Raw genomic sequence first — 54,969 nt, 5'->3', positions numbered from 1 at the left:
GCAGGCTGACGCAGGGAATGCTGGAAGTCCCCAAAGAATAATATGAGTAGAGGTGCCAGAATGCATAGTTAATGCATTTTAAAATACTCCTGCTCTATCTGCTGTAATAAAGCATATGAACTAGGGCAATAATCTATTGCTTAATCAGTGCAAAAGGAAGGGGTGATGTAAGGTTTTGCACACTTTTACTTGCGCAAAGATCCAACCAGATGAAACAACTATTTAATTTGTTGGAAATGGAAAAGTCAGTCTCTTGATTTTGGAGTTCTTGAGGAGGCATGTTCTACAGGAGAGTGTGAAAGGTTAGGCTATGATAAAGTCCAATTTCTAACATTCGAATAATTTGCTAAGAAGCAGATTTTCTAAAGTTTATTAACAATAATTTTCATGGCTAGGATCTGATCCTACTCACAGTGAACAAGAATAACAAATTAATAATGCTTTTCAATTCTAAAAGAGATAGATAAGAATCATGAATGTAATTTTACATATGAGAAATGTAAAGCATAGAGCATCTAAGGACATAATTATCAAAACTTTAGGACATACTTCTTAGCATCTGAGCAAGCTTTCACAATGGAAATCAAATAGAATTGGGGTACATAGGGATTTCCTGTACAACACCATCAAGATCACAGCAACTTGGTTGCTTCTAGAAGCCAGACTGGGCAAATGAAGGACACAGCCTAGAAATCAGTGCTCAAACAGCATATCCTAAAGCATTGAAAACTTCTTAGGACTAATTCAAGAACACAAAATACGGTTGGTTATTCCTGGACTCACAAGCTGAACAGGAACCACATGAGAACCAGGAACTGGATGTGCGCTGGACCAGACAAGGACTTAATCAGATAAGCTGATTTAAACAGAGTGGAGTGCATAGATGAAATGTAGCCCCTAAATATGCTGAAAAGCCAAAGGCAAAAGGGTGGTAAGCAAATAAGATAATTATCTGGATGAAGAACTCTTAACCTGAAATCTTGCAAGATCTTCCTTTCAAGAGTGAGCTCTAGCACAGGTCCAAAATTGTGGGGATCTGAAGATCCAGCTTGGGAAACATCTGTGCCATCTCTGTGATGAATGGAAGCGTGAGCTACACAGGCTAGCCCAGAAGAATCAGATCCTCTCAGTTCTTGTACAGTTCATAGCTGCACTTACTAAATACCTTCCCAAATACTACTAGCCTCAGACATGCACCTGTGCATTTAGATGACCTCCTAAATGGTGGAATCTGCACCATTTACGAATGACCCCTCACATTGATTTTCCTGTAGAAGGTCAATTTAAAATAATGACCAAAGGTTGGGCTGAATCTTAGAAACACGTACTTTTAAAAAGGCAGAACTTTTGATTCTAGATTAATCCAACTCACTGGGATTTCAATAGATTGTTTTTTTCTCTCTAGAATCAGATGTAAATCAACTGTTTACAAAATATATCCTTTTTAATAAACCACAAAGCCTCTTATGAAAAACAAAAGATGAATCTGAGATTTTTTTTCAGAAATCAAAGTACTCCGGATGCTAAAAATTAACCTCTTGCTCACCATTTAATGCAGAAACTGATAAAATACTCCTGTGACTTAAAAGTGTAAACATGTCCTAACTTGACAGCATTAATAATGTTAAATGTTTTCACTTAAAATTGTCACCTTAATTCCCCTTCACCAAACTTTTAAATAATGATTAATCTAGTTAAAATACTGTACAGAATTGATGGTGCATAGTACAATTGATCAAGTTGTCTTCTTTCTGTTTTCTATTGCCCATTTTCCTTTCCACACAATACATATGTCATAAAATAATACTAACATATGTACACCAAAGAATAAAAACAAAACAAATACCAACCACTATTACCTTAGGCTGGATTCGTCTATTTTTTCTCATTCACAAATAAGAGTTATTGAAGAAGCTGAAATCACAGCAGTTTTCACTTCTTCTTTCTCTCCCCATAATGACACGGCTACATGTTTCAAATCTGTCTTTGTGAAACTGTTCACTTTTGTAATTTAAACCTGACATTACTGTTTGTCTAATTCAACCCTGTCACACAGGTCCCCCTCTACAAATAATAGCATGGGCTATTTGATGATTTTTATGGGTGAACTCTCTGGAAACAAATCATGTTATTTTACCACAGTTCCTCAGCACTGATACAAACTAAATAAAATCAAACTGAACTGTGAATATTAGCATATTTGCTGACGTGCTAGGAAAGCTTTGAGGACTCAGTGCAAGCACAACGTGTTCCTCAATTAAGCTCAGCATAATTGCATATTATTCCCTTGAAGCACAACAAGGTGTATCATTTGCTTTCCTTTTTTTCTCCTTTTCTTTTTCTTCCAAAGCAGCATCCACAGCGTCAGCTCTCCTGCTATAAACATAAACTCCCTAATGAAGGCAATTCAAAAGTAATTCACAGAGTTTTACAGAGAATTCAAAGAATGCCAAGCATTTTGCTTATAGCTTCCCCTTTAGTCCTCAAAACTACTTGGAATTACTGTTTCTCAGTGGTCCTGTTTCTACTAATGGTTCAATATTCCCTTCTCCCTGACAGCCTTTTAGATATGCCACCATTAAAACAAATGCTTGCAGAAGGAGCACCTTGGTTTGGAATACTAAGGGAACAGACTTCAGTGGTCTTTTATTCAGCATGCTGTAATCTGTTTTTATATTCCTGACAGGCTCCATGGGGGAATAACTAACACTCAGTTAGTCTCAGTTCATTATTTTCCTACTTTTCTTCTGGAATGATACAGCAATTCACATTTCATAAAGACCAGAAAATGCACACAAAATCTTTGACAAAGTCAAACAAAGATTTTAAAAAAGCAGAAGAGCAACACAAGCATTATGACAAAAACCCCAAACTGGGTTTGGAATAAAAAAGAAAACTTCAAATCTGCTTTTTGGAAAATACTCATATTAATAGTAGTTAGATTTTTTATATTTTTAATTTTAAAAAATCATTTTTACAAACATTAATGTTATTTGATCACTATTTCAAAATATGTTTTCATGAAAAATAAGATTCAGAACTGCAGAGATATTAAGGTTATATTCTTTCCTTTTTCAAAGTTGTTGTCCTTTGGAAATTTAAATGAAATTTGGTAGGGGAGGAAAGCGAAGGAAGAGAACAAACACAAATGGAGAAGAATATCTAAATGCTGAGAAGTCAAAACCCAAAACTATTTTGCCATTTAAAAAAATTCCCAAGGCCATAACTTTTTCCTGTAAAATATATTATTTAGTTTTAGCAAATAGAATATCAAAACTTGAGAAAGATTTCAGAGAATCAGCAAAGAGTTTGTTCCACATGATAGGAGATACAGCAATAAAAATAATAAATGGAATTGTGCTATAACTTCTAAGTGAATATCAAATTCTGCCTTTGACTTTATATTCTGCTCCAATTTAAATAAAGGAAATAATCTGCTTCCAGGAATCAAATTAAGAGCTTGAAAGACAAAAAGGAAAGGGACAGAAAATGCAAAAATTGTATGATATTCAAAGCTTAATTTCTCCTTTACTTCTGTGAAATTTGGTGATCCTAAACCACAGTCATTATAAACAGAGTAAATCAACAACAGAAAAGTGAGCTTTTATGTAAGCGTTCAGAGAAATTTTTGAGAAACTTGTCAAGACCACCTTAGTATCCACAAGCACAGTATTCCTCTGAACCTAACAATCAAAAGATGCTAAGACCTATAAATAACTTTGACCATTTCAATTTAAGTTATATATAAGTATACATACATGCCAAATTAATTTGGGGGTGATGGGAGGTGGGATTTGGTCCTACTTTCAGTCATCTGAAGAAGTTAACCCTTGAAAGGTTAGAAAGTTAGGGTCAGCAGACCCTTGAAAGCTGAACTGTACTTTCTGGAAGTAAAAACTCCCAGTGCTCTCTGCCACGGCAGCATCTCCATTGGTGGTTAAATGTTTGCTCATCTTACAATGGGTAGCTACTGCATCTGCTGAATAGACCTCAGGCCAATCAACAATGCGAGAAACAATGCCACTGACATGACTCTCTTTTAGGATATTTTTTTGTTATATGTTAGATTCCATATTTTAATGACAGTCTTCCAAATCATTTACTGTCATATTTCCTTAGTTAGAAGTTCCAAGAGCCCTGCTGCTAATGATAGGCCACATCTCTTCTGCTGTCATGAGAGTGAATCACTTCATTCCTCCACAGAGGGCTCAAAGTACAATGAAATTACTTGTTTGTTAGGAATATACATACAATCGGGCAAGACCACTCTTTTACTTCTCCTCTGCTCTATGCTTGCACGTTGCTATTGTATCATTCACTACATCTCCCATTCTTCTGGCTGCCTGTATACAGCAAAAGTTGGATTAATTTCTCAGAGTAAACACAAAAGTCAATTTTTCAGATTCTGAAAGGATGGAGGACTCTATCATAAACAGTCGTAACATCATCATCCCAGTTTTCTATGTTAGGATGATTGGCTGGTTAGATGAGGGAAGAGCAGTGGAGGTTGTCTACAGACACTGTCTCCTATAAGATCCTCATAGGCAAGCTCAGGAAGTGTGGCCTAGATGAGTAGACAGTGAGGGGGATTGAGAACTGGCTGAATGGCCGAGCTCAGAGGGTTATGATCAGCGGCGCAGAGTCAAGTCGGAGGCCTGTAGCTAGCGGTGTCCCCCAGGGATCAATAGTGGGTCCAATCCTGTTCAGGATTTATTCCTCAGTGACCTGGAGGAAGGGACAGAGTGCACCCTCAGCAAGTTGGCTGCCGATACTAAACTGGGGGGAGTGGCTGACACACCAGAAGACCGTGCTGCCATTCAGAGGGACCTCAACAGAGCTGGGCGGAGAGGAACCTCCTGAAGTTCAACAAAGGCAAGTGCAGGGTCCTGCCCCTAGGGAGAAATAATCCCATGCACCAGCACAAGCTGGGAGCTGACCTGCTGGAAAGCAGCTCTGCCAAGAAGGACCTGGGAGTCCTGGCGGACAACAAGTTGACCATGGGCCAGCAGTGTGCCCTTGTGGTCAGGAAGGCCAATGGTCTCCTGGGGTGCATGAGGAAGAGTGTTGCCAAGCAGGTCGAGGGAGGTGATCCTGCCCCTCTCCTCAGCCCTGGGGAGGCCTCACCTGGAGTGTTGTTCTGGGCTCCCCAATACAAGAAAGACATGGAGCTCCTGGAGTGAGTCTAGCAAAGGGCTACTAAGATGACAAAGGGTCTGAAGCATCTGTCATATGAGGAAAGGTTGAGGGAGCTGGGCCTGTTCAGCCTGGAGAAGAGAAGACTGAGGGGGGGAGCTGATGAATGTGTGTATCTGAAGGAAGGGTGTCAAGAAGATGGGGCCAGACTCTTCTCCGTGGTGTGCAGTGACAGGACAAGAGGCAATGGGCACAAACTGAACCACAGGAAGTTCCATCTGAACCTGAGGAAAAACTTCTTTCCTGTGAGGGTGAGTGAGCACTGGAGCAGGTTGCCCAGAGAGGTGGTGGAGTCTCCTTCGCTGGAGATATTCAAAACCCGTCTGGACATGATCCTGGGAAATATGCTCTAGAGGTCCCTGCTGGAGCAGGGGGGTTGGACTGGATGATCTCCAGAGGTCCCTTCCGACCTCAACCATTCTGTGATTCTGTGATCATCTCGTGAGATGCCACAGCAAAATTCTGCTGCCACCGCAACAGAGATTTTTCTGGTGTTTTGGTCTCCCTCCAGATGCAGATTCACAAAACCTTTCACTAGCACTGACTCCTCAGATACAATCTCAATGAGTTAGTGGAGAGCACTAATGATCCTCTGTAGATCCTTTGCATATCTCAGATCATGCCCAGAATACTACAGTTTAAAGATAGTAACAGAGTTTAGATTTGAACTTTACCTGGATTACTTTCACCTCAGAGAGGCAAACATACATGTAAAGCACTAAACAGATGTCTGAATGCTGTCAAAATTACTTCAAATAAGACATTCAGGGACTTATATTAATAATAAGGCATAGTATCTTATCTAATTAATATATCATACAATACTTATAAAATATGAATATTCATACTGAAGATGGTCACAACGGTTTAAATTACTAATATTACCTTTAGAATTATTATATATGTTACATAATAATTGAAAGAGATTCTGGCCTTTTACTAAGTAAGAGGTGTGTCTTGCCCCATCTAACCAGGCAAGACATGAAGAAGAGTACTGAATAATACTGATAGCCCATAACAGAAGATATAAAAACTGAAGAGGATTTGGTATCAAGACACCCAGTATGGACGTTCAACAAAGATTAAACAAACAACTAAGGAAGTGACTGGTGGAAGCCTTAGTTCAGATGAAGTGTCCTGGAAAATGAATTGTCAAACTTTTTGATGTGCTGGTGACAGCAGATGTCTCATGGCAAAGCAGACACGTGTGATCAGCATCTCGCAAACTGCTATTTCCGTCTAATTCTGACATTTTTGAAAATGCAGTGAATTCTCCCATAACTAAATGCCGATAGACAAAGTGGGAATCTAGGCAGCTTTGTCGTGGATCCCAAGGAATCTAAAAAGCTGTCCAAAAATCACAGTTATGCCAGGCAGAATATAAAGGGATTTTAAGGTGCACTGCTATTATTGATTTGTGGTGGAACAAGTACTTATTCCATTAACATTCTAATAGGAATATTCTAATACTTTATTAGCTTGTGAAAATGAACATGCAATCTATTCATCCTTATCCTTTGCATCACAGAAGGATAGCAGCTTAGGCAATGAAAGAGAATTAAAGCCAACTCATGATTTGTTTCTGCTTTTTTTTTTTTAATTATGAGTTCTTAAAGCCAGATTCAAACCTAATGAAATCAATGGAAGAACCCTCCTGACATCAGTTGGCCTGAATCAGGCCTTCAGTATAGCAATATCTGGGTCTCAAATGTGGCAAAAGAGAATTTCTAAATCTTAGTTTTGACTGAAAGGGTTTTTTTAGTACATTTTCCAGTGTTCTATAGTTTAATAAAGCTTGGGTTTGGAAAGAAAATGTCCAGTTTTCCTTGGTAGTGTTCCTTTAAACTGAGTATAATGCAGATTTTGCTATGTCACCAATATAATTTAAATTCAAAGCGCTAGAACTAAAATGAAGTCAGTTAGTTTAGACTTACATCCATTTAACTGATACCAAAGCGGGCCTACAAATCTCTCTTTTTTCAAAACTTCTGTTTGAGTCCTGATTTATCTAGATCAATAAATCTTTTTGAATGTATATATCATGAGATTGATTTCACAGTCATATGGCTGTATTGGTCCCTCTGCTAGGTCCAGAAGTGACTGGTATGAGAGATACTGTAATAATAACATCTATTCCACTCACTAAATAATTGCTCTTTTCATACGTATAACAATAATTTTCCTATATATAGACAAGCAACTGAAACATTGTTCTTCACAGTTGGTCATGTAACTCAGGAGCTACCTTGAATACTTATTCTAATTCATCACTTACCAAAGATAACTGAGGGAATTGTGCCTCACTGGATGGTTTTTGTACTGCTTTTCTTTTGCATACTGAATGGCACACATCTTAAAAATTTCTATCTTTTTGAAGGAATATTGAGAGAGAGATCCAGTAACAATATATAAATGGAATACAGTAAGTAAAACACCATAAAAGCAATGTACTTATATTATATAGGCAGGAATTGCATCAAATTCCTCATTCTGGTAGGCAGGCATCTAGGTGCAATTGTACTGCATGGGATTTTCTTACTGTAAGCACTATTCTTCCTCCACTCCATCTCTGACTTCTGTAGTATGGACTTTGGTGAGGCATAATATGATGAATATAATAATTACATTACTAAAGAAAATTTACAAAAAATTGTGTGGTGAATTAATGCAGATAAATCAATCCACATGTATGTAATAAATGACATTTGTTTTCTGCCCAGATTTGGGGTTCCTTGAGGAGTTTTTAATTAATCAATCTTTTCTGGTTAATGCTTTGATATATTATTTGACTGGAGTTATCAGCCAGGTATCAGGAACAACTTTTGTGCTGATAATGAAACTAAACACTACTAGGAAGGGACTGGCCCAAAAATATAGTCTCATGTGAAGCTGACATCAGCTTTCATAGCAAACAGGAAGGTAGAAAAGGAGGAAGGAGGAGTGATCACAGCAAAACAATTAAGCACTATATGCTAAGAGACAATCATAGGCTTTTATAGCCAAATGGCAGAGGTTTTTAGTAGGTAACCTGGGAAAAATGTTGGAAGCAGGGAAGATTTAAGAATAAAGATCACAGCTGAACTGTTCAGTGTTGAAAATATGAATGTAAAATGCAGGTAGAAAATATGAATGTAAAATGCAGGTAGAAACGTGATCTCTTCCTGACCTTATTATGACTCCGAAACTGAGGAAAACCAAGTCAGTCAAAAAAATAGAAAGATATAGTTTTTCTAGGCAGTTGCATCATGGCTGCAATGAACTGTTTAATACAAAAAGTCTATGGCAAACATAATCTGAATGAGCAGAGAAGTGGAGGAACAGACTTCAGCTCTTCAAATGAGCTATCTAATTATTATTAAAATTACAGAACACACACACACATACATAAATATATGTATGTAGATATATATATATACTTTTATATAAATATACATATAAGGGAAAAAACCAGCAACAAGTCTATTTCTTTCTAACTATTTGAGTTAGTCTGATGACTCTCTCCAAACCTTACTTCACTTACATCCCTAGTCCATCACAATTGCAATTACATGGCTCCTACTAAAAAAAAAGATAGCCTTACCCATACATTTTTATTATGAATAAAAATAGATGTCATGATTAGGTGGATTCATATATTCCGAAGCGTACACAGTTCAGGAGAGAATATAAACACTATTATCACTTATCATTGTTTATCATAAAGTTCCTGAGGTTAATGAAGAAATAGCACACAAAGCTGACAAATGAGGAGAATCAGACTTTGTATATACAACCCTATAAATTAGAAATGGAAAAAAATATTCCCACACAGACCATATTTTTTCTTTAAATGATGATTTTAAAAGTAGATATCAGTCCCACATTCATTCAGTATATTCAATGACATATCTATATCTTACTGATTTAAATGCTCACAGGAATTTCTGCAGCACTCCATAATTACAGCTCCTTTTTAGGTAGCCTAAATTCAGTCTGCTCTTAGTTGATATATCCCATCTGCCTTTGCTTTGTGGCCACACCTGAACCTTCCTACAAAAGGCCATTTTTCTGCCCAACACTGGTTGCACAAGCCATCATAAGGGCAGATGGACTGTGTGAGGGCAGCCAGGCAAGGCACAGAGTGCTAAGGCTCATCTGCCTGGCAGGCAAATGAACTCAGGAATGTCCACTGAAGGCTCTTTTTTTTTCAAACACACCAGCTGGCCTGCCTCTTCAAAGTGTGCAGGCTGGCAGTGGCTTCATGATTATTTCTGCCCAGCCATGTGAACACAGACAAGGAGAACACCTTTTACAAGGTATTTCAGTTCTACCTAAAACCATTAGAGCTAGATATTACTAATATTGTTACGATCAATCTGCTAGGTTTTCATATATGCAGACACATAGCCTTAGCCTACATTATGTCCTGCAGAAAATTAATGCCTTTTGTGTAAGATATGATTAAATCTAATCAATGCTGAGAGGGTCAAGCACAAGTAGAATTTCATAAACCTGTCATTCTGATTTCCTCTTACATTTAAATTCCTGAAAATGTTATGTCAGATGTTATGCCCATAATCAAGCAAACTATACACTGGAGGCAGTGAATATAATTATTTTTGGTAGACTTTCTATGGATGAAGTTCTAATATTTTACAATATTTCAAAAACAACTTGAAAGTTTTCAGAATATAAGCATTTCTTTTGGAGCTTTTCAGCTTATGAAACTACTTGTAAAATTCATCCTGAAATTTTAAATGGTAGTCTGGGAAAACACAAATGATTACCAAAACTGCAGTTTTAAAATCTGGAATCTTATGATCAAACACAACTAGGTATGATCACTACAAAGGGGAAAAAGGGCAAGAAAAATGCTTGCAAGTCATCAGACAACTATCCTTAAAGGCATTTTAACTATGCTGCTTGGAGACTGGTATAGGAACTAAGAAACTCTGCACCTTAAACTAATCTAATTCTATCTTCTTGCTACGTTTGATACTAAAGTAATCTTCAGTGTTGAAAGCCCTTGTGTCACTCTTGCCATAACTCTATGGCAAAAAAAAGAAAGTGAAACAAAGACATATTTAATATTCAACCAAATTTAATCTATTTGACACCTATTGCCAGGCCACCTTCTTCTATGAGTTTCAAACTTGTTTGCAGGTTTGAAAAGAAAACAGCCACAATCAGCATTTTCAGCTACTCGCATCTACGCACCATACTAGAGTATGGGACAGTGGATGGATTTAGCATCAACCAGCTGCTCCAGGAGTCCACAACAGAACTGCTGGCTCTCAAAAAATGCAACGTGACCACCTGAGGTGTTTAGACTACCAGCTTCGGCAGTGGTACCTGTCACGCGTCCTCTGTATGCTCTGGTGGCAGGAAGTGATGAAGAGGACACCCGAAAAGGCAACTCTATCATTATCTTAGCTCCTTCTTAAACAGAGATAATACTCCCAAACCAGCAGAAATTACCCACCTTGTTAAAAAATTGTGACCAAGTGCAAAACATCATAGTTAAAATTAAAAGTCTTTATATGCTAAGTAGAGAGGGCATAATAGTGCCTTGCTGTAAGTTCTGTCTAGGATGTCCCCCGAAGATTGACCCAGAATTGCTCCATTTAGTGACTTCTGCTGCGATTTTCCAAGATCAGTAGGAAATAAACTATTTTTAAAAATAAAAATTGACAATATTAGTTATGACTGAGCATTAGCCTCAAAGGACCTGACCTAAAGCCTCCTGAAATCAAGACTGACTACAATTCAGTTGACTTTGAAGCACGATTAAAGAGATTTCAGAGAGGTATGAGGACCTTGTGGTTGAAATCAAGTTGTTACTGTTAAGAGCAACTTTCCTTAGCTGAGCTGGTTGAAATTCATTGTATACATTCTGAGAGGATAAAATATAGGTAATATTTGGTATATATCTCTCACCTTCCACCTCTTTTCCTAATGGGATGTGTTATCACATTCAGAAACCGCATGTATTCAACACTGCTGTTGTCTGTTTTCCTCTCCGATGAGTTTAATTGTAATACCTTTTTAAAATGTTACTTTTTCAAACATTAAATTATTATCTATAATTAGTAACAGCAGTCTGGATATGTCTAGACTGAAAACAATTGAGAGCAGCAAGATGTTTCTTCACGTGTATTAAGACAAAGACTTCAGCAGGAGATAGAGAGGCTGGAAGAGGACTTGATGGAAGAGCACTTTCATGATCTTTTTAAATGAGCACTGTTGCTAAAAGAGGATGGAGGGCAGTGTGCTTCTGCCTTTGCTATTTATTCTTAATCCTCAGCTGTCCCCTCTTTTGTGCCAGCACAAATGTTCATGAAGTCATACAACAAATTGGATCAAAAACTAGTTCAGGTTAAAATTAACCCAGGGCTGGGGGTGGGGGGAAAGCTCAGCTTAGTTTTAACATGCATCAGTTCCTTTCCAATTTACCTTACAGTGGCAGAAATGTTCAGTGTGGGTAAGATAAGTGGCTGGGGTTAGAGAGGACCTGAGTGCCTTTTTCAGTAGCTGCCTTGTCGCGTTTATGGAGCAAGCATCTCTATTGTGCTTAGCCACTGTCTTTACTACCTGACATTTAAATTGGGAGCACAGAAACAGCTCAACTAGGTTTGGCCTCTCTTGCTGGGAGCTTTAAAAGTAGAATAATTAACTGTCCCCACCTCTAAGAGCTTACAGTCTCAAAGGCAGCCACATCAGGTGAGCAAAAAAGAGGAAAGACAGATACTGTTTTGTAGCTTGTGAATAATTCTTTGCCATGAATTTGTGTCAGCCTAAAAACTTTATTTTAACCTCTTTTAAAACTGAGTTTTTTAAAATATTGAAATATGATGACTCCATAATTATATTGGGAGGAAGGTAAACCCTTATCTCCACCCTCTGTAGAGCTATGAAATCCAACATATGTTAACTGAGTCAATGTTGACAGTCCTCATTCTTATTTAATTTTGAAATTACAGTTTGAAATACAGCATGTTACTGATAGGCGCCACACAGGCAAGCGTGGGACTCAGGATGGTGCAGCCCGTAGAAGAGGGGTTTACTCTGGGGTGCTCCCCAAGAGTTTAGGAACCCCGGGTGCACCACGGCCAGAGCCACCACACTGTGGGGTTGCGGTAGCCCCATGAGTGCAGAGCACGAGTGCAGAGCAAACCTAGTCAGCAAAGGAGAAGTGACACCACAGACTCACACTGTAAGCATCTAGGTACCTTGGAATTTCGTAGTGATAGCTGTTGAACGTGCGTACTGATAGCTGCTGAATGTGTGCACTGATAACTGTTAAACATGCAACTGTTAAACACGCGCATGGATAGCTGCTGAATGTACTGATAAGCATTCTGTTGACCATCCTGTTGGCATCCATACTGTTATCACCTGAGGCCATCTGTTCCATTGTCCAGCTATGGTCTGGCACTGATTAATGAACTAAGCCCGGGAAGGATAAAAGAGAGTAAGCCACATACCTCTGTGTGGACTCGGACTCATCGTCAGCTGGCCTGCGGACCCGACAACCCACCCATCAGCGGGGACGCCCCTGATGCCAACTGCCAGAGAGAACCTGAATCCTCTTGGCGCAGCTCGAGCGTGGTGAGAATAATCCGGGGAAAACTATACCGGAGGGGTGGCCCATAAGGACGAGGAAAGGGCGAGAGTGGTCATTATATCGTGCATCCAAGAGCAGTCATTGTACTGTGCTTCCGTGGCTTAACCATAGAGCTCTGGTATGTGTAGTCTGTTCTGTTTTTAATTCTTCAATATACTTCTTAGCTTTGTTATACTTGCAGATTGTCTGCTGTTAATGGTTTATTGTCCAGTGTCCATCATATGTGTAGAACCGCTTAGATCTAATAAATTCTTACATCTGACAAAAGATGATCTCTCGAGTTCAGCGCAACTAACCCCGGAATCCGAAAGAATCCCGGACGCCCCTCTAGTGGTGCGTTACAGTTACATATAACAGAAACTTGCTTAGCCTCTAGTTTCTTATGTCCTATTCCTTTTACATTCCATAAAGCATAGATATTCTGTAGGAAGATCCCACACAAGCATTAATATTTCCAGCAGCCAGTTCATTAGATCACTGATTTTCCCTGGTAGCATTTGAATAACAGATAAAAATCAGTGTCAGAACCCTGACCACAATTAACAAAATAATTGTGAACACTCAGGTAGAGATTATTTTCACTGAAATTAACTAACAGGATTGAATAATTCAGTAGGACTTGAATGGTCCAACAAAAGTTAAAATTACAAGTTGCATCTGAAATTAAGCACACTATCATAAAATCATTTATGAATTCAACATTAACAACTTACGATTGAGAATGAATTGACAGTATCAAAAATACTGTCATTACTCAAGAGAGTTCAAACAAGAGAAAAGCAGCTATTCTGCACTCTCAGGATTTTAGACATCTGTGAAACTATCGATGTATGGGAGTTGTCTCTAAAGCCAAATTTGACTGGAACATACATTTAATACAAATAAGATATCATTTTGAATCTTAGTCTCACCTCCATTGCACTGCCACCTCCACAGATCTTTCAGCTGCTCATTCCCCCATTTTCATTGCCAATTAACGAAAAAAAAAAAAAAGAGTACTTTCCCCAAGTTGCATATGGGTCATCTACCTCTATGCTTTTGGTATTCCAGCAAAACATACAATAATCCAAGACATGCCACCATGCAGCACAACATGACTTGCTTACCAGCGTAGGCTAAAATATATAAATGATTGTGTAGAACAATTTTATTTTTCTTTTTAATCTATTTTTATGCAACTTTGAGTCAGAAAAATCAATCTGGGAGGAGAAAAGAGGACTATTTGAGAATTAGAATTAAAAAAAAATTTCCATTATTATTATCACATTTTGTTTTCACACAGAGAACTGACACTATTAGCAGTTCCCCCAGTCGATAGACTTCTGGGTCTCTTTCAGTCATCAGGGAGACAGATCAATATGCCTTTGAAATCTTTGGGTAAACTTAAAATTCAAAGAAGTAATACACAGACAACAACAGTAGGAGGTGGTCAAGATTACATTGGCTGTGTCACAGAAGTTTTTCATCCTTTAATATTCTGGGTATATAACATCAGCTACTCCTTATGTCTGAGCAGGTTGTGAAATGCAATGCACTAAAGAACAAGTCTTCTGAAAGTCCTACTAAAGGAGAATCTGGCGAGAAGCACCTTCTTACCATGGCAATCAAACATGTGAAGAGGACTGAGCAATCCAAGCTAGGATACGGTCTACTCTGCCACCTTGGGCATCCTGGTCGATTCCATCTCCTTAGAGAGAGCTATATCTTAGGGCACAGGAAGTTAGATTTTCCTGCACTACTTCAAGTACAAAGTTTATAATTAGCACAGGCCTCTGTGAGAAGAGCCCAGAGAATGAAGGAGGATTTGGATGATTACTATGTAGTCTAGCCCTGTACAATAGCTGCCAACTGTTTCCTAATTTTAATATAGTGAAATACTATGGCATTCTGAATTATTGACAAGTTAAATCTATGCCTCCAACTTCTGTGACCTGCACAGTTCTCTTACCTTTGGTTGTGCTGGGTGCATTCTTTTTCCTGACTTCACTATGTTGGGCAAGCTGACAGATCTGTTCATTCTTACATTTTCAGGCTTGTAGGTAATTTTATTCCTATGAAATAGAGACCGAGAAACTCTATCAACTGGGCCACCCTCACAAGTTACATCAATATTATTTTCCCCAGTCAGCAATGAAACTTATTACACTTGAGGAAAATGATATCAAACATCCTGGAAAAGAATTATATATTGAAGCTAATCAACCAAGTAAAATAATGCACGAAATACCTACTCTTACATAATTCATCTATGAAAGAGTATTAGTAGACTAAAAATTGTATTCTTGATAAGATGATTAATGCTTATTAAATTTCTATTTGTTCTTCTGTTCTGGATATTTGGGAGCAAAAACATAGATAGTTGGAAAATGTAACCATGGAATACCTTCTGGATGTTTTTTTCTTTTTCCTCAGCTAAGCATATTAAGCATTTAAAGCTACAATATACATTAGGGCACATATACTGCAATGTAATCTTTTATTTATTAGATGGTAATTGCCTGTTTCATAGAACACATAGAACACACTGTTCAAAGGGTCATTGACATTAAATACAGGAAAGATTTATAAGATCACTCTCAAATCAGTGCATTTTCTACAGGAATTAGAGTGGAATACCACTTTTCTACCACTTTTCTTAGTCTTGATGATTTGGATAACTAGACATTGGGCTGCTGAAAATTATAAGGCACTAGTCACTGCTAATGCAAGTATAGTATATACATCGGAATGTCTTCATCCTTATTTTGCCTTCTGCCAAAGTACTAAATATAGCAGACAATTCTATAGCAGACCTGAAGACAGTTAACTACCCAAGGGACTACCACCTAATATACTCACCATCCATTTTTGTCTTTTTTTCTGAGCTTCTTTGTAGCATCTTATTTCCATTTACAATCTCTAGTGTTCACATATACCATCCAACTCTGACAGGAGCACACTGCAAATAAAAGATAACCACGCATCCCTCCCTTGCTGGAGTAATAACAGTATACTGCCCTCTAGTGTTGATCTTTGTATATCGGTGCGAACATCTGTATTCTAAGAAACGTGTACCTAACTTTTTAAGATTCTGCTGAGACAGGTTTTTTCAGAAACATATTGTAACCTTTATCTGATTATAATGCTTAAGAATCCTTCAACTTAATTAATGCTGAAAAATTAACAGAATTAAAGTAAAATTTATATAGATTTAAGATGGCTACTGGAAGTAAAGAACCATTCGACAGCCAAATAAGATCTCTCATCTGTTCGAGGAGAGAAACAGGTAGATGATCTGTCCTCTTTGGATGTACTTCATAAAGTGCCCTATCTCTAAGCAGATAAATATCATCTGTCTTTCATGTTTGATCAGTTCTACTGTTTCATCCTTCAGATGACTTCTTTGTTCTTCAGAAGGAGAAGTTTTGATGATACCATTAAGTTTGACTGCCTTGACCCCAAGGTCTAAGATTATGAAAAACGATTTGGTTAAAGTAGAGGAACTGAAATGCCTAAGTATTAAATAGATAGAGATAACCTTAAATATACTACAGAATATGTAGATCCTGTCTTTTATACACAATGCCAACTGGTCAAATTAAGTCCTTTCCTGCTCTTACTCAGTTAACTCTGGGAAAAACTTATCTTTACCTTTTTAGAAATGAGAGTCATATTAAACAGCAATTAAAAAAAAATTACAAAAAGAAAATGACGTTTTATATTTTCAATATCCCATTAACTAAAAGCATGGGAACAATGCTCAATGTCTTTGTTTTAAACTTACACAAGCATACTGAATATTGGGTGTGTGAGGACTGGAAAGATTCAGCACAGCAGAGACAGACTTAATTCAGATAAGATCTGTTTTTTCACATCTTTTGAACTTCTCAAGAAAATGATGTCACACAAGTGGAAAAAGATCTACACTTGTCTGAAACCTTGGGACAAACTCTTTAAAACGCAAAGTGCAGTTTTCTGCACAGAAGATCAAAGGAAGTGGTAACGTTGGTTTTGCATCTTTGTGGTTTGCACTGATATGTTAATAGTCTGTTGGCAAAGAAAGTTGAGACAATAAAACTGATCAAACATGATAGACATGATATTTATCTGCTTATAGACAGGGCAGCATGTAAAGTACATCTAAAACACCTGTCCAAAATTTCAGTGGACTTTAGGAAAGAGTAGGCTACGGAATTGCTGTGCAGTTTAATGATGCAGCTGACAAGCTTGGCAGTTTTGTTCCTTTTACAAAAATAATCAGAAAAGGCTTGTTTCTCTTATTATATTACGCAGCTCTGAGAAAGTAGTAAACTATACCTTCAATATTTAGCTACTGGAAAGATACAGCATTTCACATTAACAGAGTATCTGAAAAAAATAGCCAATACAGACCAGGGAAATGAGGGCTGGGTTTCAGATCCTTTGAATCGTATGCAGAATTACAAACAAGCTGAGAGCTTCTGAATCAAAACTAAAATTAGTTTTCTCAGAAATAACAAAAGTAGAAATACTGGTCTTTGCCTTATCATGATAACATGACTTTGTATGTATCCAGAGCAAATAGACAACCAGTCTGCTACCTAAAAATCAGTGAAGTCAACAAAGGAATGCTTTGCAATGACATGGGTCACAGATGATGCTAGCACCACAGGTATTTGAGCACAGTGGACAGTTATATTTAGTGGTGGCTAATTATTTTTCATATTTCATTGAGATATGATACATACCATCCTCTACACATGCCCATTTCTGCAAGATGTTTCTAAGGAAATGAAAATAATTGCTCACCACAGAAATTCCGGTCAGTTAAGTTGCATTAATTTTTTAGCTGCAAAATTTTTATGTTCTCATATGCTGCCTCCCAGGCATGTTACCAGAAAGAGGACAGAGAAACACAAAGGAAAAAATCAGACTGACAAAACTATACTAAGACAATATTTATTCTCAGGCTGATTAAGCTACTGAACAAATAGTAAAGTATACTCGCATTCCCTTACAGCCCTGAGTCTGTTAATAACATTTTGAGAAAGAGGAGAAATTACATTGCACAGAGAAATGAAAGCAATATGACAACACATCAACACTAGACTTTCACTAAAACTCCAGCTCAAGGAAGTCTGAAGAGATCACCTTGTAGCTGAAGATGTTGCAAAGTGTAACAAGTCTACAGGATAAATGAAAAACTCATTATCTCATTACCACTACTGAAAAAAGCCTTCTAACAGTGTACTCTGCCAGACTGAAGATCTGGACTAAATTATCCTGGGAAGCTGGAGAACCTCCGCCCCTCTAAGAGAGATTTAGACAAGCAAGTAACTGATGCTGTCAAGCTGAGGATGAACTACATGACTGCTCAGAATCTTTTCCACATTTATTTTCTCATATCAGTTTCTGTAACAAATTCTTAGATATCTTTTGTCAAAATTGGACATATAAAAAATTAAATGTAGGGCTGAATCTGAGCATAAAAGTAAAGCTTAAACAAATTATTTTTAAAAACTTACAAGTAGAAAAAAATTTTTTTATAAAAAATATCTGTAATAATAAACATTATTATAATTATTATTATTATTATATTATATTATTATATTATATAAATATTTTTTTATAAACATAAAATATCTGTAATAATAAACATTAGCTTTTATCATAAAAGATCACTCACACTTTACATAATCTACTCCACTAATTTACAATTCATAAATCACTACAATCAATCAATCATTTATCCCCAGCTCCCTCAATTGTAATTGTATAGATGATTTTTTATTTTTAACGTTTTTATCTCTGTGCATAGACAAAATCAGAATGAAGACAAAAATCATACAGTATTCATAAAACATTGACAAAACTCAATTTTAAGGAAGACTGTTCTTCCAAGTGAAAACCTCTTTATCCATCTCTCTCCTTTTATCCACTGTAATATTCCAACACCACAGAAATAATCATCTGCGAACATGCTATCTCAGCTGTTCTGAGCACCACAGATGAACTCAAATTTAGTGCAGAATCTAGGCTTCATATATACAGTAAGGATTTCTTTAGCACTTTCTGTTCTCATCAATGACCAAAACTCCCACAGAAAATAAATGTAAGTTTTCTGTGGATTATGAATGTAGTCTAGAGCTTTCGAGCGTGGATAAGTCAGGAAAAATGAATGAGAGCTGGACCCAAAAGCTTGTTTTCATTCTAATGCTGGAGTTTCCAGATACCCATGTCTGCTGCAAGCCCATTCAACATCTTCTAAAACCTTTGGTTCTTCCAAATCAGGAAGCCTCAGTCCTGCTATTGCTTTTTATTATTCTTTAAATAGTACTCTGTATTTATTATTAAGAATATGAAATTCAACATTTAGTCCTTATTAAAAGGTATTACTAAAACAGCTAAGAGCTGCTGAGTCAAAGCATCGTTAATCCCCAATCTATCATTCATAAATCTTAATGCGAAAAGACATCTTCCATGAACTGTCCAGCGAATCACCATTTTCTAAGATGGAGTCTATGGGACTTGTGTAGCACCAAGAACGAGGAGAGGCAGTGGGTGTACCCAAACACATAGATTCATTCCTCCAATCAGCACTAACCTTAGGTTTTGTTTTGTGGGTTTCCATGGGTTTTGCTTGTCTGGTGATGTCCTCTTTTTTTGTGGCATTATGACTACTCTCAAAGGGAGTATCAAGTGAGAGATGCACTGATGACATAGAAGAACATCTGCTGCTACAGGAATATTCAAAGAAATTTCACATTGCTATGTCCCTAAGATTTTGCCATTTTCAGTCTGTTTTTTCTTAAGCTTGCCTAGGATGAAGCCTATATTTTAGTCTTGGAGCACAGTGTCTTCAGGCCAGTGGAATTTTGCAGATTATTTCTGTGATGCAGCCATATTCTCTATGACAAATCTGCATTCTTACAGTCATAGCAACCAAACTGAACTGAAATGCACAAGGAGCTTTAAACTAAGTTACAGTGGATTCCATCTCTAAAAATAAGGTAGCCAGAGTTGCAATCAGCTGCTGAAAAACCTCTCTGCTGTTCTGAAGCAAGAGGTGATCTTTAGATCATACAGGGTATCTACTCAAGACAGTCATGACTTTAAAGGAGTTGTAGCTTTATGCTTAAAGAGAAAATAATTTATGTTTGTGGACTAACCATGTCTAAAACCAGGATTTCAATCTCATGATGCAGTAACTACTATTTCAGCACTTTATAAAATTCAGTAATTACGTATGGTGTTTTGGTCTTCACCAAAGACCAAGGAATACAATGCAAAAACCTCACGGACTGAGCCTGACTTAAGGGTATTGACTTCCAGTAGAAGTATTGACATGCAAAAATATTTGCAGGACTTTAGCCAAAGCTTAGAAATGATTTTCAAAATTAATAGCAACAACTACCATGATTAATTAGACTTTTATTTTACTTTTTTTTCAAAAATACACTCTAAATAGCATTCATATACATATATATATATATATATATATATCTAAAATACAATAAAATCAATAAAATCGAAGTATAAGCTATGCGAACATTAACTAATTTTGAAAAAAAATGGAGAGAAAATTTCCAGAAGGGTGGAAAATGATGACTTAACTTTTTCAAGAAGTATTTTTTAAACTGTGACCTTCACTTATGTTAAGAATCCATCTCAGATATTAAATTCCATAATCGACACAGTGCTGTCTACACTATACTAAGGCCAAGAGTCTAGGTAGCAGAGAGCTAAAATTATCACAACTCCTATCTCTGAGTATAATCCATCAAAAAGCTGGTGACCCAGAGGTCACCTTGATTAAATAATTATTCAAGAGCACTTAAGGATGCCTAACATTTTTCAGAATAAAAACTAAAATACAGTTTCATCAGACATGTACATAAATGACCATCCCACAAACTGATAATGCCATGAAGCTTTCACTGCCCACTGGTTTCCACCCTCCATTTATAAGCAAAACATTTCCCAAAGTCTTTCCAAATATAGTTCTTCAAGAAGCATCTTGTCACTGACCACTCAACTGCTGGCAGCACTTGGATGCAGGGGTTTGACTCTTGCTAGTCTAGAGAGGCCAAGTCTAAGACACTGAGTAGGTGACTTAACCGGAACATATTTCACTGAGTTATTACTGCTTCCTGATGTAGCTGAAAATAATTTTTAAAAAGAATAAGGTGTAAGAAATACAGATAAAAAAAAAAACCACGCAAATGTTGTCTTTTTATAGCTTTCATAGGAGAACAAAAAAGTTTTCTAAAGACATTGCAAAAGGGTCTGAACAACATACCACAGAAGCACATTAAAATCAGCATACTCGCAGGTAATCTATTTTGCAGCCAATACAGCAGATATAGCACACAGTATTAAGCAACCAGCAACACACCGGAGTGATACCTATACATAGTGCTGGACAACAACAGAACAACCAAAATGCAGTCTGCTGTGCATTTTCAGGCACTCCATACAGAATCAGACAAGGGAACACAATGTCAAGTGAGAAAAAAGGCTTAAGAGTAAGGAGGCAAACAGAAAAGAAATGTTTGCAGAAAAGGAGGGTAAATAGGAAGGAAAACTTAAAAAGAAAAAGGAGTCAGCATCAGCATGTTTAAGCACCAAAATATATATATATATTTTATATATTTTTCTAATATTATTTGTTTAGAATAGATAACCATGCACCATGCACTACAGAGAGAAAAAGCTATCTAGAGAAATGGCCACGAGACATCAAAATCTCTTGATTAAGGTTTGATCCACGCTCTGAAAAATATTTTATTATCCTTCCCACATATAGAAGTTAAGGATGCTGGAAAAGAAAAAGAAGTTCAGAGATAACTTCTAAGGTGAGAAGAATATCTTGCGTTATAAGAGGGTAGTAATTGTTCTAAAATACTGTTTATTTGTTTCTTTGTTTTTAGGAGAGCTTTCTAAAAACTGGAGTCAACCAAGGTATCTGTGTGCAGTTAGTCTTGCATATACCTGGTGGTATCCACTTAGGTTTCTTGTCTGTTACAGGACTTGATGTGCACAAAGGTCTTCCCACTGGTTCTGAAGGACTGGACGTGTTCTTTTGTGTTGGCTCAGATTTTCGTTCTGTTATCCATGAAGCAGAAACTGCAGGTAATACTTAGTTGGAAAATAAGAGGGAACATAGAAAATACACTCTTTAACAGAAAAATCATCATATTGCACAACAGTACAGCACAACCTCTCTGAACTAAGTGAAATGAAAGCGTATGTTACTAGTGTCACATCTTCAAACCAACAATTTATATTTAAACAGTCAATTCTGTTACACCCTGATATTTCAGTCCTGGTTTGAAAATAAGCACTGCAACAAATTTTTATCAACGACATGCCAGGTATTAAACTGCTAAGAAGGAAGAATCTTCTCTCAGCTTCACAAAGCAAATCATTTCTTATCATAACTAAAACTAAATTTAAACTAAGTTACAGACCGCAAACCCAGGCCTAAAATTAAAACACATTATCCAGTCAGACACAAGATTAACAACAGCATGCATATTTAAAATTTTTCACAAATGATTAGTAGCACTAGCATTGTTTGGTTCTCCTAGTTTTCAAAATTCATTAATGGAACTGCAAGAATAGGCCCTGAGATTATAACAACTGTTTTTTTAAAATCCTCAAATCACTCATTGTTATTTAACCTTTTCATAGTGCAAACTTACCTGTAGTACTAACTCTGGATTTGGGACTTCTCTTTTCTCTTTCAGCTTGCATCTTTTGTTTAGTTTCCTTTTTATTTCCCTTGGTTTTCTTCTTTTTCATAGTAAAGTCTTCATCATCATCTTCACTGTAAACTGAATCTTCTGATCCCTCACCTATAGCAAAGAAAAGGGGTCTCAAGCTTCACATCTCCTTACAGGTAATATAACTTAATATTACTCTAGTGTTTTCTAATAACATTCTGAACACAAAGAACCAGGATATCTTAAAGATACAGTCTAATAAATTTACACACATTTATTCACTGCACTGGGAAAGAAATGACTGCCATAAAAAAATCTCTATTTATGGATTTCTCTCTCAGTGTTTCAGTAACTCAACACCCAGATATAAACTGCATACAATAATGCATTTAACAGTTTACTTAGCAATCAAAAATATTCTACCAGTGTGATATGAAAAAGTTAAAATCATTTGGCAGGACTTCTGATTTTTACATATTCTTAGTCATGAATATTTACAGTGGAAAAACTGTAAAGATTTTAAAGTTTTTAATTAAAAAAAAAGACATTAGCAAATCCTAAAAATTATTTTCTATCAATGGGAATATCTGGATTATCCCCAGATATTTTCTTTCACTGACAATTTAAATTTAGAAATATTTTCCAATAAGTCTTGCAGTAAGATACAAAAGAATGACTAGAGACACATGACAGAGAAATCTTTATCATACTCTCTAGGCATTCAATAATAGGCTGCTGCCAGAAGCAGAATATGAGGCTAGACTGACCTCCAATTTGATGCAGTAGGGTTTTCCAAGTGTTGAGAACTAGAGGAAGGAGAGAAGGGAGGCTACTTAGCTCTCCAGTAAGTTTAGAAAACTTACTGAAAGTCCTAACACCGGACACTTCTCTAGAGTCATTGTTTTGATGCAAACCCAGACTATACCTGGAAAAATGAGCAGAGGCTTTTTCAGGAGGCAAAAAACATTTCTCCTGGACAAAGGTAGAAAAAAATTCTTTCTGATATAGCGCAGCAAACAACAGAGAAGTAGTATTATTTTTGCCAAGTTCAGAAATTGTATAAATAATTGACTATTATTGACTAAAAAATGACTATTTAAGCATTTCAGTCTAGATTTATCGCAGGATGCAACTGAGACACCACTAGTAATAACACTTCAGTAAGGGGGAAGGGAAGATATAGTAGAATCAATATAAAACTCACTGAAAACATAACTTGAATGTAATTAATCACATTCAAAGCACATCAAAGGAGAGGGTTTTTATAGAAGAAAACTTACTGAGCACAGACTCTGTCTCAGAGTCAGTAACATGCTCTCTGTCATCACTTTCAATGGTCACTAACTTCTGTTGTGACAGAGCTTTAGCTGCCGCAGTCCTTTGCCCATGGCGACTTGTAGGTATATTGTCATCTATAACCTGATTAAGACCTGGAAGACAAGAGCTGGTTAAGTACCTGCATACTTAAAAAGAAGCAGGTATTTAAGTCTTGGGGTCCAGTATTTATTTTAGTTATTCATTTTAGTTAGTTAGTTACTTATCTTAGTTCATTATAAAGGATATTATTATCTGCATTTTTTTCATGTGACTCTCATTTTACTCTTTTAACTGCCCTAAACTGTACTTTCTACTAGCAAAAGTTAGCAATATTTATCTGTAATGAAACTAACAAAAGGACAGAAGACCAAAAATAAAATCATAAATACGAAAAAAATTCTGAGTGCAGAGCAAATATTTTGGCAACATTTACTTGATCCATGAACGCTTAGACATTATGGACCCATTAAGGAGTTGAGGATGTTTATCCTTAGCTTGTTGATGAAGTAAATAAAAACATCATCTTAAAACAACATAAGTCTATTACTTTTTCTAATTAACAATTGCAAAGCAATGGTTTTCCAATTTTAAGGCTAGAAATAAAGTTTTAATCAAAACAATGAATGCATTCTTCAAAGCTAAGCACAACTTAAAATAAAGATTTCTTCCATATAAATGAAAATAGAAATTGTTGGAAACAAAGAAGAGAAAAGTATATTTAAATGCAAATTAAAACACTTTTTTCGAAAAGAGAGGGTATGAAAACAACTTACCTAAAAGTTCACTGTCTACACTGCAGTTGGAAAAAAGGGGTCTCCCACGCACATTTTCTGATTTGCCATTCTTATCTGTTTTAAGACCCAAACAAAAGTAAAAAAGAACAAAAAAGTTAGTATTTTAAAGCTATCTCCATTATAAAAAGTCAAGATATTAAGAAATGAAAATAGTTAGTATTTTTAGCTATTTTAAACCAAACTATATATTTGGCAAATCTTATGCAAGAGTTATTTTTCTCACAGGAAAACCACAAACAGAAGATACATCTAGAAATTCTTATTTCCTAATCATGACACATTAAAAAAATACATGACTTTCGATCTTTTTTATTGTAAAATAAATTAGGTCAGGTCCAAATTCACTACATATAAACAAAGGCTGTATAACTCCTTATTAACAGTAAGAAAGTTTAACTACTGAGCACTAATACAGTTAAAATGAAAAGTCTTTGGGAAAACATTTTACTTATATTTTCCCCCTTCTTCATAATTTGGAAGTAAAAGTTCAATTATAACAAAAAATTAACCACAACTTTTCATTGCTGCAGAGGTTAAATCAAGAAAAATCCTTTAGTACGCAAAGCACACAATATGACAATCCAAGTCTAATGTAAATGATGTTGAACTCTCTAAAGTTTAAATGTATCATACAAAATTGAATCCTCTAAACCTCCACTCCTGCTTAAATTTAATGGAAGACTTACAGTTACTTAAATGGGTACCAAAAATCAGGTTCTATGAAAGAAATCTATCATTTACCAGAAACCTTTAACCACCTAAGTGTTTAATATTTGAAATAAAAGTCTGGTGGGAATTCCTGAATAACATAATAAACATCATTCAGTACACTACATGTTTTGGAAAGACTGAAGTGCATCTCTTAGAGGATAAAAAAAATATTTAAAAATTCTTTAATAAACGGATTTAATTTTAAATAAATAAATACATTTATTTAAATTAAATTCATATAAAGTTCTTATTCACATTTCCAAAGCATAGGAAGTGACTGCTAGAAAGGCAACTATGAATTATAATAAATTGCATTATATGAGCATGGAGAAGCTTAGGAAAGGAAATGCTGACATGCTTTGAACTGTAAAATAACCTTGTTCTTCTGAATTTTGCACCTCAAGGACATTTGCAGATGTTTCTTTGACAGACATTGCTAAAGCAACTTCCAAATCTCTTTGATAAAGTTTGTCATCCAAGGATATCCTGAAAAAGTAAACATGCTACATAATAAAACCATGAAACAAGTGCTACAGAGCTATTTCTGACTCACTAAACCTTAAATTCAAATGCTTGTACAAAAAATTAATATGTAATATGTACTTTACAACATATCACACTATAAATTACTTACTGGAAAGTCTTAGACATTCAAAGTACACACTAATATTTAAAGCATACCATGTTGAGAAGTACTATGATTATGAAGCACTGTATACATATTAACTAATAACAGGTACTACAAAAGGAAAATATTTTTACATTTGCTTGAAATACTGTAGTGAAATGGAATATTTATACAAAATATTACCAACCAAATAATAAGACTATTACATTTTTTCATTTACATTGACTTCATATTTTCTATCAAACTTTAAATATGTTCTTTTTTAATCAGACATATTTGTCTTTATCTTTCTCAGTTTGGAATCCTAAGGAGACTTGAAATAATTCAGAATTACTGATATTGTTTTGTACTGTAGAAACATCAAGACATGATCAGAAATCAGCTTTCGTAATTTAGATTACAAACCTGCTTCTGTACATATGGAGGCAGTTTTCTGGAGCTTTTTTGGAGCTGTAAAAGCTCTTCTACATAAAAGATACTCACTACTGCATTCAGGCAAGTTTTCTTGACTCTGGGTGTAATTACAGTATCTTTGATTCACAAGTGCAACAATAAATCTGAAATTGTTATCACACTAACATGTTAGTTCTTTATTCTTGGCTGTTTAAAACTCTAGGAAAAAAAGGAAAAAACAAATATTGCTGTTGAAATCCAGCTTTCTACTTCACACACAGTTAACCACATCTCCGCATCTCCCACCTTTTACTGGGTATCTCCTTTTGTGATGCAGTCAATTGTGTGTGTGGCTTTTTCTGTTTCTCTTTTTTCTCCTTCTTTGGTTCCTTGAACTGTGTTCTAGATTTTTTTCTTAAAGGTGCAGCTATACATGCAAAATCTTCATCTGTTGAAGAAACAGTAACAAGCTTTAACTAGCTTTCTCCTATAATATTCTTTCATATGGCAAAAAGAAGTCATTCAAATTAATTTCATCATACACTGAGAATATGCCAGATAACTGTACCCACACAGACCAATTTCAAATTAATTGTGCTTTCAAAGAAGCCAAGTATAACTATAATGTTTTTAAAGGTATTTTAAATGAAAACTTAACATCATCTATTTTGTATGTGCTTTTAACAGGTGATTATTTCGATTTTTATTACCAATATGGCAACAAAGCTTCAATCTCGGATGTTTTACCAGATTTCCAATAACTAGAAGTTCACCTTTTGATACATTGAACAATAATCATTTTAAATAGTAATCACTGTCAATAATTAAGAGTTTTTGATATTTTGGAAATTGTTCCTCTTAATGACTCTCACTCTGAAAAAAAAAGTAGATTGCTCTCCTTTTCTTACTATTCTCATATTTCTTGCCAAATACAATGTATTCCTCTAGTTTTCGGGGAACATAGAAGGCATGAGAACTGCCTTTCTTCTGATTGAAAACACTGCAGATCACAGTGCAAAATAGGGAAAAACAAATTTCAGTGCTCTCTAAATGATGCAGAACCCTATATACGATCCCCAACGCTTCTAAAAAAAGCATCTAACCAATACTTTAAGAAAAAAAACAGACTAGACTTTTTAATATTAAAAGTGGTCACTCATAAACTAGGAGAAGTTGTGCATCATGTTTAAACTCCTGCAACGATGATGCTGGGTTATCCACATGACTTACAAGGGACCTTCAACATTATTGACTTCCACCCACTTCAAACTATTCCCTTGATCCTGCAAACAGTGCAGGAAAAAAACCATGAAAATAACCAAATTCAATAGGGAAAATATGTGACATGGAGAGGCCTTAGAGACAAAGGAGGGCCCTAATGAAAACAAATTGCCTGCAGTCTATTTTTTGTTTCACTAAAACTCAAAATTTGACCACTATGTCCTTACATGCCCCAAACCCATCATGATACAGAGCTATGGGAGAAACATTACATCCATGTACAGATGATTCAAAATTCCTCTATACTCTGGGTTACAGTCCTGTGAACTGATCATCAGGAAGACATAGAACAAGCAATTATCTCTGAGAACTGAGGCAGCGAAAGAAATAATTTTTCCTGCTATAACAAGACACAGGTGTATTCACATACTGTCCTTACACTCTGGCTTACAGTTATCATATCCTTCTTGAATTAAAGTTTTTAATAATCTTCCCAGATTACTTCTAACGAAAACCATGACAGCCTTGTCATTGAATTAATTCATTAAAAAGAAAGACCATCTGCCAATATGTTCAGTGGTTGCATCAGTGTTTGGCTTTTTTGGTATGTATAATAACAGACCACTTACCGTCATTATTCAAATCCCCAAACTGTGAATAATCAACAATTTTCTTGTTCCTGTGGCAAAAACATACATCATTAGTCATCTCAGATTCAGAATCCTGACTTGCCAACACTCGATTTTGCGTAAATTATGAGGAAAAAAAGGAGGGAAAAAAAACCCCAGTTTATGCTCTAAGGGATGCATAATTATTCTACTAAAACGTGTTTTCCACACAGCTTTTACGTTGTTTGCTATTTTGCACTGCCATTAGTCCGGGTGTTGCTAGGGCTTCAAGAGGCACAGGCCAGTCCCTCAGAGGGGGACTAAGGGCGGGCCCCGGAGCACCCCCCCACCCCGCCCCGCTGCTCTTGGCGGGACACGGACGTGTCGGCTCCTCGACCCAGGGCTGCTGCTTCCTCGAGGTATCGAGGCAGAGACCCAAGGCTCAGAGCCGACGCGGGGACGAGGGCCGCGTTCAGGTGGCAGGGGAACTCCGCAGCCCCATCCCCAAGTCCTGCTGCCTCTGACGGCGCCCAACGGACCGCCGGGCGGCAACGGCCGCCGGGCGCGCGCCGCAGCCTTTCGAGGAAAAGCCTCTCGGCGCCGCCGGGCTCCTGCGCGATCCCCACCGCCCCATCCGCGCTGCGCCCGGCCGCCGCACGCACCTCCTCACCGGCCGCGCCATCCCCGCTCCACTCTGCGCGGCGCGGCGGCCTCGCGCCTCCCTCAGGCAGGGCCGGAGCGCCGCGCCCGACGGTGACACCGCTCCCCTTCCCCTCCCCTTCCCCCCCCCCCCTCCGCGGCCGCCGCCAGGCGCCGCCAGCAACAGCAAGGAGCTAGTTCGGCACATTCGCCACAAAGCGGGCGGCTGGGAGAAAAGGTGGCGGCCTCCTCGCGGCCGAATCTGCGCCTGCGGACGCGAAGGTTCGGCAGGAGGGGCGGCAGTAGGCCGGCGTCGCCGCCTTCCTGCAGCGGCTCGGCGAGCGGGAGCCGCGTCCCCGCGCTGGCCGCCTCCTCTCCCCCGCCGGCCTCCCCGCCCAGGACCCAGGTGAGCCTAGAGGGGGGGCTCGGCGCCTGCCCTTCGCGGGGTCCGGCCCTGCCCAGGCGAGTCCCCGAGCCTCAACGCCGCTGCGCAGAGGCCTGGCGACATCCCTGGGTGTCATGCCTCCGCCTCGGCCTGAAATCCCACGGTTTAACGACCCCGAGCACAGGCGGGTTGTTTGCCGTGGGGTTTCAGGGCCTTCTGGGGGAGAGGGGAGGGAGCGCGCTCAGGCTTTTCTCCCAGCCCTTCCCACCAGCGGCTTTGCTTCTGCTTCTCGGTAACGAGAGCTAGCGCCACCTCTCTTGGCGAGGGTCACTGAACCTGGCACCTGAGAGCGTGTGGTGGACTTCAGGGGGCCGGCACCGCTGTTGTAGAGGGGATTTGCCCTTTTCTCAGGGGCAGGCCGAGTACTTAGTTGCCCTGGGGTCAGAGAGCAGGACTATCGCCTTGTACCATCCTTTTTTTCCCCCACTAAACCTAAGTTTTACAGGGAAGTAGCACCAAGATGTTCATCAGCTTTGCACTTCCAAGTGGTGCTATTCAAATTGAGTTCCTCTCCATGACAGGATGTGGAAGGGCCTCTGTTTAGCTTTGGTTTCCTTGAGTATTTTTTTTTTGGTAGTCAGTCTTTTTCCAACGTATAGGTTTATTCAAAATAAAAGTCCTATAAACTGGTCTTATGAATTTGGCTGGGCAAAGTAAACTTTCTTCTTTCATTTTCTGGCTTTCTTCTCTTTGGACAGTGATTTTTAGCATGGGAGAAGTTTCAGCTGGAGTAACTTGTCCAGTTTTGCACATAATGTTCAGAAAAGAGGAATGTATGTGAGCTTGGAGGAGTCTTAGTGGAGAGGAGAATTACTGATAGGTATGTGCACCCATGGCATGAACTTAGGCTATAGACAGTTGTCTTGCTTTTCCTTTTGCTTATTTTTATTTGGATCTTTTAAAAATAACAAAAAGTCATCCGAAAGCAAGTCACAAAGTTACAAAATCTTATACAAAGAATGATCGTTACCTTCCCCTTCCCCCACATCTCATCTCTATTTAAAAAGGTACGTGCTTGGACAAAGGAGGAAATAAAATCCTAATGCACTGGGTAAGGCTTTCAGATTTTGAGGCATGTGTATCAACAGGTACAGAGTCTCAGTTGAAGAAGGTTATTTATGGTGATTCCTTGTGTTCTGGTCCTGCATTTAAGTCAGGATGCTTGTAACTGCAATTTGTAAGAATAACTACCTAAAGTGATGTATTGATACACTCAGTAACGCTTTGGAAGCGCCTAGCATTTTAGAAGCTGGTATTCGTACTGCAGCTTCTACCTATGGACTTGGAAATCAACATTTAAATAAGTATTCATGAAAAACTTGATTCTTAAGTTTTCTTGCTAGAACAAGTTAATAAAGCCTTTTTTAAAGCATTTTTTTTACATATTTTCATTGCTAATGCAAGAAATCATCTCAAGAAGATGAAATCTAACAAAGGAAAGGCCTGCACTAGGGAGAGAGACTTCGTATACAAATTCAGTGCTGGAAATCAAGATTTGGTGCTTACAGTGCCTCTCAGATTCCCTGTGCAAGAGAACATTAATCACCTGCATGGGCGTCTAATACTTCTGCACAATCTACCGTGCTTTATAGAAAATGGTAAGAATCATTTTTTGTAAAGTAGTGTCATATATGTGCATAAATGTATATGTGTGTATAAAATGTCTTATAACATGCTTTAAGAAACCAAAATAAAGTTATTTATAAGAACTATCTCTAAATTTTTTTTAAAATCAGCAGAACCATAGTGAAAAAGACTGTCAGTACTCACTCACAAGAGAAGTGCCCAAGTAAAAGGCTTTCAGAAAAACTTTGTATATTTGCTAGATGGTTATTGATATTTGTATTGAAATTGTTTTGTTGATGGAACGTTCTCTTCTTGTTAAGATAGACCTGAAGCAATTACTTAATAAGTTCATAGAAGAGGAAACTATAAAAGATTATGATAGAGAAGCTGAAATGGCTCTGGAAGCTGTGAAATCGGGTAAAGTAGATATAAACCAGTTGGCAGATACTTGGGCTAAAGCTTATAAAGAGGTAAGATTAAGGCTGAAAAGTTAATATTCACGCTGTGCTTTGTATGAGTGTGTGTGTATGCATGTGTGCATGCACAGATGTAATTACATCTGTGAAGATGTGAAAAGACATTGAAAGTCACTTCTGTTGATCAGTTCATGTAGGGTTTTTTTATCCAAAAGTGATCACTTAGTCTTCATCCTATATGTTCTTAGTCAAGTTTTACTGAATTTATCTTGTGACTGATTTTAAAAAAACTGGTGGAGTCAAAAGATACAAAACAGAGAGGTAACTGGTTAGTGATAGTGAAATAAAAATAGATCTAAGGGTTATGATGTATTAGACTCAAAAGAAATGTTAAAGTGGTACCCCTTTTTTCCCGTAAGGTTCTTTAATACATGTCTTAGGGATATATCAACTGAACTCAATATACTAACTTCATTTGCTGGATTAGACATGCCTGAAGTTGCTTTGCTTTGGCTATTCAGCAAATCCTAAAATAGCTCTGAAGACTGCAAGGGGAACGTGAATGGTTGAAACAAACTTTTTAGCTCGTCTCCTGTGTTTATGTAACTCTTTTACGCTATGTAGGCTGATGAGGGTTTAGCTGGAGTAATGTGTCCAATTTTGCATATAGTGCTCTAAAAAGAGGATCCTAAATGAGCTAGGGGAGTCCTACCTAATGGAGAGAAAAAAGAATGACAGAAATATTAGCCTTTGAGGAAAAGGTTGAAGGTTATCATGAAATAAAGAGTATTGTAAGAAGCTTAAGTATTCCAAAACATAAATGTGTGTCACAAAGAGAATTGTCAAGGAATTTTTTGCCTTGCTGAACATGAACAACATGAAATCAGCTTAACCTTCAGGAAAGAAAAACTGTATTGGATGAGGTTTAGACTGTAACAAAGCGTTGAAAGAGTTTACCTTCTTTTCTTTGCTAGAAATTTCTACCAATAGGGTAGACAACACTTTTGCATGATACTTAAAATCTTGCCGTAGTGCAAGGGTTGGGCTTAGATGATGTCTTGATATTTTTATCTTACACTTCAATGGTACCATCTCTGTTCTTCAGCTGAATCAGGTGGGAATGACTGCAGAAGAAGTAAAGATTGCTTCGGTTTATAAACGCTTGGAAAACTGGCACCTTTGGGCCATTCTTGTTTCAGTAAAAATTGCTGTTCTTAAGTCGGTGTTGTTCAATAGATTTTAGTGAGATCTGACCTTTTTAGCAAGATATTATTTCTTGTACAGATGATGTTTTGGGCCCTTTTTAAAATTGATCAATTGGGAATGTTACTGTTGAGAGAATCTTAACAGAATCTTAAATGCTTAAAAATAGGAAGAGCTAAATAATTGTTCTTTCCAAGTTGGTAAAGGCTGAAAATTGTTAATTCCTCATTGTAGTCAAAACCTGTAATGTTTCTGCTACTGTTTGCTTTGAAAGAGAAAGACTATGGGAAGAAAGGAAGGGAGAAAATGATAAAAGCTAAAGCAGAATACAAAGGGCTCAAATTAGGAGGAACATAATTCATACAACCTGAAGGATATGCAATAGTGTGAATGCCCAGTTGATTTTACCCTACCTTTATTAGGGATTCTTATTATATCCTTATTATATGTCCTTAAAGGTACCATATGCTTTAAAAATTCTTATAATTTTTAGACAACATTAGAATATGCAAAACCTGAAGAAACCAGTTGGGATGAAGATTTTGCAGATGTTTATCATGATCTGATACATTCTCCAGCTTCTGAAACACTATTAAACCTGGAACACAATTATTTTGTTAGTATCTCAGAATTAATAAGTGAAAGAGATGTGGAACTGAAAAAACTACGAGAAAGGTATTCTTTTTTTTTTAATGTCTTTTAATGTCTTTCTTTAATGTCTTCAGTGTAGGTACACATCACTGGGTGTATACAGCTCATATGACAATGTATGTCAACTCTATTTGATAATATAAGCTCTATTTTAACTCTTTATTTCTCTCTGTTAAGATTAGTCACGTAGCCTTTGTTATTGGGATCAACTATCTTCCATTCTTCCAAGTCACTAAAAATAATAAAAGCTAAGGTCATCTAAATATCATTAGGTTTGATTTCCATTGTTCTATCCGCGTAAGTGGTACAGCAATAGCAAACTGATAAGGATATTTAAAGAGCAAAGTCTGTATGCCATAGCACTTGTACCTTTAGCATAATGTAATCGGAATGAAAAATTGTAAGTTTCACAGCATGGAAAGATAAGCAAAAGGTTTGAACCAACTTCAATTCAGAAACTATTAAATTAGGAACTTGGGAAAGTCTGTATGGCATCTGGAGTTCCCTAGCTTGAAAAGCTGCAGGTGGCTGCTTTGATCACATGGGGGAGCACGTACAATACTTTTTTTTCAGTGGGACTAAGTAGTTTAAGGAGGATGAATGTACACAAAAACGTATAGGTACTAGCTACAAACACTGGGATGCTTGTGAGATGTCAGAATATCCTAAGAAGGTATATTTTAGTTTTCCGGGTGGCTCCTCTTACAATAGGAGCTTAAAATCGTAAGTTACAGTGGATATCTGCTTCTGTAGTTTCTTTTCACTGTTCTTCCAAACTGAATCTTACATGGCTCTGATTTGGAGATAAAAATTGCCAGTGATGTGTGATAGCATAAAATTCTTGCTGCTTATGTACTTAGTACTAAGAGCAGTAGTCTTGGGGAGTTCTAATCAGGTGTAACTGTGTATTGACTCCAGTGAAAGTTACTGTATGTACTTGACGTACTCATGAATTTCCATCGATTGGTGGCAGCTGAGGCTATCCCAGAAGAACTGTAGGTGTTACTGTGTTTACATAGAAGCCTATTTGGAAGCCCTGACCCTCAACTTTTTTTTTTTTTTTTTTGGTGGATGCTCTTTGTTAAATCTGTGGTAGGCTAAATTGAGTCCTTGCTGGAGAACAGGGTGAATGCAAAAGAGGGATTGAAGCCAGGAACTGAAGAAGATTGTGGAGGGACAAAGTATTGGATAAACTGATGATAGCAGGGCAGCCCTTCAGTTCTAGGTTGTGTTTTTGAATATATTGTTTTTAATAGTTAGATTAGCTTCCAGGTGAAACTAATGTGTTTGGCCCACTTCCTGGTGGTTACATGTCTGTATCATCTGCACTGGAGGAAAAAAAAAAATCAAAGGACTAAATAGGTCCAGAACAAAACTGCTTCAAAACAATTACTGTCTCTAGATTATGGTATCTGGCTGGGGACATGGTTAAAAGCTTGTATTGATCTTTATGTCCGTGTTTGTTAACAAGCTTTAATATCTAGGAATTTAATTTGGTACTTTTTATGGGCTCTAAAATTAATTCTTAAACAAAAAACGTTACAAAGTGTGCTTTTTAGAAATGTAATAGCTATTTTAAATTGAAAATATATAAACTCTTAACCTGATGGTTGAGGGACTAGTGTGAACTGATCTTCAGTAAAGGAAAAAATATTCTTGTGGTACTGGGACTGAAAATTTAATACGTTTGTGTCCAATGACTTTTTAATTATTTTTCTGAATCAAATCATTAACTCCTCAGAGGAGTAAAATAATGAAAACCCTGTAACATTGGTAGTATTAGATGTCTGACAAAGTAGCTATTATGAAATGCTTTTCACCTATTGCACTGTTGTACAGTCCCCACTGAAGTCACTAATGCTCCACTTGCAGGGCCATGTTTCTCTTCTGGACCCCTCCCCCAATCCATTCCATGTAAAGGGCTGCTTCTGCTAAGAGGAGCTGTTGATTATTTTTTTCCATGTCCTGACAGGACAATAGACAGGACAAGAAAGAGTGTAACTGAACTTCAGCAAGGAAAATTTGGACCAGATATTAGCAAAAACCCTTCTAATGGTAAGAATAGTAAAGCACTAGAATAAAGCAAAGTCTGGAGAGACTGTGTTAACTTCTTGTGAATATCTCTGATAACAAACTCTTGACAAGTGTGTGGATCCTGATTTCAGAAAGAGAGATGGGCAAAATACCAGAAGAGGTATCTTTCAGCTCTGTGTTCAGTTTTGTACCTCTGCCTGTGAGGTACAAATTGCATTGACCAGTTGATTGATACAACTGATCATCATATCAGTGACTATATCAACAACAATTTATGTTCTTTTGCCAGTTTGTGGAAGAGTTACTTGTTGCAAATCTTCATTGACTTTCCTTTCAGACAAGGAGCAGAAATGGATAAGGTGATGCAGGAGCTAGGGAAATCACTAACGGACCAAGATGTAAATTCATTAGCGGCTCAACATTTTGAATCTCAGCAGGTAAACTAAGTTCAGTGGACTAGAATATATCATGCATATAACTATCTAAAAAAAAACAAAACCCCAAACATTCAGTTTATCACTGTCTGCTTTTTAGGATTTGGAGAACAAATGGACTAGTGAATTAAAACAGTCTACTGCTATCCAGAAGCAGGAATACCAGGAGTGGGTGATAAAACTTCATCAGGACCTAAAGAATCCCAACAACAGCTCTATCAGGTATTTAACTCCACTGTGAAGTTTACTTCCATCTGTAATAAAGGATTAAAGGATTTGCTTTTGTATACCCTTTCTTTAAGAACAGCTATTTAAACAAGATAACGTTTATAGAGAATGAAAGACAAATCATGATTAAATACATATTTCTAGAAATTTCTTCATCGTGGGCCATCTGTATAACGTTATACCCTTTCTATACAATAAACTGTAGTAGTGCACTAAATTTTATCCTGAGCTGTGTGGATTTCTGTGGGTTTTTTTTTTCCTCACCTATATTTCACAGTGTTTTCTGTTATTGGTTAAGGGGACTCTGCAGAGTAATTGCTGTTTAGTAAACTAACAGTCATCACAAATTTTGAGCTAATAAGCCTCCTTTTTACGTGCACATTACTGAATAACTAAAAATCTTGGGTTTTCTTTAGTATGACCACTTGTGCTGAGAGTTTAAAGAAAAGTGTTCTAACTGAGGAAATTCCAGGGAAATCAGAATTTGGTAACCACTACCTTTGCTGCTATTTGGAAACAAGGAGTAAAACCAGATGCTTTCTAACGCCCTGTATTAGTAGAAGAGTCTATTTGATTAGAGCATTTGGGTGCGTGTTGGAAGGAATCCATGGGAAACAACACCGTTGAACAAAGCGGATGCCAATGGTGAGAGCATGCAGGCATAGAACATAAGAGAAAGTGATGAAGGATTTCATGCTTTAAGTTTTTCCTTTGGAGTGAAGGAAGCAAAATATGTGGAACATGAGGGAAGAGAGAGAAGAAGGGAAACATATTGTGATGCTGTTTGTTGGGATGCTGTTTGTTTAGCTTTCTCGCTACTGTCTGTAGTACTGCTGTAAAATGAGACTAAAGTGGAGTTACTTGGAACTGAAAGCTAGAAGAAACAGACAGCTAGGGATCCAGAGGCAAATACTTCTGAGAAAGTGAGAGGATGTTTTGACTTCCCACAGTTTTGAATGTCAGTATTGGACATCAGTATTCATCTTAAGAGATGTAAAGTCTAGTTCCTGTGACTGTGCTGAGTCTTGACAACTGTAGATCCCTCATGCATCTGAAAATAATGCACAGAAAGTCTACAGTAGGATAACTAGAAGCTTAACATGTTTTTTTTTTTTCCTTTAATAGTATATGCCTGTTTTATCTGATCAGTAAGCATTTGCGGTTAGTGAAACTGCTTACAAGTTTGTAAAACAGTCCTTTATGAACCACTGAAAATTAAAGACACTTCAAAAACAAACAGAAGTGCTTTTCAGTGATGCAGAAAAAAACGGAGAGAATTTCTTGTTCTTTCATATAACAGAAATGGTACTTACTGTATCACTTACTAGCAAACAGAAAAAATAGAATAGATATCTAAAATCTTTCCTGCTAGTTTGTTAACACTGTAGAAAGCTTAATTTGGCTTTTTTAGCTTCCTGTTTTGGGGGAAAAAGAAATCTTAAATCTAGCAACTTCATGAGTAAGTTTTTGGGTGTTTTAAATAGGCTGAGAAGAGTTCACTTTTTCTCTTATTCCTATTTTCCTGTCATTCCATTATAACAAGGTATTCTGATGTTCATTGCTCAATCTCAAAGCGCTTTACAAAGGAGGCTGGTAAGGTAAGTGGAGTCTAGTGTTACTGCTCATGTTCAGTTGGAGTGTTGCATGCTAGAAATGCAAGACCTCAGATTAACGGAGTTCATTCAGATAGGATATGGATTCAGATAGGATAGTCTATGGAAGCCTTTTGGCTTCCATAGACTACTTAATCAAACTTAGGATTGCTTTTGTAAAATATTACTGGTCTTAATGAGAAACCTACTGAAATGTGTATGCTAATTTTTCTTTATTTTAGTGATGAAATTAAGGTTCAGCCTCAGTTGAGAGAATCTGTAGAAGGAAATGGAAGAATTTATGAAGAGCAAAGACTATTAGAAGAAAGTTTTACTATTCACTTAGGTAAGTAAATAAACATAGACTAAAACCAAACATAATAACAAATGTTAATCACAGTTAAGCTAAATGCCAAATAGTAAGTAATAAATGATGGAGCTAAACTATGTATTATTTACAATATTAAACTGTCTGCATATAGTGTACACTGTAACTGTTGTATTTATTCTTCACATATTTAACACAGATACAGTATTATATACACAGTATTAAAAAGGTACCCGTAGAATGTTTTTCATGAAGTATTTTTCAGTTAGCTAGACACTTTTTATCTACTCTAGCAAGGTGACTAGTGTAAAAAAGCATGCTTACAACAAAGCATGTAGTGATTAAAAAATTTTATTTTAACTTTTGATAAGGTTGGTGAGGAAAAAATAGTAGTTAAATTGAATTCCCAAGATGAATTACTAGGAAAACAAATGCTTGGAATATTTACTCTTTGTTTATGCAGCAGAGACTTCTTATGTTGTCTGTGTTGGCCTCCACTAGCACTTTTTCCATTGCTTTATGATAGGAAAAAAGGCTTATTTCAGGTATAGATCTGCCTTACTTTGTGACAGAGTAAAAATACAGTCTGTTCACACACTATCTTGTTAACTGCTGATCTGAATGTAAAACTGCATAGAGATTTCAGAACTTTCTTTGAGTATTATTAGTTTTATTTCCCTTTTAGGTCTTTTTCACAAGACTTTGGGAAACATTCTGATCCCTGCCATTTTTAATAACAATCCCGAGTTCCCTGCTTTACTGTATGTATTAAAATCATTTATATTCCACTGATCTCAGAATTTACTTTCCATATAGGCGCTCAGTTGAAGACTATGCATAATTTAAGGTTACTGAGAGCTGATATGTTGGACTTCTGTAAACATAAGCGTAATCATCGAAGTGGAGTAAAACTTCACAGGCTTCAAACTGCAATGTCTCTCTATTCAACTTCTCTCTGTGGCCTGGTTTTATTAGTCGATAACCGTATCAGTTCATATAGTGGCATCAAAAGAGGTGAGTCCTCTAATAGGGTATATCGTGTCACTGAACACAAATGTTGCTCTGTAACATTTGCTGTCTTCTCTCACAGAAAGTATTCCCTGTAAAATTAAAATTTACTGAAGACTCTCATGTTTTGCATATGATGTTACAAAAAGGTAACAAAAATAGAGTGAGGTACGCAGAAATAGATAAGGCTAGAACAGGCAACAGAGCTGTGCTAAGTAGCTTGAACTCTGATATGCTGTTATCTCCCTGGTTTCTACCATGACTTTTGCACTGAGAAGTGCTAAAGTGTTCTGAGTGGATGCTGTGATGTTAATTGCCTCTCTTAGACCAGCTGACTTTCAGTGGGGCCTTGTAACTCTCTAATGTCAATCTAGCATACTGGAATCTATTTGCAAAGATCACAATTCAGTTCTCAAAGCTAAGATTTCAGATTGATAGTAAGTGTATTAAAATATCATGCTTTAAAAATCTCCAGCATCGTGACTTCATAAAAATGAACAAGAGCAATATTAGTGCCTACTCTTGGAAAAACTTGATTAATAGCCATTTTAAATACTTTTCTTTTATGTAACTGGTCACTATAATTAAGGTGTTCTATATAAAAGCTAAGCTTGTTTGTTCTTGTTCCAATTTTGACCGCACAAGCTTTCCCTGAACCATGTTCATAGACCTCTCCCATCTTTCTTTTGAGGTTTAGTGCCAAAATGACATTTGAAATGTCTTTTTGGCTGGAGCCACTATTCTTTGTGATCATTCTAGCATACCGTTTCCTGAGGGGGAAAATGGAGAGGGAGGGGGAAATTGTGTGAGCTACTTTGATATACTGTAAAAAAAGGATTGTAGAGGGAAGAATAGCAGTAAAAATTACAGTTGTGGGTGTGCTGTTTATGGTTTCCACGTTGCTTTAATTCTAAAATTGTTTTTTGCTACTCAGTTATAAATTATACTAAATCTGGGGTCATCAAAATAAGACAGACGTTTAGTAATGCTGTTAAACACAAAATGAGACCTAGCAGCCACCAAATAGAACTTGTAGCCACAATAGGAAGGAAAATAAAGGGAAATGAGAAAATATATTATGATCCCTAAAATGTAATTGTCAAACTTTGATTTCATTGCATTCCAGAGGGATTTTGGCAGACTTGACTGTGGGCTCTTTCCACAGCTCTCTGCCCCATCCTCCTTTTTAAAAACATCAGAGAACTGAATCCCTGAGTGTCATGTCTCAGCTCCTTTGATGTTGTAGTTGGATGTATTACTGTAAACCACCAGTGAAGGTCTGGTTGTACTAAGAGCCCAAACCACTGTAGGCAGCAGCTGAGGTTTAGACACTGCCCCCCCCACCCCACGCCAGCTCCTTCTGTCAGCTCTGTGGTGAGAATGCAAGCTTTTGGCAGAAAGGCAGTAATAAACACCTTTGAGAGAAAGAGAAGAATCTGCCTCTTGAAATGTTAGAGCTGTTTATTGCAAGAACACTATTCAGAACCAATTCTCCTTCCTAAAAGGCTATTTAAGAAGTAGACATGCTAGAGGGTTGAAAGGTACATAAATTGACAAAAATGCTAAATAGCAGACTGCTAAATAACACTTTGCTACTATTATTTAAAAGAGCAGTAATGGCTTGTTCACTCAAAATTTCTGGGTTACAAAAGTATAGAAGCAGTTTTCTTTTCTGCTTCCATTTTAAAAACAGAAAAATACAAACCTAGTAGCCTCTGTTTTGTGATGGTCTAGAAAATCCTTCAAACCTCTGTGGGATTTGCAAAGCTAGTTGATGTGAATGAGCTTCATGTGAGCACAGAGTTTATCCATGTGTTTTACATTGTTTTGAGCAACATTAGTCACTCAGCTGGCACTAAACAGGGCTGCAAGTCCTACAGAGTCCTGCGACTTACTTGGTTGACCTTGTTTGTTTAGCTCTATTCTGAAGAAGATAGCAAATGTGTTTAGTATCTTTTACTGGTTCTGTTGTGTCCTGCAAAAGTCTTGATGCTGCTTTTTTGGTTAAGTCTATTATCCAAAAATAGTTCAATTTCTATCAAAGTTCAGGATTAATGTGAGTATTTGCAAGAGTGAGAACCATGACTATAATGTTTTCTGGGCAGTCTGTATGTCTTCCAAGATAATGCTTTTGAAATTGGGTCTTGATAGTGCTTGGAGCCCGTAGACATCTCTAGAAAAGAACCTTGAGCAGAAAATTGAACTCTGCTATATGATCATTCAACATGCTGCTTTCATTCAGGCTATTTTTCTAAGCTAAATGAATAGTTTCTTTTGTATACTTTGTATTTATACGTTGCCTGACACAACCAGTCTCTTACAGTAGCCCTTCAAAGTCCTCATGTAGCTCAGATTTTGAGCAGATATAGCACGTTACTATAAACAAATGATAAGCTACAACAGAGTTGATTGTAACTGAAATAGAACACATTTTGTTTTTTTATTTGTTTTGAATAAAATGTTTTCTGCACTTATTTTTATATTGATACCCATGAAAGAAATGATCTGTTGGAATAAGGGCTGCTTCTTTCCTCAGTTTTGGACATCAGAGTTTAATAATAAAGCTTTTTTTAAACAGATTTTTACAATGGAGACTTAATCTAGAAAGACAAAATATAGTAAGACTTTCTCTATACCCACCCTGTTCCTGTAGCAGCCTGTTCACAGGAGTGTGTGGTGCTCTTCAGATAGGCAAATGGACTACATTTTAAGGAGGGTTACAGCAGGTACCTCAAAACTGGAAATAAGTAGCAATTGTGTAGTGTAGTCCAGCTTCTTGCTAATGGCTTGTTTTGGCTTCCATTGGCTTGTATGGAAACAAGGTATGTCAAGTTAATACAACACCAGTCACAGAGACAGTATGATAAGATCCTAATTATCAGTATAATTCTTCAAAATCTAACATCAGACTTCCTTATCAGGAAAAGTAAGTTAAAGGTCTTTCCAGCTGTGTTTTGAGAACTAAAAGGAAAGAATTGTAATTCCAGCTTTCCAGATCTGCTGTTGACTCATTTAATGAATAGCTCTTGTTTTGCAAAACAAGCAGGAATTCTGTAGCTGCTGTTGGAAGTGTCTACTACATATGTTTTAATAAAGCATCTCGGATTGAAGGGCTGTTATTAGCGCACGTCATTTTTAAAGCACAACATAATAAGTTAATGCATATGTATGTTATTACTGTTATTTTTGTTTAGTTGGTCTGTATAGGTGGTTTTATCTGAAGATTAACAGCACTGTTTGAAGATTTCTTTCCAGCTAATCCATTCACTTCAAAAAAACGTTCTAGCTGTACCATAAACTTTTTAGAATTTAAAGTGGAATACAGCAGGGGATTGATTTGTTTATTTGTTTTGCCATTGTAACTGGCCTCGCTTGGACAATAGGACAGAATTATGTAATGTTAGCAAGCACAGTTTATGACATGGACTTTGATCTTCCCTTCCCCCTGCCATAGATTTTGCAACTGTTTGCCAAGAATGCACGGATTTCCATTTTCCTGGAATTCAAGAACAGCTTGAAATTGTCCAGAAGGTTGTACTTAAGGCCAGAGCACAGCGTAGCAGTAAGTCGAAAAGACGTCATGGTCAGTGACAACCAAAATTACTTTTCTTGAAATAGAATAGTGGTCAGCTGAATATTTATGGTTATGGGCAAGTTGATTTCACTTTCTTTCCGTTTCCTTATCTATAAAATGGGATGTTCTAGCTTATAGATAAACTCAGATAAGCGTGCATGAAATTCTCTGTAGATAGCCTGTTCACATGATGTATTTGCTACCATAACGGACATACTTTAAAAAAACAAACAAACAAACAAACAAACCAACAAACACAGCTGAGTTTCTGATCACACCATTGCAGCACAGAAAATATTTAGGGCTGTTATGCTTTCCCTCTTCTGCGGTTCAAACTTTGTAGCAACACACAGACATAATCTGACCTGACTCTTTTTTTCTTTCTATGTAAAGCTTTAAAGATCACAGAAGAGGCGTTGGGACTTCGGCCCCCTCCTTGTAAACGAGTACTAAAAAGTAAATACTTTTTAGTAGTGGCCAGATCCTCGTACTTTGCTCTTATATTTACAAATAGCTGAGAAGTTTTATGACCACATGCTGTTAAGGCAGTACTTGTACATCATGAAACTTTGTTTTTCTTGCAAAGACCTACTTCTGTGGTTTAAATACGTCAGTAACATGAATAGATTCATAACAGTACATAGAGAAACAGGTTTTCCTAGGAGCCTGCATGTCACTAGTCTCAAAAAAAAAATACTGAAAGCTGTTTTTATAATACTGGCTTTATGTACATTTCATAATCATTTTCCTTGTAATAATAGGAACAAATTTGTTTTAAATAGTTACCTCACTATTGCTTTTTAAGTAAAGTATTATGTAGCTGTGGAGGTAATTTGGAAAGTTCAGTGTTATGTTTGAGTATATTGGGTTTTCTTTTGTCTGAATGAAGCGGTATTGTAGGATGATTAATTAGAAAGCTAATGATTTGAAATAGGACTCAGTTCAGCGTTAATCAAAGAAAACAGAAACACTTCCTGTCCCTCCCTCATTTTCCCTGGCTTTATGGTAAAAATTAAAACCGCATATCATCTCAGTGCATCAAAGTTGTATGCCAAAGCATAATTAACACATGATTTGTTTAATATTTGTACTATGTGTTTATATACAGGAAACAAAAATAGTGGGAATGAAGATAAATCCAAGAGTATTGAACGAAACCAGTCAAATATTTTGCCAGGTGAGTTCCGCTGCATTTTTTTACCCCTCTTCTTATAGCAAATTGTGTTTTATAAATGCATATTTTTAGTTCTAAATTCAGAACATAAATTATAAACTAAATCTGAGTTGACCTCAATCAGAGAAGAAGGATGTTCTTGTGGGTAAGGCAGGGAGCTGGGTGTCAGGACATCTGGTTTCTATTCCCAGCTTTGCTGTCATTTCATCATGTGACCTGGGGCAAATCAGTTAACTTCTCTGTGCCTAAAATTTCTTTTCAGAATTTGAGGAAAAAAGATCTTTGAATACTTTGGGAAGAAGGTGATACTTAAATAGTAGCAAATAAATTTATTTGAACACATGTATGCCACTGTTCTGATTCTCTAAGTTAAATATATTCTAAAATGCTTTACTGAATGTAAAGATCTATTCCCCTAAAAGAAGAAATATCTTTTTGTAAGTATTATTATTTTAGTAAGGAAAGCTTCTGTGGAATTTGAAGATGAACGCACAATAGCGGGAGAGAGGAAATAAATGCATACAATTCATGGCTGAATATGGGAGCTTCTTAAAACTACTTTCATGGTTGCCTTAGCTCTTGTTAGTGTAAGTGAATTACAAATCGGCTTGGCTCCTTAGTGGATAAATCCAGTGCATTTTGCTGCTGTGGCTTGTATATTACAACTCTTGGATGGTCACTGCTGGTGATTACTGCCCCCTTAGCAGACGGCAGAAAGGAGTGCATACCTGTCCTTCAGCCATCCCAGTGCAAAGGTAGTGTCTTAACTTAAATTGAAAGTGAAATTGAAGTGAAAGTAGATTTGAAGAAAGATACTGATCTGTTGACTAAAACTGCAGGGATATGGCATACCTGCTTTTCTGTTGGCTATACTATAGAGGTGCTGATCTCCAGTGGAAGGGGAAGATGGAGAGACGCGTGTTGCACTGCACCTTGCTGTTTTCTTACCTTTGATAATGAAACACTTAGTGTAAAAATGTCTCCTGACAAGATTTCTTATGAACTTTTTGAAAGCATTTCAGTAATTATTCTTCCCGTTGCTATGAATTATTTCTCATTCTAATGATCATTGATACCTATTTCTTCTAGTACATATCTCAGTTGTTATATAACCCACTATCTTTTCCCACAGAGTTTTTGCATCCTTTACTTTAACTCATCCATTTTTGGTATTTCCGCCTCCCACATCTGTCTGCAGTTCAGTGCTTGCGTTGTATATTTTGAGTATTACACCTCCTCTGTTTTTGTTTTTCTGTGTTTCCTACCATATATAGATCATATCCGCCTGTACTGGCACTATTATGTCTTATTACACCAGATGTCTGTGATGCCAGTGAAACCCATCAAAGCAGGGAACTACGTGGAGGATAAACGTAAAACAGTGATGTTCCAATAAGTTTTTAGATGAGTTGGTGTCCGATTTTTATCTCCTTATGTATCTGCTCTGATCTTCATTATGTAGCTGTATTTGCTTTTGTCTAACTAAATAAAAGAACAGTATCGTCTACTTGCAGTGACTGGAAGTCTTAATACTGACTGACTCTGTTGTTATGTTGCGTTAACAATTGTATTTTGATATAGATCACTACCATGATATCTTGCCTTCTTGGTTTATATTATTCTGTAGGAGAATTCTACATCACACGCCATTCAAATCTGTCCGAAATTCATGTTGCTTTTCATCTCTGTGTGGATGATAATGTAAGATCTGGTAATATAACCGCTCGGGATCCTGCAATCATGGGACTCAGAAATATTCTCAAAGTTTGTTGCACACACGACATCACTACAATTAGTATTCCTCTCCTACTGGTACATGATATGTCAGAAGTAAGTAAATAAATACATTAGTTTCTTTTTATCTTCTTGGATACAAAAACAAAGTTTATATTTATGAAGGGTATGTTTCATGCTGGTATAAGCCAAATGGGGCAGTCACGTGCTCCTGCTGCATCATTTTACTGTCACTAGTATCTGTGTGGTGAGCTGGATTAAGGAACTAAACCAATTAAAGAAAACATTTTAGCCAGCTGAACCTCTTCCTTTTTTTATTCCCAACTCTTATTCTGGGCGCTTCACTACCTTGATTCAGCTCACTGCACAGTTGCACAAATAGTAGTGATGGCATGAAGGAAGTGATGGAAATACAGAGCGGAAAGTTAAAAGATGAGTCTATTGGCAGCAGCCCTTGCTTAGAAACTATGACTTTAGGATTGCTGATACGAAAGTGATGCTAGATCCTCAATGTTCACTGTTGCTAGCTAGAAAAAATAAGTTAGAACTAAGTTTTCTGAGCAGCAGAACTAACAAAAGCCTGACTTCTTACAGAATTTTAGCCCTATATCCACGAACACCGTTCTTTCTCGCCCTTGAGCTCATACTGCCATAACCAAATTACAGCTTCATTCTGCACTGTCTCCTTCTGCCCTGTCTCCACTGCCTGTTCATTCACTTCAAATTTCTGTCTCTGTCTCTACTTTATATCCCTCAAATACCTGCTGGGCAAGAAGCATATGCAGAGGCTCTCTGGAAGTACAAGCGTGCTTACTTATTGTGCTGAGCCCTTGTAATTTCTTCAGTGGGACACTAATGTGCAGGACTCATCTCTACCTAACTGTAACTTTTCACAGTCCGTAGCAATTTAATAATTGCTTTGATAATCTTTATTCTGTCAGATTTGGCTCAAAACATATTGGAAGGGAAGGATCTGGGGCAGGGCGGAGAACCAGCAGACAGTACAACTATATGCCTCACTTCCTTAGATGACAAATCTACAAACTTAAAGAAATGAGAAGAATAAGATAATGCTGCCATTACTGATATCCTTGCATATTTTTTAATTATAGTCTGTTTTTCAATTATCACTTTGAAATTTACAATTGAAAAAAATCAACACTGCCTTTTCTTTGTTGAAAATGCCTGGCCTATGGAAAGAAAAAGGCTCACCAGCGGAGCACTTTTAACAGGTGGAATAACTGTGGGTTTTTTTATCTTTTTTTTTTTTTTTAAATAGAATTTGATCTGAACATAGTGCAAAAGCGGATCCCTACTGCAAGATCAGGGTCCTTTATATGCAAGCAATGCAAAAGGTAGAAATTGCTAATAATGAAGATTCCAAAGGATATATTTCTATACTTTTAGCAACAGATTATACTTTTTCAGAATGTAGTTTTCCATCTCTAGTGCCAACACCTTTCTTGTGTTGGTATTAGATGCAAGTACCAACACATGTTACAAATGCAAGTAATCAACTTGCAGGACAGCAGCCTGAGTTATTCATGGGACCTAGTTACAATGCTTCAGAAATCTGTAGTCTCCCCTCCTTTTTTTTTTAAATTAAGTTGGCATGTGACTATATTCATCCTTTTTGTCTTTAAACTTGTTAGTTTTAGCTGTCATTGAATATAAATATTTTAAAATACAAGTAAAGCCCAAGACAAAGTCTTCACCATGCTTTGAGAGGATTCTTTTGCTCAGATGTGTGAAACCGAAGAATTGTATACTTGTCTGGTGCTAGATTCTTAAAAGATCCTGGTAAAACAATTTACGTACTATGAAATTTTTTTGTTTAGGTATTTGCAGAAGAAGCAGAAAGTGAACTTTGTGATAATCATATGCTTAGCCAAAACTATACTATGTGAATTGCATTAGCAGCATTGCTTATTACAGTGCTTTGCAGCTGGCTGACCTGATTTCAAACACAAAAATATGTTACTTGCTGTTGAAGAAGTGAATAATACCAAATTTCTGAAAGTTAATCTGAACTTGGTGCCTTCAGCAGACCCAATTTTGAGTCTGCATTTACCACCTACATAAAAACATTTTTGTAAAGTGGTTAACCAGGAGCACAGCTGCAGAGATGTTTGCATGCTTCATTGCGACAGGCATTCATCATGAGCTTTCTTTTGTTTTTCCAAAGATCATCTTCTTTTATAGATGGAAAAGTGGTGTTTATAACTTCACAGTAGTAATGAGTTCGTGAAATTCAGTGAAGCCATTACATTTCAATAATATTGAGGCTTTGTGTAAAGCTAATTAGTTTTTTCCTAAGAAAAATACTGAGGTTTTTGTTTCCCTTAGTTTTTATGACTAGAACAACAACAAAACCCAGACTTTTGTGTTCAAGTTGATCATTAAGTTTAAAGAAGGAAGAAAACTGGGTTTGAGACTTAAAAAAGCCAAAACTGTACAAATTCAAATTCAGGCTAAATGAGTAATGACTTTACTTTAAGATTTTACTGTCTGATCATTGTTCTGAATCTTCCATAAACTGGACTGGGAAACTAAAGAGCTGTAATAACACGGCATCACTAAAAATGCTAGAGCTGGCACATTTCCATGGTAATTTCAGCATAGGAGCCATTGCTGCCATCTGTATAGCAACATGGAGAAAAATGGTACTCCTCAGACCTCTTAGGCAGCTGTTTCTTTGATCGTAAGACAAACGTGTTTCGGAAAAAAAAAAAAAAGTAGAAAAGAAAGGAGTATAAGCTGTGTAACAAATATTTATGAATATGGTTAATGTTTGTCTTTTTGTGATGTTAGTGATGAGTGTATTATCCTTAAATAATTCCTCTCCTTACAGTTTCCCACCTAGAAATAAATAGCTGCTAATACAGTATTTAGGATTTGCATAGATAAAAACACCTTGCTAATTTTCAACTTATTGAAATTAAATATTGACATTTGTGGCATTTTGTCCCACAAGAAGTACTCATGGAGTTCAGTGTTTTTATTACCCTAATTATGATATGGTTCTGCAAATACTTAAGGATGCATTTAACTTTTTAAAAGTGGCAACCCCATGGAGTGAGGCTGTCACAAATTAAAATAAATTAAAAAGGCATGCAGCATATCTTATTAATTGCAAAACTTAGCCTCTTTTTTGATAAGCAGAAGAAATGTTTACTTGACAGCAAATCTTTGCATCTTGAAAAGGAGTTAAGTGAGGTCTCCACTAGTGAACAAAACCTAAAGATCCCAGGCACGTACTGTATTTTATAGAATGTCATTAACTAAACCTTATCATAAAAAAAAGTATTTTTTTTCTAATCCCCAGCATTGTGTTTAGAATTGATACTTACCTGATTCTTGATCTTTTCCACAACTGCTGTTTAGTTTACACGTAGAAAAAAAATCTTGACAATATGGCAAAATCATGAGAACTTATGTTTTAAAGATGAATTAGAAAGGAATCATTAGTGCGTCATTTTCAGTTTTTGTGGCTTGTACTCAGTGGCCTTCTGCGTTCAACCTGTTATTTCCCTGAGTGCCCACAGCACTTAACTTCTATATTCCTCTGAAATGGTCCAAGGAATAGTGTCATATCCTGCTGTTTGAATTGTTCCTTTTAAGGCTTATTTCCCTTTATTGATTACACAATGTGCTCCTAAGTTAACTTCAGGGCAACAGGACCTATCTTTTTAGACGCTGTTTTTTAACCTAGGGCCAAAACAGTGATCCAAACTAACAGTAAACACCTACCTTGCATGTGACAGAAAGCACATATAGGCAGATAAATTGTAACAAAGACCTAATATTTCTTCTGGAAAGCTTAGAAATGAAAAAAAATTATTGTCCAGCATTGTTCTATCTATCTGATTCATGTGTTGCATAACCTTAAAGCAGACCAATTGATGCAATGATTTACATCATAAAAGAAAGTTTTTTTTTTTAGAAAAGATACCTCTAGCTTTTGCTGTTTTTACCTAGGATATGTTTTGGGGAGGGCAGGAGATGCTTCTATCTAAGTAGAAACTGTGGCTTTCAATAATTGTTTAATGCAGCCCTGTTCAGTATACTGATTTAGTGTTATCAGTCAGCAGTCTTAGATATGTTTCCCAAATACCCCCCCCCTTTTTTTTTTTTTAAATCCTGAAAATGAGGCTCTTTGCAAATGGCAGCTTGCGATAAATGCTGGCTTTGTTGAATTGAAAGTTATTTAAAGTGTAAATTTGAAAAGGTACATAAATGACAATTTTATTTCTTCATGTATATTTCTGTATTCAAATTGGAAAGTGCTTGTGTTTTGATGGTTGAGAGTAGGTCAGAACGAATAGGTACTGTTTTCTTTCTGAGAAGTGTTTGTAGTGGCAGTCTTTCTGTTTCTGAGTAAGAATATTCATCTTAGTATTTCTTAATCTATGGATAAAGAATGCTTAATATACTGAAGCATTTAAACTGTTACTTTGATTATTTAGACCAGTGTCTATAGTAGTATCTGAGAATAACTTAAGCTGGTGTGGTTTCTCATACTTCATCTTAGTATTTACCTGTAGATAATAATTTGCTGTCCAGTTATATCTGAAAATAGCCCACGGATTTTTGTTTGTTTTAACTCTTTTACCCAAATGCATCCTTTAGGAGAGAAGGGCTTCTGCCAATTCCAGTATTAGAGAAGAAATTTTTACTGTATGCCTACAGTTATACCAGTAGGCCTTAACCAGAATCATCAAGAATAGTTAGTAATCATCAGTCACTGCTGTTAAGATGTGTTCAGGAACTTCTTTGTGGCAAACTGAAGCACGACTCTGACAGTTATCAATTGGATGTTATATATAAAATTTTTCTGAAACTCCACAGAGGAGTTGAATAGATTAATTTCCAAAGGTATTAATAGGATTGTCTGTCAACAATATTTCTCTTTCAAAATCTCAGCTTAAAAAATAGACTGTTCTGACAGTGGGCTCTGGTAGCAGTAAGCAGGAGCTGAGCTTTTCTAGTCACCTGTAAAGTATGCACCACCTGTTTAGAATATCTGGAAAACTGAATCCCTCTTCATTGCCTGTCATGCTGCTTGAATAACCTGATGGGAACACGTCTTATAGCAACATTTTTTTAATTACCCTGCTACTCTTTTTGGTTAGCTCTAGGGGTCTATGGCAATGGGAATTTTATTTATTTGTTTATTTTAGGAAATGACTATTCCATGGTGCTTGAAGAGGGCAGAGCTTGTGTTCAAGTGTGTCAAAGGTATGTTAGTGTGTCAGTGCTTGAGCTGTCTTTCTGTGTTGTATTTGGTGACATCAGGTCTTATCTCAGACTACGTTTTCCCTCCAAAAGTATTTTTTTTGACGTGAACTTACTGTTTGTTAAAACATATACTTATATTTGATCTTTGAAATTATTAACTCTCGTGTTATTATGGGACTGTTTTAAGCATCAAGAAATAATTTCAACTACTTAGAATAACAACTAAAAATGTTTTGAAAGTACCTTTAGAACTCATAAATACAGACAATGGAGGAAAAAAAAAAAAAAAGCTCTTACTGCTATTTTGAGCAGTCTCCCAAGAAGGGCAGGATCTAGTGGTTCTCTACACTATCCATGTCAGTCTTTTATGTTTGCGTTGTCTCAGACGATGAGCAGGCTCCACATTTATTTCCAAGACCAGTGAATATGCTAATTCATCTCTTTGCTTGAGAGTCCTCCTGATTCAACTTGATTTTTTTTTCTACCTCTACAAATTATTTTATTACTTATTATGTATTGCATTCCAATGTCCTGCACTTCAATACTCAAAACAATATTTTATAACATCCAGATTTTTGATAGTGTTACGCTCTTTCTACCAGCTATTCAGTAACTTCTTCCTGTTGTGATTGACAATAGAATATCATCCACGTAGTCGCTTTCGTTAAACAAGAAGCACTTTTACAAATATTTTTATCTATCATTAGTGTATTCCTGTGGACCTTGCAGATCACTGGCTATAGTTAGGGAATGCTTTATATAAAAATGCCAAATCATCACATGAGCAATGAGTATTGAGCTTTTTCGTATAACTTAAGTACAGGTAGTTCTGTTACTGCCAGATTTTCAGTATGCTTTTGGCAACAGGCTATTCAGGCTTGCACTCACTCTTGTGGATTTGATCAGATCAGAGCTAAAGGAGAGAGCTATTTCTCAATGAAAGCAAACTGTTGAAAGAACTCCTAAGAGTCACGTTCAGAGAAACTTCTGACTTCTGCTGGCCAGCAGATTGTTGTGCAATAGGACTGGATATTCTGCTCTCTCAAGGGTATACTGACTTTTTTCCATATCTCTTCATTAGATTCTCCACTAAGATCAGATTTCATTCAGCAGATTGACAAGTGTAATTTGAGTGTGATTAATTACATCGCAAGTTAACATGATTAAAATCCTAACTGTGTGTGAAAACTCTTATCACTGCTTGACAACAGTATAATTGGAAAAAATTTATATACATAATGCATAATACAAATTCTGTATTGTTTAGGTTTCATGATGGAAATGGCCTCATGGGATGGAGGAATTTCTCGAACTGTACAATTCCTGGTACCACACGTAAGTTAAATCAAGTTCATATATAACCTAGGAGACTACCAAAACAAGAACTTAAATTTCAGCAGGTCTAGATTTGATTTCTTTGTTACGCCCTTTTGGATATCCTGTAGTATCTTCTGAAGGTACCAGAAATTCAAATTGGGAAATATACCTAATAGCGAATACATAACCTTTGAAAAAGATACTTTTTTTTTTTGCTATTATTTCCTCTAAAGAGATAGGACTAATCTTACATTACTTAATTTTAGACTTTAACTGGTCATATTATCTAGCATCATGGAAAGTTATAAACACAGTGGGTTCAATCATGTTCCACAAAATCATTAATGGCTTTAGAAGTTTGAAGTTAATTATAATTAAGATAGTGAAATAATTGAATTCACAGTTATAGCTGATCTTCAGAAACAGAATGTTTTCCAATGATGACCAGTACTAAGTTTTATTTATTTGTTCTGAAAGCAGGGCTGGAAGTTATATAAAAATCAGAGCTATGTTAAGAAAGAAATAAGATGTATTTGTTGACAAAGTAGTAAACCGCTGAGCAAGGAAGAAGCCAAGAATAAACTAAGTACTGAACTTGAATCTAATTCAGAGAGCAGAAGTCATGTAGGTAACGACAAACCAGCACCATCCTGGTTCTGCTAGACAGAAAAAATGAATTACTGGAACCAAGAAGTCTACTGGAAACAGATATACAGATATACACATAAATATACAAGCAGTATTTCTAGGTCGGTCTTTCGCTTTTGATTGAATTAAATATTATTATAACATGTAGTTTGAAAACAATATTCTGAAAAACAGCAATACCACTGAATGTCAAGAAACAAAGCTTAGAGAGATTTATTTCTTCCAGACTACAGCAAAAAGCCAAAGCTTACTGATGTATTTTTACTCTTTTTTTTTTCTTCTCCAGACAATTTCTGAAGAAATGTTTTACCAGCTGAGTAATATGCTTCCCCAGATCTTCCGAGTGTCCTCTACATTGACTCTCACCTCTAAGCACTGAATTTTGTGCAACAGTAAGGTATATCCTGTTGAAAAAGGTTGAAATTACTGAGATTCTGTAGTAGAATGTCTCTCTTCTGTGGATTGATGGCCCTGAGTTGGAATTTGTTGCAATTTCAAGAATAATATCAAAATGAAAGATATATGCTGTCTGTACTTGGATGTTGGCATTTGATTTTTTTGCCTGTTGCATGTTTCAGTGCAGTGTTAATGTTGAATTCCTCACTTTTTTTCTGGAAGACATTGAATGTAACTAATTGTATTTAATCCACAGAAACATAAGTGGTTGCTATAATTAATAACTTGTAGTAGGAATAGGATCTTCTGTTGGTGGGAGTGCATCTTTGGGCTGTTGGATTTTTGAAAACATTTTCTGAATTTATCCAGTGGCATTACCAAAAAAAAAAAAATGTCTCCTTAGAATAACTTGACGTAATTTGTTGCAGTTGTCTTTCCAAGGTCACAGCAGCCAGCAAATAAAACATATTACACCAGTACTTTACCATTTAACTATTACAAAATGAAAGATATGAAACAATCGATTAACCTGCTGCATTTTGTAAATCACTGAAGATAAGTAATATGCTTATAACAATGATTAGTATTCTTAATTGTTCTTTCTTTTTGCTATTTTTAGTTTGTTATCTTTATACTTTATTTTAAGATTTGACATTGACAAATCTGTCACATGAACAACTCAATAGGAATGCTATAGTGTCCTGAACTCTGTACAGGTATATTTTGCTGCCTAGAGTCCAAATGTTTTATGACTAAACAGTTCTGTCAGAAAATGCCAATGTGTCTAGTCAAGATGCTTCCATAAAACATCTTGGGACAAACTTTAATCCTGTCAAAAAAAGAAAGAAAACCAAAAAGTCTATAACCCTGTGGACGGAGGGAGGGAAAGTAAATCTACTTATCTCCTGGCTTGTATAGTTAGTCTTTTTAAAGTCAGCTGTGGACCCAGGAGATTGGAAACAATCCTTCAACCTGGAGACTGATCACAGGAAAAGTCCTATCTGAAACTGGGATTCTCAGGGTCCCCAGAACAGTCAGGCCTGCAGCCAAGCAGCTGAGGTAGCAGAGATCCCAGATGAATTTCTGCACTCCACAGAACTCCACTGTTCTCTCTTTCTATGTATTGCCAAAATTTTACACTTCAAAACTGCAGATCCTGGAAGTTGACTAAAAATCAAATGACTTGCTGTCATCAATGTGATTTTTTTTTTTTTTAAATACAGTTCAATAAATGTGAAGAATGTAAATCACTTTTCTGGGGAAATTGTAAAATTAATTATTTAAAATTTTTGTAGAGAATCAGAATATTAATCCAGTTCATGATGTTTATAAAGGCACTGTGTAATTAACAAAACTCTTTCCTTAATGTTTTTGTTGAGTCCTGCATGCTGTACAGAAGCCATGTAAGTGACCCAGCAAACACCTATTGCTGAACTGTCAAACGCTATTTTTTCTGTGCCAGCAACTCCTAAAGAAGAATCATGCGAGTAATGTGACCTGATTTGGTGTTCTAGAAAAGAAGGATGTAAATTCATCTAGAAGGAGCTGGATTAATCCTGTTAGAGCTCATTTTACATTGCTGGCCTTAAGCTGAGATCAAACTCTAGTTCCAGAAAAGCAAGTGCTGTAACCACTATTCTGTTTATGAAAGATACAGTGGCGGAAGTATTCCTTTTATAAGTTGTAGGACTTGTCTGTGTTGCAAAACAGGTCTATGTGTTATATACTTTGTACTCCCAACACCCCACTACCCGCCCCCCCCTCCCCCCCCCCCCCGTCAGTACATCCCCCAACAGGTAACTTGTTGAGCAGTCAGTTGGCTTATCCTTACAGGTTCTCTGCCAATAAAAATTATGCCCAAATTTTCCTGTTACTTTGACAAAATCCCAGGACGTGCCATTTAAGTTATTACTGCACATGTAACACTCCAGATAGTCCTGAGAAAAGCATTTAGCTTTTTTTTGTTTTATGTCCTGCTGCCTTTGACTTTTGAAGGTATATATTTTCAATCCTCAGGCAATAGATTACATGGAAACATTTCAGCATAATTACCTATTGGTCTTTGATACGAAAAAGAACAAATAAGTTTTAAGGATGAGGTTATGAACAGTCAAATGCTAGCAATATATGTGAAAACTATTAGTTCTGACTAAAATGCTACTGAAGCCTGGACATTGTAAACACTGTACTGCT

The 54,969-nt window shown here is 36.6% G+C and overlaps 2 protein-coding genes across 17 annotated transcripts; one reads left to right on the top strand and one right to left on the bottom strand.

The window, feature by feature from the left end:
• Window positions 1-17,699: 17,699 nt before the first annotated feature.
• RAD51AP1 (RAD51 associated protein 1) lies at window positions 17,700-28,938 on the bottom strand. The gene is made up of 9 exons (XM_068954216.1): window positions 28,814-28,938; window positions 28,173-28,222; window positions 26,629-26,770; window positions 25,678-25,787; window positions 24,570-24,644; window positions 23,760-23,909; window positions 22,459-22,611; window positions 21,746-21,892; window positions 17,700-20,913 (listed from the first exon to the last, which is right to left on the bottom strand). Exons 1-9 carry the CDS (start codon window positions 28,831-28,833, stop codon window positions 20,786-20,788), a joined length of 975 nt encoding a protein of 324 aa, XP_068810317.1. The 5' UTR covers window positions 28,834-28,938; the 3' UTR covers window positions 17,700-20,785.
• A 5-nt stretch (window positions 28,939-28,943) lies between these two features.
• Window positions 28,944-54,028, top strand: FERRY3 (FERRY endosomal RAB5 effector complex subunit 3). 16 transcript variants are annotated; one of them, XM_009675388.2, is made up of 15 exons: window positions 29,001-29,196; window positions 29,934-30,055; window positions 30,640-30,833; window positions 31,126-31,271; window positions 32,914-33,095; window positions 35,443-35,542; window positions 35,640-35,761; window positions 37,602-37,705; window positions 38,504-38,701; window positions 42,150-42,278; window positions 43,378-43,446; window positions 45,071-45,273; window positions 50,358-50,415; window positions 51,683-51,750; window positions 52,667-54,028. In XM_009675388.2, the coding sequence occupies exons 3-15, from the start codon at window positions 30,656-30,658 to the stop codon at window positions 52,757-52,759; spliced, it is 1,650 nt and encodes a 549-aa protein (XP_009673683.1). In that variant the 5' UTR covers window positions 29,001-29,196; window positions 29,934-30,055; window positions 30,640-30,655; the 3' UTR covers window positions 52,760-54,028. The 16 variants fall into 16 exon arrangements, with proteins under 16 accessions (XP_068810253.1, XP_009673684.1, XP_068810280.1 ...); XM_068954135.1 differs by having other exon boundaries at window positions 29,073-29,196; window positions 42,150-42,257; XM_068954111.1 differs by having other exon boundaries at window positions 29,073-29,196; window positions 35,395-35,542.
• The last annotated feature ends 941 nt before the right edge of the window (window positions 54,029-54,969 follow it).

The sequence above is a fragment of the Struthio camelus genome, chromosome 1 (genome assembly GCF_040807025.1).
Source record: "Struthio camelus isolate bStrCam1 chromosome 1, bStrCam1.hap1, whole genome shotgun sequence".
Taxonomy (NCBI): Eukaryota; Metazoa; Chordata; class Aves; order Struthioniformes; family Struthionidae; genus Struthio; species Struthio camelus.
This window is presented reverse-complemented; position numbering and strand designations above follow the sequence as displayed.

Coding starts and splice junctions, on each gene's coding strand:
- FERRY3 (XM_068954179.1), top strand. CDS start 30,656: ATGAAATCTAACAAAGGAAAGGCCTGCACTAGGGAGAGAGACTTCGTA. Junction 31,272..32,913: donor GGGCTAAAGCTTATAAAGAG/GTAAGATTAAGG, acceptor TATAATTTTTAG/ACAACATTAGAATATGCAAA. Junction 37,706..38,503: donor AAGTTTTACTATTCACTTAG/GTAAGTAAATAA, acceptor CTTTCCATATAG/GCGCTCAGTTGAAGACTATG.
- RAD51AP1 (XM_068954216.1), bottom strand. CDS start 28,833: ATGGCGCGGCCGGTGAGGAG. Junction 23,910..24,569: donor TGTAGACAGTGAACTTTTAG/GTAAGTTGTTTT, acceptor CTTGTCTTCCAG/GTCTTAATCAGGTTATAGAT. Junction 20,914..21,745: donor ACCTAAGTGGATACCACCAG/GTATATGCAAGA, acceptor AATTATTTTCAG/CTACATCAGGAAGCAGTAAT.